The 72,089-nt window shown below is 38.4% G+C and overlaps 1 protein-coding gene, 1 long non-coding RNA gene and 2 other non-coding genes across 4 annotated transcripts; 3 read left to right on the forward strand and 1 right to left on the reverse strand.

Annotated features, from left to right (window-relative positions):
• Positions 1-5,096: 5,096 nt before the first annotated feature.
• On the reverse strand, positions 5,097-11,346 carry LOC110933624 (RNA-directed DNA methylation 4-like). Its single transcript, XM_022176837.1, has 4 exons — positions 11,263-11,346; positions 10,203-10,549; positions 5,217-5,412; positions 5,097-5,111 (listed from the first exon to the last, which is right to left on the reverse strand). Exons 1-4 carry the CDS (start codon positions 11,344-11,346, stop codon positions 5,097-5,099), a joined length of 642 nt encoding a protein of 213 aa, XP_022032529.1.
• Positions 11,347-27,457: 16,111 nt separating this feature from the next.
• Positions 27,458-27,564, forward strand: LOC118491847. The gene has a single exon (XR_004892292.1). It is a non-coding gene; the product is annotated as a small nucleolar RNA R71 (small nucleolar RNA).
• A 2,307-nt stretch (positions 27,565-29,871) lies between these two features.
• On the forward strand, positions 29,872-32,298 carry LOC110934802. The gene is made up of 4 exons (XR_002588636.2): positions 29,872-29,954; positions 30,205-30,270; positions 31,376-31,418; positions 31,899-32,298. It is a non-coding gene; the product is annotated as an uncharacterized LOC110934802 (long non-coding RNA).
• A 22,653-nt stretch (positions 32,299-54,951) lies between these two features.
• LOC118491779 lies at positions 54,952-55,058 on the forward strand. Its single transcript, XR_004892224.1, has one exon. It is a non-coding gene; the product is annotated as a small nucleolar RNA R71 (small nucleolar RNA).
• Positions 55,059-72,089: the final 17,031 nt, after the last annotated feature.

Genomic DNA, 72,089 nt, shown 5'->3' on the forward strand with positions numbered 1-72,089 from the left:
TTGCCTGATCCCATTAGTTAGCACTTAGCAATGTATTAGTAAGGTCTCTATGAGTTCTTTTTTACAATGGGCTCTTACGGTTGAAAAAACGGGATGTTGCAAGCATATGTTATACATGGCTTTAAATGAAGTAAGCGTTCTTGAAGAATGGGGCCACATCTTGCATATAGGTTGCAAGTTTTTTTTTTTTTTTTTTTTTTTTTTTAAGATTCATCCGATCAAAGGAATGTGATGAGGCTAAAGAGTGAGTGTCCAACAAAGCTTCATCCTCCTTTAGAGTATATAAACATGTTAGAAGACCTAAATATAGGATAAGGAAGACTAATTAAGAGAACAATGGTGAAAGAACAATTGACGTTGATGACAAGTGAGTAGATACATTTATCCTTTGAAGTTAAATTATACATGACGTGGTCATGTTTATGGTGTTCTCAAAATTTTAGACAATTTTGGTCATTTTATGGTATCCTGTTTTTACTAATGGCCATGTATATTTATGTTAGCCAACTAAACACCAAAATAACAATGGCGGAAAGAGCATCATCCAACCTTAATATGATCCATTGGGCCTTAGGATTGGGCCTAAAGGTTTGATTTAATTCTATTCAATTTGGAAGGGCAAAGAAAAAATATATACAACTTTTTTTTGCTTTTTCATTTGTAGTTATAGATTATAGGAATGGAATCAAATATAAACACTTATGTTTGTAAGAATCATAATAATTAACATATAATTAACAAGTGTCCTTTAATAAAAAATTAGTTTAGGGGTAATTTAGACTTTTTGACCATATTTATTTATAATTAATTAAAAATAATTATTAAAACATCCCTAAATCCATGCAAGTTTAATTCAAATCAAAGTTTGAATTTTTTAACATATTCATGATCTAGTAACTCTCCATGATCGAACCAACCTGTAGGAACCACCACAAAAAAATATAATCAGCACAACAATATAATTAGCAGGGTAGGGATCCTGTACATTAATCCAGAAGTGTGAGAAGTGTATTATAACACTATATATAACACTATATAACGCCATATAAACACCGGATAACACTATGTAACACCATATAACACTATGTAACGCTATATGACACTATATAACAATATATAACACTATAAATCTATAATAGACATGCTATCAGACAAACTATAGTGTTATATTTGTTATATAGTGTTATATAGTGTTACAAAGTGTTATATGGTGTTACATATTGTTATACGGTGTTTATACGGTGTTATATAGTGTTATATATAGTGTTATAATACACTTCTCACACTTCTTGATTAATGTATAGGATCCTCTATCATAATTAGCATAACATCCTTAATTGTTCTCTATTATCAGCATATCGTCCTCAATCGTTCTCCATTATCAACATAAATGACATTAGCACAACATCCTCGATCGTTCTCTATTATCAGCACATCAGATGTGCTGTGCTGATTATATCTACTTTTGGTGTTTGTTTGTATTATATTGTAATTAACACATAATCAGCACATTATCAACACATTATCAACACTATTATAAAACAACTTTTGGTAACTTTTTTAAAAGTTACTTTTATAAATAAAAAAGGTAATGCAACATGATACTCATATTAAAGATAAAAAAATACTTGGTTTTAGAGTATATTTTTTTTTTTTAAATTAATGAAGTATATAAAAGTTATTTTAGTTTAAAAAACCTTGGTGGAATTTGTATTTAATTGAAAATGGTCAAATGACTAGCAATTTTACGAAATTACCACTAACTTGTTAGTTCTAATTTTTAATTATAAGGGTTTTATTTATAATCAACCCCAACCCTTGATTTAAACTATCAATGGTTCAGATATGTTCTTACGATTCTTACAATTAGCACTGTTTGTACAGGATCTGAACTCTAGATTATATATACCATATAACATATGTTTGTAATAATTAATGCTTAAATGCTTGATTATTAGATAAATTCATAGGATCAATTTTTTAACGGAATTTTTTTCTTTTGCACGGTCATAGAATCAAAGCAAGGGAAACTTTATATGAACACATATTGAAGAAAGTGCCCAATGTCACGTTGAGTCCTCATTTTCAAAATTTTGATGCCTGAATCCCCTGTGTTGTAGAAGCGCTATAGGTTATACGTGTCAAAGAACAAAACAATATAACGAAAAGGATTTGTATTGAAGAGGACACTATAGATTATACGTGTCAAAGAACAAAACAATATCTTCAATGTAATCGTGAGCAAGTATCAACCCTAATTATGATATCTTAACTATTTTAATCTCATTAAAGCTTTAATAATGTAGCCACACCACAAAACTCCATAGAAAAATTAAACCAAATCAAAATTTCTGCCATAGATTTACATAGAATTAAAGAACTTACTCGGTGATTTTTATACCTCGAGGAACCACGGTTGTTCTTATTTTGGGCGGGCAGATGTAGGGATGAAGAGAAGACGTCTATGCTTTTTTGGAGTGTTTTGAGGCGGAGCTTGTCTTGAAACGCCTTCCAATTCTTCTTTGGTCTAGGTGGACTTTGTTGAAATAACTGGATCAAAACCGCAAAACACACAAGGATTTTGTGATTAACTCGATCACGACTCTCTTCCTTCTTTAATAATATTGAACCAAAACAAAACAACCAAATAATTACATACCCTAACACATCTATTTATACTAAACTAATAACTTGCTAAACAAGCTATCCTAAACTAATACTAACTCTCATTCTTAATTAGCTGCCAATAAATAAAGTAAACTAGATAAACATATTACCTCAGAATATTATCTCTAATTATTTAATTACTCAAAGATTACTTTAGAAACACAAATCAAGATTGTAGAGGATTCAAGGGTCGGGTGTGAGGAAAGGTAAAGCGGAGCGTGTGTTTTGTGGATCGGAATAACATAGTTGGGTCGGGTAACTCAAACGGGCTTCACTAATGAGAAAAGAAACCCGAAGATATAAGGCTAGAGGGTATGGTGATGGTCCTCCAAGGGAGGATGATCCGCCACGTAGGCGCCATGTCATAGTCCTCCCAAGGATAGTCCATCTCACAAAAGTAGAGGGTATGGAGGATGATCCTAGATGATCCTACCCCACCATTTTTATGTTTTTTTATTTTTTTAATCTTCTACTTTTTTTTTATAACGAATCTTCCTAGACTAATAAACGAAAATTTTTTTGTACACGTGTCATTCTCTGGTGCCTCCTCCATTTTAATAATAGTATTACATATTACTTTTTATACACAAAATATAATATAATATTAATTAATATAGTTAGAGATAAACTATTAAATTCAAAATTAATTAATAATTATCTATAAAGTATAATATTATTTAATAGAGTTAGAGATCAAACATATAATCTCAAATTTAATTAATTGTAAATTACTTTTTGAGTTCCTATGTTTTATTGGTTTTAACCATTTGAATTCAAAATCAAAATGTTTAACGCTATGAGTCTCTAACCGCTCATTCACACCCTCTGTAAAAAATTCAAAAAACCTTTTGTAAGGCCGAGTTTTCTAAGTTCTCACAACTCGTAGAAGTTTTTATTTTACCCTAATCATATATATTTGTTAAGATAAAATATATTATTTGGAAATAAACAATAATTACTAATAAAATATTAAATCACATGTACAAGTACTTATAGTATATAACTTAGAAGACTAAAATTACAAGCGGAATATCTAAATAAAGTACCAAATTATCTTTAAAGCGAACACTAAATGGTTTTGAAAAGACAATTTTTTTTGCTATTAAGTATATAACATTATATTTACTTAAGCCATGTAATACACGTGTTCAATATTTTCTCCCAAATTTAAATTTATGTTAATATAAATTTGTTTTCATCTTAAAAAATGGTCAAATTTCCTAATAACATTAAGTTCTAAATATTAAACTTAATTTCAATCATATCACGCAACTTATCATCATGCTAAATAAAGACATTATATAATATTATAAAAATTTTAATTTGAATATTTAAATGTCGACCACTAATTAAAAAGGTTATTGTAGACGCTCAAATTTATAGTTTAAAAAACTTTAGTCCTATTTTTTAAAACGTATACTTTATTTTTAGTATGATTTTTTTAATATGTAATATTTTCTATACAATGATGAGGCTAGAGGGTATGGTGATGGTCCTCCAAGGGAGGATGATCCGCCACGTAGGCGCCACATCATAGTCCTCCCAAGGATGGTTCATCTCACAAAACTAGAGGGTATGGAGGATGGTCCTAGATGATCCTACCCCACTACTTTTTTTTAATCTTCCACTACTTTTAACATTTAACAAATAAATTAAGAAAATATTTTCATTAATATTAAAACACAATATATAAACTTAAAAAAAATCCTAATAAATTAAAAAAAATAAACTTAAAAATCTATTTGTTTTGTTATACATAAATAGAATTAAAAATCTAATTGTAATTAGTAATTTAAGGGGTATATTCAATGGAAAATTATTTCTATCCCAAACTTAAGTAAACCAGAAATTAGTTAAAATTAATTATTATAACTAAAATAAAAAATTAATCAATTTATTGTTGTATATATAAAGGCTGCCATTCTTGTAAACTTTAGAAACTATAAGGTTAAGAGTTTTGAAGATAGTCTTTAACCTCAAGGACTAATATGGTAATTATCGAAAGTTTTGAAACACAACAAAAGCCATCACCTTCTTCTTCGTTTATCCGTTCCGATTTTCCGGCGGAATTCCGGTGAACCTGGAACGGCCTAATCTTATCATCTTAGCGTGTTATTTTGACGATAAACGTTATCTCCACTCTATACTAACATATATCTCGGTTTGTATCCCGTAATTTCGTATCTTAAAGTATATCTAATAAACAAAAGTTGAATTTAATTTTTTTTATTTGAATGGTCATTTTCCTATCTGGTTTTCTTCCTATTTTATTGAGAAAAATGAAGAAATGAATTACTAAAAATTTGGTTTCTTCCTATTTTCCTATCTGGTTTTCTTTCTATTTTATTGGACCATTTGATTAGCGATTCGGTTCGTATCATTGTGATCCGGCAATCGTTAGACCAATGACATTAATCCATCATCCATCGTCAATGAAAAACACACTTCAAACATAAGAAATTAAAAAAAAAAACAAAAACACACACAGTGTGTGTAAAACACACTTGATTAAGTTAAACATAATAAAAAAACCACAGACACTGATTTACCAATCTTTCTTCTTCATGGTCGTCCTCGTCTTCGAAGTCATCATGGTAGTCATCTTCCTCCTTCTCCTTCTCTTCCTCCTCCTCCTTCTCTTCCTCCTCCTCCTTCTCTTCCTCCCTTTGCGACGGGGGAGTATCGGGATACCCATAGTATTCTTTTGAGTATTGATCATCATCCTCATAACCAAGGTCACCCGTCCTAGCATTTTGGGATATCTCCCATTCATCATATGGATCTAGGTAGGGGTGTTCAAAACTACCCGTATCCGAAAATCCGATCCGAAATATCCGATATCCAAATCCGCAATATCCGAAAAATAGGATATCCGAAATTTCGGATATCCGAATTTTTCGGATTCGGATAGTGATTTTCAAAATTTTCGGATATTTCGGATAACCGAAATATCCGAAAATTTAAGTTTCATTTTTTCGGATATCCAAATATCCGAAAGTATCCGAAAATATCCGAAATATCCGAAAAATATCCGAAAATATCCGAAAAATATGCGAAATATCCGAAAACTTATATTCGGATATCCGAAACTATTCAAAATATTCGTTTCCAAATAAAAAAAATAATGAAAAAATAAAAATTAAATAAAAAGTTGGATTTTCGGATATCCGATTTACTATCCGAATCCGTATCCGAAATTTCGGATATCCGAATTTCAAATATCCGAAATTTCGGATCGAATTCGGATAGTAAAATATGGTATCCGAAAATTTTGGATATCCGAAATTCGGATGTCCAGTTTTGAACACCCCTAGATCTAGGTCGGAATCTGATTCCGGCCACTTGTTGTTGTCACTCATTCTTAAATTCGCTGTAGTAAGAGGTGTTTGAAGTTAGTAAGAGGTGTTTGAAGTGTAAAAGTCGAGTTTCAAAACAGGTGGATATATAGAGTAATAGAACCAGAACCGTCACAGGGAATCTTTTTTAACCAATTATAAAGGCCTAAAGGGTTATGCTATTCACACACCTAAACTTGGGGTATTTAAAAAACTCGTGGCTCGCAGCTCGTTCGAAAAAAATCGAAAAAAGCTCGGCTCGAAATTGGCTCGGTTGTAAACGAGCCAGCTTGGCTTGGCTCGGTTTGTAAACAAGCCGAGCTCGAGCTTAGCCTGGCTCGGCTCGTGAGCTGGCTCGATAAGGTTTACATCCTTCTTTGTTTTTTGTCCCGCATCGCTTACAAAACAAAAACTAAGGGAGTATCTCTCCTATAAAAGAAGGTAAAGACAATGTACAAAGTGAATTAACTATTTATAGTTGCATATTTAGCCATATGGTTAAATTAAATGGCAATTATGGCCCTTAGTCGATGAAGAAATTCATTTTTAAGCGCTTTTTAAGTAGTAAATTTTGTGGTTCTTTGTTATTTCGAGCTAGATCGAGCCGAGCCGAGCCGAGCTAGCTCGATTTCTAATCAAGTCGAGCTCGAGCCTCAAATCTCAGCTCGATTTGAAATTCGAGCTCGAGCCGAGCCCAGTCGAATCGAGTTCGAGCTGGGTCTAGCTCGACTCGGCTCGTTTACAGCCCTAACCTAAACCTTATTTCCACACCCCCAAAGCGCCCCGCTTTGGTTATGCTATTCACACACCCAAACCTTATTTCCACACCCCTGAAAGCGCCCCGCTTTGGCCAAAGCGGGGCGTTTTGGTCTGCTTTCCAAACAATCGGTGATGTGATGGTGTACGATGTCAGTTGAAGTGACCTGCTTTGGCCAAAAGCGGGGCGTTTAGGGTTCTCTCTGTAGACAAAGGGTGATGAGACTTGATGGGATGTTATATTCTGTACGGTGTCGCGCAAAAGTGGAACGTTTGAACCCTAAACGCCCCGCTTTGGCCAAAGCGGGGCGCTTCGACCCTCATTTCATGCATTGGAGAATCTATTGGCACACGCAACCCATCTATCTGCACACTTTTCCAAGGGTTTTATTAATGGCACACCCCCTGTCTATCCGCACACTTTTCCAATTCAATATAAAACAACCCTCCTAAAATATTTCCGACACCCCTAATATATTTAAAATGTCCCTATATGTCTTAAAACATATCCCGTATGCGAAAACCAAACCCTAAATATCTTATATAATTAAAATAAAAATAAAAACAATTTTTAAATGGTTCCTGGCGGGGCGCGAAGCCCTCAGCCAACCCGGTCGCGGGCCGCGACAGCTCAAAGCTAGGGCGATCCCCCAGGCCGCCATGTGGCATCCTCGTGTCGGGCCTAGTGGCCGAATCAGCCAAGCTAGGGCCTACCCTAGCTGGCCTCACAGGGCGCGAAGGCCCTCTCCTTCTCTTACGCGGGACGCGACAGCGTCGACGAACAGCCTATATAAGAAGGCCCTCAGCCTTCAGTCCAACTCATTTATTTCCTACAATTCTCTCTCAATATTCTGCATAGTATACATAATTCTCGGGCATAATACCCCCCTAAATAACAAAGTTTTGCCTTGTTGTAAGTATCATAACCCCCGGTTACGTATTAGATACGCTGCCCGATTGATCTAGGGTTCCGTAACGACTGTCGTGGTTCTGCCCGACGTAGTCGTTGAAATGCCGTCTCGGGAAGGGTATTACTAATATAAATATTGGGTTATTATACTAACGCGTGTGCATTGTTTAAATTTATAGATAATCACCAGAAAATCCTTAAAGAAAACCCTAAGACAGCAATGTGAGTAATCTCCTTTTTGTAAACTGTTTTTACAAAACCTTAAATATTTTACAATGTGATTAAGCAGTGATTGAGTCTTTGTAATTCTTCAATTACTGCCGGTATGTTGGGGTTTTGTATACAAAATGTGGAACACGTTACCATTGGACAAAGAGTTAGCCAATGGGTAATATGACCCACCAGTCAGGATTGACAGTACTGAATGGGTAATTGTGTAGATATAAACAATGTAATCGCTCTCAATACTGTAAATTGAAAAACTCTTATTGATTAAATTGGGATTCACTCACCAGTATTTCCCACTGACAAAATGTTTTTAAACGCGTTTCAGGTAACAAAATGTGAAAGCCAAACTAGAAGTCAGCTGGGCAGCACTGAAGGCTTGGAAAAGTGGCTATAAAAGTTACCTAAATAAAAGATGATGTTTTATTCAATAAAATAGGGTTTATCCCTATGTTTGTAATGGAAACGTGGGTTTTATCCCAACATATTTAATTAATATTATAAGGTAGTGTTTGGTACGAAGGAATGAGAGGTGGAATGGAATGGATGATTATGAGGGAATGAAGAAAAGGGTGTTTGGTTGGTCAATGGAATGGAATCACCCATTCCAAAAGGCATTCCATTCCTTCAAAATCATTCCTTCCCCTTTGCACCATTCATCAACAACACCAAAACCCACCACCTTCGCCACAACCCACCACCACCACCACCCACCACCGACGCCATCGCCGCCACCCGCCACCACCTCACCCCGACAGCCACCGTCGCCATCGCCACCCACTCGCCACCGTTATCAGCACCGCCGCGACCAACCGCCAATGCCACTCGTTGCCGCCGCCCACCACCATCGTCGACGCCACCACCACAGCCACCACCACCGCCACCGCCACACCAACTGCCGACGCCGTCCACCGCTACCTCTGCGGTCACCCACCACCAAATGGCCACCTTGCCGTTACCACCACTAGTCGTCACCGCCACTCGCCGCCGCCACCACTACCCATCGCCGCCGTCGACACCCACCACCGCCACCTATAACCACCCACAATCACTACCATCGACCACCACCACTCACCGCTGATTTTATTGCTCCGTTTTTCTTGCCTACCGAACAATATATAATAATAATTCATTCCATTCACACATGGTAACCAAACAAGACATGAAATGGTAATGATCCATTGCATTCCTTCGTCCATTCCATTACCTCGTTCATTCCATTCATTCGTCCATTCCATTACCCCATACCAAACAGACCCTAAAAGTGTGGTATTTTACTCTGATAAAATATTTCCTAACTACGGTCCTGATGAAATTTCCGCTGCCGAATAATGATAAACACCGATACCACTGAAACTGATCTCGCGTCCGCCCGTTCCGGGGACAGATAGGGGGCGGGGGTTGCGACACAATACGCATCGTATAGGCCTATATGATGTGTATTGAAATAAAGTAAAAGACATGGTAGACTGATTTTTTGAAGTTTCTTTTTTGGTGTCTTCTGTCGATTGCGAACCCGAGAAACGAAATGGATTTCGAGCAGTTGGTCGATGACATGATAGATAAAAATTGACACGATCATATCCATTTTCAAGTATTAGACTAGATAGTCCAAGATGAAATATATTAAAACCCTTCAAGCCCACCAGTCTACAATGTGTTATGGTGAGATTTTTCAAGTTTGCACAGTGGGAGAAAAGATCAGCACCCCTGTCAGTGGGAGAAACGAAAGGGATTTCGAGCAGTTGGTCGATGACATGATAGATAAAGATCTTGACACGATCATATCCATATTCAAGTATTAGACTAGATAGTCCAAGATGAAATATATTAAAACCATTCAAGCCCACTAGTATTCAATGTGTTATGGTGAGATTTTTCAAGTTTGCACAGTGGGAGAAAAGACCAGCACCTCTGTGAGTATTGTCATAATGCAATGAGACATAACTGAGATTTAAGCGGCATGTTCTAATCAACGTTTATTGACATTGTTATAGGTGATGAAGAAACACTAAAACGGAACATAATCCCAGATTGTGTAAAGAAGCGCTTTTATAATGTGTCATGTGGTAACAACTACCAAGGGGATATTCAGATCTCTATTCGGTCACCTTTCCAAGCTTTTACACACGAATACGTGGTTCCCAATTTGCGAAACACAATCCCAGATTGTCTAAAGAAGCGCTTTTTTTCATGTGTCATGTGGTAACAACTACCAAGGGGATATTCAGATCTCTATTCGGTCATGATTATGAAACTTCGTTTCGTGAGGTGGTATTCTTTCATGTTTCCCAACGGCATTAAAATACAGCGCTTCATCCTTATTTCTATAAATCGCATAAACAAGTATGCCTTGAACGAGTTTAGAACACTCGTAATCCTCAACCGGCTTTGAAACCGGACGGAATCTATGAAGAAACTGTTCGATGTCATGGTGAATAGAGAAATTAGCGACGGAGAAAACTTCGTCATTAATTTGAAGGCTCACAAATTTCAATATCATTTTGTCATCGACCAACTGCTCGAAATCCCTTTCATTATGATCAACTACTGCAGAGTGACATTCATGACTTGAAGTTGTATCCAAATCTTCGATATCTTCCAAGATCAAATTTCTTCGCTTCCCATGATAATGAAACCTCGTTTCGTGAGGTGGCTATGGGAAATACAAACTACAACACACGATATTTTTAAACTTTATATTGTGTGATTTGACCGGATAAGTTTAAACTTTATGCTGTCATAGGTTGTCGTATTTTGCCACTTCCATTGATCAAATAATAAAAACCCTAAGTGAAAATCCGATTTGAGAAACCCAGAGGAATCAGTTGTATAGCTGAGGAGAGAGAGTGAGAGAGAGAGAGTGAGAGAGAGAGAGAGAATGTTTAGGTACTTCTTCTAATGGTGCCTCATAAGCGCTTTAACTACTAAAAGAATCCATACACAAATAGTTCTAGTGGACGAAGCAAAGAGGACATGCTCAGCAACACTCTATATCAAGACATATCGGATTCATTTACGGGGTTGGCGTAAACTCATGATTAAAAATGACTTAAAAGTCGGGGATGCGTGTATGTTTAAACTCAAGACATATCGGATTCGTTCACGGGGTTGCCGTGAGCCTGAGGAACTTTCAATAAGCTGTCACAATTGTCAAATTAGTTTCGTGCATTCATATTGTTTGAACAGCCACACCCCAGCAATTTACATCCACTAACCGTACTGTTATTACATCCGAGACGATTCAAGTGAGTCCTATGAAGCAAGTTTCTGTCTATTCAATTGAGAGGAATCATTGCACTACATCCCGTTGAATAACAGAATCACAGTCCTTTTCCTTCAATTTCCAGAACACCCCGCCAGCAGTACCAGTTTGTTACCAGTGCGGTTGTCGTGAGCCTGAGGAACTTTTAATAAGCTATCACAGTTGTCGAATTCATTGCGTGCATTCATATTGTTTTACAAAGAGGAACACTTTCTTCTTTTGTTCTTCAATCTTTGTTAGTTGTTAATGTTTTATTTTTTTTATACTTTTAGAAAGGTTTAACCACCTCACGAAACAAGGTTTCATAATCATGGGAAACGAAGAAATTTAAACTTGGAAGAGATCGAAGATTTGGGCACAACTTCAATTCATGAAGATCACTCTGCAGTAGTTGATCATGGCGACTATAATAAAACGAAACATAATCCCAGATTGTCTAGAGAAGCGCTTTTGTCATGTGTCATATGTTGGACGGAATATATGGATGGAAAGCCCGCATAGATGTTAGCATTCATTGAAAGTCCTTTAGCAAGTCCTTCAAATTTGCGTAAACATATATTCGTTTCATAACCTCCTCCTATAAATCAACCACAACTAACCACCCATAAAACATTATCCCTACCCCTTCACGAACCGCAATGGACTCAGACTCATACTACTCACCCTCCCCTGAGGAAAATTTTTCCCGACGACTCAACCGGTCGTCATGATCAACTACTGCATAGTGATCTTCGTGACTTGAAGTTGTATCCAAATCTTCGATATCTTGCACGAACCACAATGTAGACAATGAATTTGACAACTGTGACAACTTATTAAAAGTTCCTTAGGCTCACGGCAACCGCACTGGTAATAAACTGGTACTGCTGGTGGCTGTTCTAGAAATTGAAGGAAAAGGACTGTGATTCTGTTATTCAACGGGGATGTAATGCAATGATTCCTCTCAATTGAATAGACAGACACTTGTTTTCATAGGACTCACTTGAATTGTCTCAGATATAATAACAGTACGGTCAGTGGTTGTAAATTGCTGGGTCGTGACTGTTCAAACAATATGAATGCATGCAACGAATTTGACAGCTGTGACAGCTTATTAAAAGTTCCTCAGGCTCACGGCAACCGCACTGGTAACAAACTGGTACTGCTAGTGCCTGTTCTGGAAATTGAAGGAAAAGGATTGTGATCATGTTTTTCAACGGGGATGTAATGCAATGATTCCTCTTAATTGAATAGACAGACACTTGTTTCATATGACACATGATAAAAGCGCTTCTCTAGACAATCTAGGATTATGTTCCATTTTAGGGGTTCTTAATCGCCTACAACAATATCGATAAACGTTGATCGGACACGCCGCTTAAATCGGAGGATAAGTTGATTTGATTGTGAAATAGATATGAAGGATGAGATATCGGCAGTTAGCTTGAAGAAGTCCAACAATTCCTTCATTATCTATTGTTGTCTCACCAAACCGATCATTTCCTGTTTTTCCTCGTTTGTTTGCTTAACAACGATCGATTTGGATCGTGACTGCCTCATAGCTCATGGAGCGTCAGCTAACCTTCACGAGCGTCTTTTCACTCTCGGTGACTGCTCAGAGATGCATGTCTCTAGAAGGTGCAAGAGAATGGCGAGTGTCAGCTAACCTTCACCAGCCTTCCTTTAACATGATCCCTGCTGGTGCTAAACCTTTTCAAGCTTGCCGTAAAGTTGCATCTGATGTTTAAAACATTTCCCACTGACATAACATTTGTTTTCTTAACAACGATCGATTTGATCATCGATTGTTGAACTTGGACCGGAAGCGCCTCAAACCCACCAACATCGTATCTCTCCGGCACCGGCAATGTGACTCTTCTGTAGACAATCTGGGATTCGAGACTTTGGTGAGATTGAAAATCGAGGAATGGAACTAATCGTCAAGATGTGGATTTCACTCCTGGCTTGACGATGTCGTTCCTAAGTGTGGTTAGTTCTTATCAATGAGAAATTTCGACTCGTTGGCAAGGTCCACTAGAGTGAGAATGGAAAATTTCCATCAAGGTAAGGGAATAACTCCTAACTTGATGGTAGAATTTTGTGAAAATAACATGTAACGCGGATTGAAAGTCATCACCAAATGTGGGAATCACCCCTATTTTGGTGAGTCGTTTCGATTGTGGGATAAGAGTGTCTTCAAGTAGTTCATGTATTAGTGTACATTTTCCTTAGGAAAGGCATATAATTGGAGACAAAAGAAGAGATAAAAGCAAATAGAAAGAATTTGGTAATTTTAATATCATAATCAAGAATGGTTAAATAAGGTTCTTAATCATGAACTTTGTTTCCAAATTCACGATAGTTATGGCTCTAATACCAATCGATCACACCCAAACCAATGGCGGAATCATCGGGGCATGAGCGAATGGATGATTGCTCAAAGCATCATAACAATTGAAAATGATAATATTTAAATAAACCATTTTTATTTTATAAACTCAAATTCGTACATTGTAAAACGAAAAAAAATTACATTAAATCAAATATTCAAACAAAAGAATACTAATTTATTCGTGCGTTTCTAAATCCACCTAGTAGGTTTCTTGAATAATCATCAATTCCCTCCAATATATGAATAATAAAGGTCAACAAAATAGTTGATGAGCATACAAGTTTGGTCTACATAATACAAGATAAAAGGTCTCAATCTAACATGGCAATTTGAATACTAGTAGCATGTGTAAACTATCAATCAAACCAAGTGTCCACTAGCATATCCTTTCCACATAAGGGTACAAGCTGTATAAGATTGAATACCTAACAATACCACATAAGGGCGGTGTGCTACTCCTATAGCGCTATAATTGTTAAGGAAGGCGATTGAGTACACAAGATTGACTTCTAGCATGTATGTATGACAAATAGCATGTATTCATAGATTGAGTGTTTGAATAATGTGATTGACTGTGTGTATGTGAGTTTTTATAATTTCATATATTGCAACCCTAAGTGTGTTTAAAGGAAAAGAAAAGTGGTGGAATGAGTGTGGTATTTAAAGGTGATGGATTAGGGTTAGAGGTGATGAAAAAAATATGGAAAGTTGAAAATTGGCCCATTAATATATATATATATATATATATATATATATATAGGATTAGGTTCAAACGTGAACATTTTCTCCAGCGTGAACTGCGTGAACTAATCTGGGCCCTTGATTTTTATGATCTTGAGATTTTAAGTGAATGGCATGATGGTAATTATTTGGTTATTTGTTACTATTTAATTAAGTGAACAAGGGTATTTGTGTAATTTTCTATATTAAATTGGTTGCATAAATCCCGTTTATATCTATATTTAGGTTTTATTCACCTCTTAGTCAAACATACATAACTTTCTCTCTCACATATCATCGCCGACATCAACCAAAACTGAGGATATCTTCGAAGCTTCCATGCCGCCGGAAGCAGAGGAGACCATCTTCGACAATCATCTCTCTCTTTGCTCTGTTATCAGCCTTCAAGATCGCTGATGAAGTAGACGGTGGTCCGATGGGGGTCGACTTCCATGCCGCCGGAAGCAGAGGAGACCATCTTCGATAATCATCTCTCTCTTTGCTCTGTTATCAGCCTTCAAGATCGCTGATGAAGTAGACGGTGGTCTGATGGGGGTCGATGGTGGTCCGATGGGATCTGATAGGTAACACGTACTGCCTCCTAGGGTTGTGGTTAACTTTGAAAGGTTAATACTGATTTAACAACTGATTTTACTCGTTTTATTCACGATTCTTAGTTGTTGGTTGTTGTGTTTAGACGATTTGTTTTTATAACCTTATTTCAATTTGGGAGGAATTAGGGCTGTGGAAGTGAGAATGTAGGTAATCTTGTGTTTAAACTCAGTTACGACGAGCTTGAAAGAGATTTAATCAATCAAGGGATTTTGTGTAAATGAGCTGTGAATTTGTCATCTGTGAATTTCTGAAAGATCTATGCATGGAAGATTAGGCAGCTTCTAATATGGGTTAAGCATATGATTCTTCTTTTAATATCGTAAACAGTGGATTGATTTCTTGAAGTTCTAAATTATTCAATATTTAACCAAATTATCAAATAGTTTGCAATTTTTCATTGTTTTGATGTTGAAAATTATTATTGTTTGGTTGAGAATTTGGAGATTTGTTATGAGGTTCTGAAGGTTGTTGTTAATGCAATGTACACACGTGTATTTCTTTTATTTTGCTCTGTTCTTAAGGCGCTGTACACATGTGTATTCTGATTTTGCTTGTTTTTAAGGCGCTGTACACATGTGTATTATGATTTTGCTCTAGTTTTAAGGCGCTGTACACATGTGTATTCTGATTTTGCTATGTTTTTAAGGCGATGTACACATGTGTATTCTGATTTTGCTCTGTTTTTAATGCGATGTACACATGTGTATAGCGTCTGTTTTTGTGATATCTCATATTTTTTGTGAATTATGCAAAGTATAAATTGCTGAGTTTTTTGTGTTATTATAGGAGATGTCGTAAACGAGAAAAGTGGAGATGGAAGGTTGATAAGGATGATTCACGTATGAGGTCGATAAGGATGATTCACGTATGTTTGTTTGCTTGGTCGATAAGGATGATTCAGCATACAACGCGGCGAATAGTTGTAAAAGACTATGTCTTTTTTATTTTTCCGATTATGTTGCGTTTATTGTTTTCACGAAACTGGAACTTGTAATTGTATGTTTTTTTTGGTTTGGCAAATATTATGTAACTTGTTATTTGCTTAATATAAACTAGTTTTACAGGTTTTGTTTGTTTATATGTATGTATTATGTAGCTAATTACACATATGTACCATGCTGAGTACACATGTGTACTGTTCAAAATCCCAAGTACACATGTGTACACCGTTGAAATATGAAGGTTACGTGGATCTTAAAAATCATAATTTGAATTCTGGTGGTGAAATGTGAAAAATAAAAATGAAATAAAAGATATTGTGGATAATGAATATAAAATAGGAAAGATGTAACTTAATTTAATTATTAAAATAATGATTTAAATCTAATTTTTTATATAATTACAATCATACCCTTAACAACTAAAAAGGAAATCAGTGGTCCAGATCAGTTCACGCTTGGGAGGTTGTTCACGCTGGAACCCTCCCTATATATATATATATATATATATATATATATATATATATATATATATATATATATATATATATATATATATAGTGTGAGGTTCATTGGGGAACACTAAAAAAGTGGGGAACAGTGGGGAACCGACTCAAACGAACTCCGATTGGACTCATTCCAGCGACGTTGGAACCGGCTCGTCGAACCCTAACTAGGGTCTCTGAACCCTAAACCCTAAATCATAACCCCTAAACCCTAAATCTATTAGGGTTTAGCTTTAGGGTTTAGCCTTAAGGTTTAGCTTTAGGGTTTAGGGTTTAGCTTTAGGGTTTAGCTTTAGGGGTTAATTTTGGGTTTAGCCTTTAGGGTTTAGCTTTTAGGGTTTATAGTTTAGATTTTACGGTTTAGCATAGGTTTTAGCCTTATTTTTTAGCTTTAGGGTTTAGAGTTTAGGAGTTAGGATTTAGGGTTCAGGGTTAAGAGATCTTAGTTAGGGTTCGACGAGCCGGTTCCAACGTCGCTGGAATGAGTCTAATCGGAGTTCGTTTGAGTCGGTTCCCCACTGTTCCCCACTTTTTTAGTGTTCCCCAATGAACCTCACACTATATATATATATATATATATATATATATATATATATATATATATATATATATATATATATAGGGTAGGGTTCCATCGTGAACAACCTCCCAGGGTTAAGAGATCTTAGTTAGGGTTCGACGAGCCGGTTCCCCGCTGTTCCCCACTTTTTTAGTGTTCCCCAATGAACCTTCCCATATATATATATATATATATATATATATATATATATATATATATATATATATATATATATATATGTAGAGGATCCTGTAAAAAGTGCCCAAAGTGTGAGAAGTGTATTATAACACTATGTAACACTATATATCATTATATAACAAATATAACACTATAGTTTGTTTGATAGCATGTCTATGATAGATGTATAGTGTTATATTTGTTATTTAATGTTATATAGTGTTACACAGTGTTATATGGTGTTACATATTGTTATACGGTGTTTATATGGTGTTATATAGTATTATATATAGTGTTATAATACACTTCTCACACTTTAGGCCTTTTTTACACTATCCTTACCCTATATATATATATATATATATATATATAGTGGAGAGTTCAAATGAGAAGATTTTTTTTGTAAGAAGAAAAAAGAATAATTTTCAACCAATAAGAATGTTTCATTTTAGTTCATTTAATATTTGTATTTAATATTAATATAAGGGTATATTGGTAAACTTACTAAATCATTAATGTGTATTCTTCATATTTAATAACTAGCTTAATTAAATTTGTAACTCATTTTCAAAATATATACTTTTTTCAAATTAAAAAACAACTTAATTTAAAGTGTAGAATAAATTACTAGTTGTGTAGGATAAATCACGAGTTGTGCAGGATATATATTTCGAGGTGTGTAGGATAAATTTCGACTGTGTAGGATAAAATTCTATAATGTGTAGGGTATATGTAGAAAATTTTTTATATGTGTAGGTTTTGTAGATTATATCTAGGATAATTAATAATTAGTTGACTAACTAATTAAAGAGAGAAAAAATTAATGATATGAGTTATAAATGAAATAGCATTTTACTACTATGCCCTTTCTTCTTTTTCTTCTCACATTAAATTTCTTCTCAAATGAACCTTATATATATATATATATATATATATATATATATATATATATATATATATATATATATATATATATAGGGGCTCATGCGAGAACCACCCTTATTGTGAGAACCTTGAGAACCAATGTGAACACAACCTAAAATAGCTAAAAAAACCAAAAAAAAAAACCTAACCCCCACCCCTCCCCCCCCCAAAAAACCTAAACCCCCCCCCCCCCCAAAGCTAAATGCTAAAAAAACCTAAACCCCCCTACCCCATCCCCCAAAAACCTAACCCCCCCCCCCAAGCTAAAATGCTAAAAACTAAACCCCCAAAAAACCTAAAAAAATCTAAAAAAATAAAAAAAATCTAAAAATTTTTTTTTGAATTTTTTAATATTTTTTATGTTAAAATCGCTACTTTTAGAAGCCAAAAAAAATTTAAAAAAAATATTTTTTTTTGCTTCGAAAAGTAGCGATTTTTTTATAAAAAATATTAAAAAATTCAAAAAAATTTTTTTGTATGATTTTTAGCTATTTTTAGGCATTTTTGGTGTGTTCACATTGGTTCTCGCGGTTCTCACAATAAGAGGTGGTTCTCGCATGATCTTCTCCATATATATATATAGTTTTTAGGCCTAATGTCAAGGGCTTGTTTGTTCTATGCAATTCTCTTTTGTTATTTATGTAAATTTGAATTTCCAACATAATTTATAAACATAGTATGACAAAATAGTTGATTGATTGGGTCTCGAATATCGAATTTAAACAACATAAGTCGATTTTGAATGATTTAAACGTGTCTTGATGATTATATGAATAACACCTATGTTTGAGCGAACAACTATTGAGAGAGAAAAAAATAAAATAAAATAAAATGAATTCCATTATAATCATAAGTCTTAGATTACAATGGTTGAATACGAAAAACACGAAAACGAATAATAAAATAATTGCGGAATGTTACAATATTGTCCTATGTTGATGCATATGTATGTCGCCTTCGTCATCGAATAACATCAAGTCTCTAACAGAAGCATAATGTTAGAAAATGTGTTTTATAAGTGGTGTGTGTCAAGCGTGATATGATTTTATTAATATTTTAAGTCCATTTTACGCATTAGAAAGGTTTTAAATTTATAAAACACGATATTGTACTAACACTAAACACACACTAGGGCAAGTGCACCCATCGTGAGCGTAGTATAGTGTTGGTAAGATACCGAGGTCGTCCAAGGACACAAGAGTTTTTAATACCAGTTTATCGTCAACGTCTAATCGTTCTAAACTTTTGATAAAAGTTTTTAAACATAAAAGTAAATCTAAAAATGAAAAGATAAATAAAATGAAATACAAATAGATAAAATAGAACCACTTGGATCCAACTCCTCTTTAATGTACTCTTTGATGATTTTCGCACTTTTGGACTTTTTAAGAGATTATCTTAGTTATAGTAGTAGGCCCCTCTTTTGAAGGTGACGTTACCCTCAACCCAGTGGTTTGAGTCAGCAAGGATACAATCCCAAAAGGTCGGAATATTGAAAGATAATTAAATAAGTTATTAATGCGAAAAGTGGTAGGCTCCTCTTTTGAAGGTGATGTTACCCTCGGCTAAGTGGTTTGAGTCAGCAAGGATACAATCCCAAGAAGCCGGTTTAATGTTTTAATAGTAGTTTACATATGAGGGGTTCAAGTTATTCGCAGCCCCGCCATCCAATACCTTTGGGGCATTGAAGGAGGTCCTAGTAAGCTTGAACCAAGTCCTCGCAGGATCTATACACTGAACGAGACAAGAACTTTACCAAACCACCCTTTTAACCCCCTTCCAAGTAGTTAACGTGCTTTATATAGACCTTAAAGACACGAATGAGCAAATCAATGACATCATGAAGAAATTGTTAGGAAAATTCACTTTCAACATAAGAAACTATTTATTAAAGTCATTAATACATACCCAATTAAAAAGCGTCGAAAGATTAAAAATCAAAAGTAATACATTAAAGACTTGTCTTCACCAAGTAATGTAAGAGATTAGCCAAGCATGGCCTTTGTTTGACAAGAACTCTTACAATCAATCTTGGATCCCGAGACTACTACACACTCTAGATATGATAGATGGATGGTGGTGGTGGGTGTTGGTGTTGTAGCGGTGGTGGAATGGTGGAAAAGTGAGAGAGAAGTGGTTTGCCAAGGAATGCCTTTGAAGTGAACCAAGCACCCCTATTTATAGTCAGAATAGTGCCCCGGCCACGGCCTTGTGTCCATTGGGCACAACCCGTGGCCAACTCCTTCTCTTCCTTCATTATTTGCAGCTGTCAGCAGAGGGTCCCACATGTCCCCGTGGCTTCTGGACATGGCCATGTGGTCAACTCTTCGCTGTACTATCAAGATTCTCCAAATCCGATAGTTGACCACGCCCCATGGTGAGGTGGGCACAGCCGCGTGGTAGGCGTAGAAGCTTCTGCAGGCTTTGTCCTTATGGGTGAGGTCTGACAACGGCCCCTGCCTGGCTGGGCACGACCCCGTGGTCAGCTTCTTTCTTCCTTGTTTTTAACTTTGGGGTGCTACTAAGGGGTCGGGCATACCACATTATTCCTTCTTCTTGTATTTATGTTGGTTTTGGTTGCTCATTTACTTCTTTTGTTCTTTTAAGCTCATTTGGTCTTGTAAATTCAAAAGGAACAAAGAAATGTGCTTTTTCCAATATTACTACTAAAAAAGGGTTGGTTTTATGCCTCGTTTGATGTAATTTATATGTTGCATTTTGTACACATCAGTAAGCTCACTTCGTACGAAGAGAACAAGCTCACCTCATACGAAGTGAACAACTCACTTTGTGTAAAGTGAATACTAGCCTCGTACGATCTGAATCTTCTATAAATAGGCTAGTGGTTTTAGTGTTAGTTAGTAGTTCGTGTAATCGGGACGTCGGTGCTCTGTCCAGGTGTTTCCGAAATCTGTAACGTTGAAGCATTAATGAAACAACAATTAAAATTGAATCTTGTTATTAATGTCGCCTAACTCTAAAATGGATTCCGCACGTTTAAGACTAGGTTAACAAATTAGTGCATGAGCTATCGGATTCGAGAACGGATCTACAAATGGTATTAGAGCTAGAAGGTCTAATTTGAAGACATTCAACAAGATTCAGCATCAAAACACTTCTCTTCCACTCATTTTTCTTATTTTTGATCATTTTCAAAGATCTAACAGACAAATTGGCCTAATTTTATCAAGGATTAAGTAAAATCATGTTTTAATAAACCCTTGAAAGAATCAGAACTAAAAACAATCGAATTCATGATCAAAATGTGTGACATTCACCACAAAACCAGGTAAATCCTACTTTGAATTACCCAGCTTACACGATTAACAAACTGATATTGATTATGCCTCAATTGAATCCAAAGGCACGTTATACATAGCATATGAGAAAAGGGACGAAAAACAGTTACATTGGGGCCATTGAATTCATAAAACCGATTAAACCGAAGAAACGCTGGATAACTGGGTTTTAACGGGTTAAAACTGCCGTAGGTGCCGTAAGCGAACCTAGGAATACGGAAACGCTCAAACATGATCTGTAAACTATAACATAGGATCATTGATGCTTTATTGGGTAGAAAATGCGTTAAACCAAGCAGCTTCCGGTTAGCGGAACGCCTTAATTTTTAACGCGCACTGTACAATCCAAACATGTGTTGTAACATTAGTTAAGCCCGAAAAAGACTAATATAACCTAAATACAAGATGTTTTGAGTAATAACGTCCAAGTGTTCAAGCTTTTGCGTTGGTTGGGTTCGTTTTAATTTTCTGCGCAAAAACGCCTATAAAAACGCCTCGTCTTACGAATTGATGCGTGTTAGTGTGTATATGTTTTAGGTGTATATTTTAAGCCCTTTTACACTTTTTAGCCAAGTTTTAAATTTATAAAACACGATATTTACTAACACTCAACACACATATGGGCAAGTGCACCCATCGTGGACGTAGTATAGTGTTGGTAAGATACCGAGGTCGTCCAAGGACACAAGAGCTTTTAGTACCGGTTTATCCTCAACGTCTAACCAAATCAAAATGTTAGAAAAAGATTTTTAAACTAAGAAAATAAAACTAACTAAAATGCTGAAAATAAAAATAAAAGTAAAAACAGATAGACAAGATGAATCACTTGGATCCGACTCGTGTGTTAGTGTAACCTTTGATTATTTTCGCACTTTTGCACTTGTTTAAGAGATTATCTTAGTTATTGTATTAGGCCCCTCTTTTGAAGGTAACGTTACCCTCAACCCAGTAGTTTGAGTCAGCAAGGATACAATCCTAAAGGGTCGGATTATTGAAAGATAATTAATCAAGTTATTAATGCATAATGTGGTAGGCCCCTCTTTTGAAGGCGACGTTACCATCGGCTAAGTAGTCTGAGTCAGCAGGGATACAGTCCTAAGTAGCCGGGTTAAAGTTTTAATAGTAGTTTAACTTATGAGGGGATCAAAGAGTTTGGACCCCCGCCATCCAATACCTTTGGGTATTGAAGGAGGTCCTACTAAATTTGACCAAGGTCCTTTGCAGGATTTATACACTGATCAATGGCAAGACTCTTACCAAACCGTTCCCTTAACCACCGACCAGGTAGCCAACATACCTCCATATAGACCGTGGAGATATGAATGGTGAAAATCTTTTATTTTATATAGATAGTAAAATAATGCCAAGACACCACGGACAAACAATAAGGAAGAATCACCTTCAACATATGAAACTAGTAATTAAAGTCATTAATATAAAACCAATTAAAAAGTGCAAAAGATTAAAAATAAAATGTATTACACTAAACACTTGTCTTCACCAAGTGATGTAAGAGACTTAGGCAAACATGGCCTTTGATTGTCAAGAACTCTTACGATCAATCTTGGATCCCGAGACGACTCACACACTCTATGATGGACAATGGATGATGGTGGTGGATGATGGTGTTATGGTAGTGGTGGGTGATGGGTGAAGTGTGAGAGAGGTGGTGTGCCAAGGGATGAGTTGAAATGGCTCCAAGCACTCCTATTTATAGGCTGAACAGAAGCCTGGGCACGGCCCCGTGCCCGCTGGGCACGGCCCCGTGTCCATCTGACACTCTCTCTCTTCATTAATTGTAATTCGCAATTACAATAAATGCGCCTGCAGCAACCTGACCACGCCCACGTGTCCGCTGGGCACGGCCCCGTGGTGGGCAATAGAAGCTTCTATAGGTTTGTCTTTTCTGCTGCTTCTTGGGCACGGCCCCGTGCTCGCTGAGCACGGGGTGTGTTCAGTCTTCTGGCTTCTCTGTATTGCTTGGGGAGATGCTGTTGAGGGGTCGGGCTAGGGGTGGCAATCGTGTCGGGTTGATGGGTTGGCGGGTTGACGGGTTACGGGTTGGCGGGTTGAAATGTTCAACCCGAACCCGACCCATATTATTATTCAGGTCAAAAATTTCAACCCTAACCCGACCCATATTAATTCGGGTCAACCCGAACCCGACCCGTTTAACCCATATTTTTAAATGAGTGATATAAGTTGACGATTTATAAACGAGTTGTTCGGTTTTAAGCGGGTCATTGATAACATGTTTAACGATGAGTATGAGTGTGATAAGTAAATAATATAATGTGAATTAATATTATTATAAATAACCATGTAAAATAGAAACCGAAAAAACAAAACAAAAATATAAAAGATTTTTTTATCTAAATAGTTAAAACGGGTTAATGGGTTAACCCGTTTTTATACGGGTCAACCCGAACCTGACCCATTTTTAATACGGGTCAACCCGAACCCGACCCGTTTTTTTAAACGGGTCGCCTTAGTCGACCCAAACCTGTTTTTTTCGTGTCGGGTTCGGGTTGGGTTAACGGGTCGTGTCAAGAATTGGCGCCCCTAGGTCGGGCATATCACTTTTGTTCCTTTTCTTGTATTTTTGTTAGATTTTGCTGTCTTTTTGCTTCTTTTGTTATTTTGAGCTCATTTAATCCTGAAAACACAAAAGGAAGACAAAAGCATACTTTTTCCAACATTAGTACTAAAAAAGAGTTAGTTTTAAGCCACAATTGATGTAATTTATATGTTGCATTTTGTGCACATCAAATACCCCCACACTTGAATCTTTGCTTGTCCTCAAGCAAAACTCTTTATAATGTGACCTTATTCACTCCCAAATGGAATGGGTAGAAGAGAAGGTTTTTGGGTTTGTCATTGAGTGTCGGGAATTCCAAGATTATTTAGGTTTTATTTTTATTTATTTACAATCCTATTCGTCATGATTTATTAAGAACATTTCATAAGATAAATTATTTATTAGGGCATAACATACCTTTTTAAAATTCCATTTATATACAAGTTCACATACCTCACGGGGGAATCACTCAACACTCGTCCGAAGGTGTATTTTTAGTGAATCACTCGAGAGCGGCATGGAACTTACTCCTACCATAAGCTTGCCAAGCAATCAATCCTCCATACCTTTGTAAATATCAAGAGGACTTTTTGGGTGAAGGGTTAGGCTTGGGCTAAAGGTGGGTGGTTGGGTTAGTGGTTAGTAAAAAGGGCGAAAGGCGTAACAAACGTCGGTTTTTGAAAGACTTTTTATTTTTCACATTTTTATTTTATTTTGATGAACCACTTGTTTCAAACAAGGTTATTTTTTATGAACTTGTTTGTTTATTTGGTTTCATCAAAATATACAACTGTTTTTTTTAGGAAGAGAGTCATTAGAAAACCGAACGTTGTTACTAAAATAAAGGGTTAAAAATAAAAAGGTTTAGGTGGGTAAAAAGGGTGATGGTTTTTGGGTTAAGAAATGAAAAGGTTTAGGCTCAAAGGGGTTAACTAGGGGGATTTTGGGTAGGTGGTAAAAAAAATGAAAAATAATGGTGTAGAAAGAAAAAGGGTTAGTCCTAATGCCTCCATCATTTACTTACTTGGGTTTAAGTTGGTAAGGACCGGGAATGTATTGTTGTTGCAAGTTCTAGAGACGTACGAACCAAGCGGCTATCCATACAAGAAACGAAAAATGAGCATTTAGTGTAAAGATATATATTTGTATGCTCGTTAAAGGCTCAAAACTCACTTTTGTGGGAAAGGGTTTTTATGTGATCAAGTATATATAATCAAATTTTAACTAAGTTTGTCATGCCTTTTTATAATTTTCTTATGTTGGTTCTTTTTATTACGACGCTATCGGTTGTAGACTTGTAAAAATATAAACTTGTTAAGACTTGAATTCCCAACTTAAACTTAGACAAGTAAAAAAAATGAAAAATTTTTTTTGAAAAAAAATTGGGGTGATTAGCGGTTCCAATAGAGTTTTGTGTATGGCTTGTTATTAGGACTTGCAAAATTCAAGGTTTTAGCATCCCCCCACACTTAAATTACACATTGTCCTCAATGTGTCCCAAAAATAAGTTTTTAGGTTGATTGAATGTGTAAAATGGTGTTAAAAGCAAAATTTTATGTTACTGGCAGTCTGGACACGGCCCCGTGGGGACCGGGCACGGCCCCGTGTTCAGGTGCCAATGACAAAAATTAAAGAAAAGAAACAGAAGCCTGGGCACGGGGGCGTGTTCAGCGAACACGGCCCGTGTCCAGTTACCTGAACTAGGCAATTTTCTGCAGGGTGTGCAGCACGGGGCCGTGTTGGGCGGACACGGCCCGTGCTGAACTTGCTGTAATGAAGGAATTATTGTCGGGCGGACCTGTTTTCGTGCATGGGGCTATGTTTCTCGTTTCCCTTGTTGTCCTTGACCACCATGAGTGTGTTTTATTTCTGCAAATTTAAACTAAAAGATTAAACTAAACTACGGATAGTTCCGCGGAATGCCACCATGGTGCGCCACGTTTATAAGGGTCCTTGGCTAGACCCAAGGTGAGGTTATATGTTTTCCGAGCGGGATGTTTTGCATCCCATGTTGCACCGTCGGAGAGCATCATCCAAACTCGAATCAATAACCTTCATGTAATTGACTGGGTCATCGTCCTCTATTCTCTTCCCAACCCCGAACTTTGCTTCCTTATCCCCATATTTTAAAGTGAGCATTCCGTCATTCATGACTACCACTGCTTGTGTAGTGGCTAGAAATGGCCTCCCTAGTATGAGGGGGACTTCGGTGTCTTCTTCCATATCAAGTATGACAAAGTCGGCCGGGTAGACGAAATTGTCGACTTTGACTAGTAGATTTTCAGCGACACCTTGCGGGAATTTGACGGATCGATCAGCAAGTTGTATACTCATCTTTGTAGGACTCGTTTTTCCTAAGCCGAGTCTTTTGAACATTGATGCGGGCATAAGGTTAATGCTACCCCAAGGTCAGCTAGTGCATTACGTATGGGGGAGTCCCCAATCGAGCAGGGAATTGTGAAGCTTCCGGGATCAATCTTCTTTTGGGGGAGTCTGTTGAGTACGAGGGCGGAGCACTCTTCGCCTAAGTTAACTAATTGCAATGATTCAGTTTTCCTTTTATGAGTGAGGAAGTCCCTCATGAATTTTGAGTATTTAGGCATTTGGGTCAGGACGTCAATGAAAGGAATGTTGACATGCAATTGTTTTAGTAGACTTTCGAATTTTGCGAATTGTTCATTGGTCTTTTGACAGATTAACCTACCGGGGTATGGAACCGGAGGAGCCTTGGTGGGCTCTGGTGATGGAGGAGAAACCTTCTCTTGTCGGGGCGGTGTTGCGATCTCCTCGGTATGAGGTGGTCCTTCCGCAGGACCCACGGTACGGTTCTGTAGCGTTATGAGATGAACTTGCGCCTTTGGGTTTGTTTCGGTATTACTTGGTAACGCGCCTTGCGGTCTCTCGAAGAAATTTTGGGCTAGTTGATTTATTTGTTTTTCGATGTTTTGTATACTAGCTTGTTGATTTCTAAAATTTGATTCTAATTGGAGAAACCTATCCGAGTTTTTCTTTTCAGTGTCGGGGATGAGGCGAGATACAGTATCTTCAAGCCTTTCTCGTCCACCTTGTTGTTGAGGGAAATTTTGTGACTCATTTCTTGGTTGTTGAAAGTTTGTTCGTTGATTTAGGCTTTGTTGGTTACTATTATTGTCGGGTTCTCTCCAACCAAGGTTAGGGTGGTTACGCCATCCTTGGTTGTAGGTGCCCGTTGGAGGACCCGACGGCCTAGGTCTATTATCAATGTAGTTTACCGATTCTGGTTGATCGTCTGTTTCTTTCATACACCTCCAATTTTCATGTGGCCCACCACACCTTTCACAAGCCATAACCGAGACCGTTTTTGCCATTTCTAACTTTTTAATTTTTGAAGAAAGGGCCTCGATTTGGGCTTGTAAAGAAGTGCTTTCATCAACCTTTTGGGAGCCCGGGGCAATAGATTTATTACCTCGGGGAGTGTGACATTGAAAATTGTTTTGAGCAATTTCCTCAATTTGATTGTATATTTCATGTGGGCGGCGGTTACTTAAAAGTCCCCCGGAGCTAGAGTCAAGTGTTTATCTTGTGTGTGGCAACAACCCATTATAGAAAGTGGATACTTGTTGCCATATCGCAAGACCGTGATGAGGACACTTACGCAATAGCTCCTTGAACCTTTCCCAAGTTTCATATAAGGATTCCCCGTCCTCTTGTGAATACGTATTAATTTCAGTCATTAATTTAGCCGTTTTAGCGGGAGGGAAATACTTATATAGAAATTTTTGGGCTAGTTCATCCCAGGTGTTTACCGATCCAACTGGGAGGGCGTTGAGCCAAGATTTTGCTCGGTCCTTTAGTGAAAAAGGAAAAATTCGGAGGCGGATGGCGTCATTTGAAGCTCCATTGATCCGAAAGGTATCACATAAGAAATTAGTAATATGTAGATGGAGATCCTCGTCCGCAAGCCCATGGAAGGTTGCGGAGGTTTGAAGCATTTGTATCAAATGTGGCCGAAGTTCGAAGTTATTGGCTTCGACATTCGGTGCATTGATAGCGGCGCCGAGATTACCTACGGTGGGTCGTAGATATTCCATGAGGGTACGTTGGTCCGCCATTGGAAGTGGTTCCCCCGAAACTTTCTCTTGGTTTTTAGCTTTAAGTCTTTTTCTGAGAAAGCGTTCGGGTTCTTCTAGAGGTTCTTTTATGTCTTTATTTGAACTGGAGCTCATACACTACGTAGAGGTGGCGTCTGGTTCCAAGTCCTGCAACAAAAACAAAAAAGAATGTTGGTCAGAAAGTTCACCATGGCCCGTGCTCAGTGAACACGGCCCGTGGTCGGAGTTACAGTGATTGTTTTCTGGAACCCTGTTACTGGAAAGTTGGACACGGCCCCGTGTTGCATCGATACGGCCCCGTGGTCAGCCTTCTGTAACTCGGAAAATTAAAAACTGCCAGTAACACTGCTGGGCACGGCCCGTGTTCGACCAGGCACGGCCCGTGCTGAGCTCTGCAGAAGCTGAAAAATTAAGAAAATCTAAAAAAAATAAAAAGAAAATAGAAAAAGCGATTAGGCCGTTGATTCCTAACTTTCTTAAAATCCTTGTGTCCCCGGCAACGGCGCCAAAAACTTGATGCGTCTTAGTGTGTATGTTTTAGGTGTATATTTTAAGCCCTTTTACACTTTTTAGCCAAGTTTTAAATTTATAAAACACGATATTTACTAACACTCAACACACATATGGGCAAGTGCATCCATCGTGGACGTAGTATAGTGTTGGTAAGATACCGAGGTCGTCCAAGGACACAAGAGCTTTTAGTACCAGTTTATCCTCAACGTCTAATCAAATCAAAATGTTAGAAAAAAGTTTTTAAACTAAGAAAATAAAACTAACTAAAATGCTGAAAATAAAAATAAAAGTAAAAACAGATAGACAAGATGAATCACTTGGATCCGACTCGTGTATTAGTGTAACCTTTGATTATTTTCGCACTTTTGCACTTGTTTAAGAGATTATCTTAGTTATTTTAGTAGGCCCCTCTTTTGAAGGTGACGTTACCCTCAACCCAGTAGTTTGAGTCAGCAAGGATACAATCCTAAAGGGTCGGATTATTGAAAGATAATTAATCAAGTTATTAATGCATAATGTGGTGGGCCCCTCTTTTGAAGGCGACGTTACCATCGGCTAAGTAGTCTGAGTCAGCAGGGATACAGTCCTAAGTAGCCGGGTTAAAGTTTTAATAGTAGTTTAACCTATGAGGGGATCAAAGAGTTTGGACCCCCGCCATCCAATACCTTTGGGTATTGAAGGAAGTCCTACTAAATTTGACCCAGGTCCTTTGCAGGATCTATACACTGAACAATGGCAAGACTCTTACCAAACCGTTCCCTTAACCCCCGACCAGGTAGCCAACATACCTCCATATAGACCGTGGAGATATGAATGGTGAAAATCTTTTATTTTATATAGATAGTAAAATAATGCCAAGACACCACGAACAAACGATAAGGAAGAATCACCTTCAACATAAGAAACTAGTAATTAAAGTCATTAATACAAAACCAATTAAAAAGTGCAAAAGATTAAAAATAAAAAGTATTACACTAAACACTTGTCTTCATATCACTATTTTGCTTGGGGAGATGCTGTTGAGGGGTCGGGCATATCACTTTTGTTCCTTTTCTTGTATTTTTGTTAGATTTTGTTGTCTTTTTGCTTCTTTTGTTATTTTGAGCTCATTTAATCCTGAAAACACAAAAGGAAGACAAAAGCATACTTTTTCCAACGTTAGTACTAAAAAATGGTTAGTTTTAAGCCACAACTGATGTAATTTATATGTTGCATTTTGTGCACATCACGAATTTTTACAGCACCCGGGGAGCGTTTAAGACCGATAACGAATCAACACTTAAAAATCTACTTGAACTTATCTATATGTGGGAATTAGAGTTGTTGACTAGTCAAAGGGGATCAAAAAGTCCACCTTGTGTTCGGTCACCTCTATAAACCCACCAAACCAAGAACACACCTCACAAGCTTCATTTTTAACCACAAATCCTACCAAAATCTTTATTATAAAACTTAACTTGATCGTTCACTTCAGAAAATTCTGCCAAAACTCACAAAAACACAAGGTTATACATCTTTTTCTTATTCCTTTCTTTTCTTACTTTAAACTAGCAAAACCATGTATACTTTGTTTTTAAGTCTTGTCACTGTCCCATGAAGTTTTGCAATCAATTTTATTGACAAAGGATGTGTTTTGGATAAAAAATGACATTTATTCGGCACAAAGTTCGCCTAACGAAAATCAATAGCAAAAGAACATCAAAATGGCTTGATTGATGAATCCAAATGCATGTTTGTTTTGTACATGTTCTATAGGTACTACCCAGAAATTCGGCGCAAACGGATCTCGGAATCTAGGCCTAACGAGTGATACGCGGAAAGGTATAATAATTAGGCGAAATTTTAATATTTATAGAAATTGTGTTGCCTATAGATTTCGACGTGGGTACTATTTAAACTTGAGATTTTAGGACACGGTTTGGGACTACATAAAAATAATCTCGCCAAAATTTGGGAATTTTTGGAGAAACGAGGAATATTTGGCGAATTTATTACGTCTAAACGCAATTAAATCAAAACAAATACTAAACAGTTTCAATAAATTCCCAGTTTTTGCAGAATGATCACATATACTATGTGTAAGCCTCACACCAAAATTTGGCCTCAACGGATAAGCCGAGCTACAGTTTTAAAATCACACGTTTTACGAGGATTTCGGTATTTTAAAACCGGGTTTAGAAAATTTTCGTGAACTTCAAATTTTTACTGGGAGTTTATATCTATATAGAGAGTGTTCAGTAAAATTTTCGGAATTTTTAGAGTTCGGATGGGTCGGTTCGCCAAATTAAACGGTTTATATACGATTTAAACCATATTTATTAAAAATAGTAAATAATGCTTAAAAATTATAAAATAATTTATCTGGGAAATTTATATCAGAACTAATTTCTACAAAAAGTTTTAGAATTTTATAAATTACAGGTTTATTTTTATAAAATTAAGCGTTTAACTATTATTTTTAAATAATAATCGACAAAATTTAAACGCGTAACGAACCCGCCAAAGTTTTTATACCACTCCGGTGATATTTGGCAATAATTGGAAGGTCAAGAATAAATCCCGACCCCTGCAGACTAAATTGGTTTAGAACAGGTATATTACACGCTTATCCGGTAATTAACCGACTTTAAATACGGAAACACTTATTTGGGCGACCTAGACCCTCCAAACACCCGAACTCCCTTAATATAAAACTAATAATTTTTCATATACTACAATATGGTATACTTTGTTTAAACATATCATTTCCCGAACACCTCGAACAAACAACTTTGTCCGGCACGGTAAACGGTGTCTTGTGTCCAAACTTGATTTCAAAACGCCGACCATGTCCAACTCCATGTTCTAATTACCCTAATTTGTTCCTAGACATTTAAACCTAGGCTAACCTAGCCTACAGACATTAACCGTATGATACTGGTATTAGGTGTGGATTAGCATACTTTGATATCCTAGTATCTGTGCAATCTGTGAGTTCTACTATCCATCTCTTTTTAATACATGTTTTACTGTTTTCATAGAGGGTACAATTGATTGATATACGTAAACACATGCAAACTGTTTTATGCTATTTATCTGAGTAGACATCTAACATGCTTAAATCCCTACAAGCAAGTTATACAATGCCGGTGAATACTGTGGATAGTACTATTTGGCCCGACAAGCCTAGACCGCACTGAATACAAGGCTGTATGCCAGTTGCGCAAACACGCGGTCGTACATATTCATAACGAGCTATGATGTGTTAGGCATAGCCACATGGGGTACTTGGTTATTGGTTGTGGTTGATGTTGGCCACGGTGATTGGATACTGGTCTCAGCTTAACTTGTAACTCAGAGAAATTTTATCACATGTGCAACAAAACATTTTCAAATATATTTTGAAAACAAACAAACTTGTGGAACTCGCCAGCTTTATGTTGATTTTTTTAAAAAAATTAACTTTTCAGGTAACCAGGACACTACGTGACGACCCCCTTTGTATTAGCTACTTGTGAAGTTTATGTGCGATACTATGTGGATAGAGGCATGCTACTTAGCTATATAAAACGGTTCATGGAAACTCGCGTAGTATCTAGTTAAAATATGTAACAGTAATGTGTAATAGCGACACGTAAAACAATGATGTATCATATTGTTTAATTAATGTTTAATAGAGTATCTTTATAACAATGACTCAAACCAGAAGTGTCTGTTGCATCCCTTTTTATCGTTTCCGCTGCTAGTCGGGGTGTGACAGAAGATAGTATCAGAGCCATTGTTTATAGAGAACTAGGTTGTCACTAGAAAACCAAGACTATAATCATTAGTTCAACAATTGGCCATAACAAATTAAAATTGCTTATTAGTGTGATTATTATTTGGATGATCTAGTCGAGCAAATAAATTATTGCGGTCCGAAACGTAATAACTTATCTGCTTGTACTTGAGTGTTCCGAGAACGTCACTAAGAGAGGATTATTAGATAACGTGAATTTGCATATACATATACGTGAATCTGATTATTTATGTGAACGTGCATACGTGTATAAAACTATTAATTGTTTTAGTGGTTATTAGAATTTTGCGTCATTAGTGTCCTTTCGCAGATATCATGTTTGACAGTCGTAGTAGATCTGAGGATGAGCCGATGATGGATCCGAAGTAGGAGGAGGGAGATGAGGAGGAGGGTGATCAGGTTGTCCCTAGATATTCTCTGGATTTATCCGGATATGTGTGTGGTACTCCACCATCCCGACACCCACCTGTTGCAAGCCAGTCTAGTCATACCCATGATGTTAGTGATGACATAGTTTCCCATGAGGATACCAGTAGTGAGCATACACTGAGTCAGGCACATAGGTCACCTACACCTAGAGAAGCCACTCCACCACGTAGGTATTTTCGTCAGACTACACGTCGTAGGGTTCCTACACCTAACCCTGCATTTTCACCACCCCTACGTACCTATGAGAGAGGAAAGCCATCCTACGCAGCTCGAGGTATCCTTATGCCAGTGAGAGCTAGAGCTCCTACGCCACCTAGGATTGGATGGTTAGGTTTCCTATTGGTGCATACGTCTGTCGACTTCGTCTTCGTTCGAGTCGTGTATTAGAATTGAAAGATCAAGGCACGAAAAACGAGAAAAGTATGTAATAGTGTGATTTCGCACGAAATAGCACTTGGCTATTTCGTACGAAATCAGAGTTGAAGGTATTTCGCACGAAATAGCATTGAGCTATTTCGTACGAAATCAACATTGCTATTTCGTACGAAATAGCATGTTGGATATTTCGTGCGAAATTAGTTGGCTATATATAGGTGTCTGATCGTTTCATTTCGTACGAAATGGTTTTCCGACGCCGAAGTGCTGTCGAAGTGTCTCTGGCCTGTAAACTGTTATCAGATCAATAAACAAGACAGTTAATAGTGATTCTAGTGTTATACAAGCTGAACGAAGATCGAATCAATGAATTCTGCCTCTGATTCTATCTAAGAACTCTTCTGATCGACTCGTTAAGGTCGTTTCACGATCCTACATGTGGTATCAGAGCTCAGGAGGAAGAGTTCTTACCGTTTAGCTCGTTTTCACTGGAAAACTCTGATTTCTACTCATTCTTATCAAAATTAATCAAGAATTCAAGGTTAAAATGGACTGATTTTCACACATTATAATCGAAACAGTGTTTTAACAAAGCCTTGAAAGAATCAGACCAAAAATCGGATTAAAACTTGATCAATTTTGCCAAAAACAGATCGACATGATGACATCAGCAGTATTTCGCACGAAATAGCTTCTTGATTTCGCACAAAATTACATTTTGTGATTGATTTCGTTTGAAATTGTTGTTAATTTCGCACGAAATCAGTATTTCATGTGAAAAGGTAGTTGATTTCATACGAAATCAGTATTTCGTTTGAGGTATTTCATACGAAATTACTATTTTGTTCCAAAGAGGCTATTTTCGTTTGAATCCAAGCTGATTTCGCACGAAATCATATTTCGTTTGGTCTGTTCGCACGAAATCACTATTTCGTTTGAACCTTCTGATTTCGTGTGAAGTTGTTATTTCGCTTGAAGGGATTTCGTTTGGAAGGCTGATTTCGTTTGAAAGTAACTGATATTATGAATCTTGTTTCCGAAACATGGAAACTGAAGAAGATATTGCATTGTATTACTATGTATCTCAACAAGAGAGTTATTTTGAGACTGAAAAAGAACCAGTTTTTGAAAAATCAATTTCAAGAGAACCAGTTTCAATAAAAAAGGATTCAGAAATTGTGTTAGATAAAACTGAAAAGGGTTTAGAAGTTGATTCAGAAAAAGCTGAAAATATTTCAGAAGTTGTTTCAGAGAAAGCTCCAGTTTTTGATCATTCATCAGATGAAGAGAGTGACGATGATATTAGAGAACTTGAAAAACTTGAATTTTATAAAAGGTTATTTTTGTCTGAAATGTTTAATAAATCTTTTGCAGAACAAATTGAAAAGCTCAAGAATAAACTAGCTGTGAAAAAGGAGAATCAAAAGGCAGCAAATGTTGAAGAAATTATTGAATCCGAGAAGAATCAGGTTATCAGTGCTCACCAAGAAAAACCTAAGCTAGATGAGTCAACTGAGTTATCACAGAATGGTGAAGTTAAAGAACAAAGTTCATCAACAAATGAAACTTCAGGTTCTGAACCAGTGTACTCAGAAGCCAAAATTGAAGAAGAGGTCCGAATAGTAGAAGAACAGGTTAAAGAAATTCTAGCTTTCAAGATTGAGAATGAAGCTGATGATAAAAAAGATTCTTGAGATGTGCTCAAACTGTGAAAAAATCAAAATCTGAAAATGTCAAACTGTTAAGAGATGTTGACAGTTTGACATTGGAAAACAAAATTTTGAAAGAAAAAGAAAAAGATTTTGAAAATAAAATAAAATTGTTTGAAAATGAAAAATAAAAAAATTGAAAAAGAGTTTCAGAGTCAAATAAAGATTTTAGAAGATGAGAAATCCATTTTTGGTAAAAATAATATTGAAAAACAAATTACAATAAACTCTCATCTTCAGAAAATCATTTGAAAATGAAGCTGAAAGTGCTCGGAATAAAATCAAGGAATTAGAAAAGAAATTGAAAGGTTTTGAGATTTTGTCATCAGTACCAGATTATATTTGTCCAAAACCGATCAATTCAGTTTCAATAAGTGACAATGTCACAAATTTTGACAAAGTCAAAATTGAAGATTGTGATGATGGATCTGATGATAGAAAAGAGAAAAAGAAAATATTTTTGAAATTAAAAGAAAAATTTCAAGAAACTGTTCTGCAATCGACTGAAAAGGGTGAATGCTCTACGCAAAAACCTTTGAAGAAGAAAGTGGAACAAAAACAAAATGAGAAAAATTTGAAAAATTCTCAAAAAGATAATATAAGGTCATCAGTTCAATCATCCAATCATGACAAAAGACCACAAAAAGTAGAAAATCAAAACTCAAAAACTGTTGGTAATAAGTGTTGCAGGTTTGACCACAGTGCTCAAAAGACAAATCCAGCTTACAAAAGGAGTGACGACTACCACAAGGCCAAATAGTGTTATGACTTGAATGTTTGGTATGAAAGTGGTGAATGGTACGATGACAGAGTGTGTTACAATTGTGGTTATCAAGGACACATTGCTGTTAACTGCCAGAGTCGGAGTTTTGAGACAAGAAGATGTTTTGAATGCCAAATCAAAGGTCACATTGCCAGAGATTACCCAATGAAATCAATGGGAAGATCAAGGGCCGAATCTAAGAAAAAAGTGACAAAATCAGTCAAAGTCGAAGAAAAGCCCAAAGAACAGAAAGTAAAGCTTTCACAAGGGCAGAAAGACGGACTGAGAAAGAAAAGGAAGAAAGCGAGAGAGTATCTGGAAAAGATTTTGTCCTCGGGCACACCTGTTGGTTCAAATAAGAGTGCTGATGAATCGCTTCACTCGACAACAGAGTCAAGTAAAACGAACTCATCAGATGCAAATCTGAGGACGAAAGGGAAGATAAAGAAAGAAAAATTAACTAACCAAACAGATGAAAAATCAAAGAAAGTTAATTTTTCAGAAAAAATCTTTATCAAAGTTTTTGATGGCGATGAATCTGTTTCTTCGGAAACAAATGAGCTACGGTTTGGCGATGAATCTGACTCATCAAAGTCAGACAAGCCACGTTCGGGCGATGAATCTGGTGCATCAAAGCCAGAAGAGCCATCTGTTGAGGTAAAAATTGAAAAGCCTGTTTTAACAATGGATGATACAAATTTTCCACCATTGTTGAACAGAAGTTCAAAATCACCCAAGGACAGTCAGGCGTGGGTGAATCTCTTTAAATAGAAAAACCTGACTTGCCGGAGCTTCCAGGTTGGTAAGCGTGGAGCAGGTATCGGCATCTTTCTTGAGAAATTCACTTAGGTGATATTTCGAACTTACTTGTGGTTAATCAGGGACATTAAGTTGTACTTGATTTTCTACACGTGATTTTGTTGAGAAAATCGGGAAAAGTTAAATTCTTACATGAGGTTGAAGAAAACAAGGTGATGAATTCCCGAATTTGTGAAATGACACACAAAACTTATTTTCCGGAAAAACCATTTTGATTAAAACAAACTTAAGTGTTTTGAAATCATAGTGGGAAATTAGTTTGTTGTCTGGGGGAAGTTCTGATTGTTTATGCCAAGTGGATGGCGAATTAAAGCGATTCGATATAATGTTGTCAGTTTATTTGTACAGTTCGCTTTCAAATTTTCTCAGAAAATCAAAATTGAAACATATTTTGATTTTAGATGGAGAAAAATTTTAAAAAATTAGAAAATTTGAAAATGTCAAAAACATTGAAAAAGCAAAAATGAGTTTTTGTTGGTGCATCCGTCTGTCGTCTACGTCTTGTATCGAGTCTTATATCGAATAGGATAGATCTGGGCATGAAATTCGAGAAACATGTATTAGGGAGTGATTTTGCTCCTAATGACATGTTGTCATTTGGAGCGAAATCCCAATTATTCTGATTTCGCCCGAATGGTCAAAGAACTGATTTCTCCCGAAGTGTATACATGAGATTTCGCTCCTGGTGACAAGTTGATGTAGGAGCGAAATCATATCACCTATAAATAGGTGTTTCTAGGAGCGAAATTAGTAGTAGTTCTAGGTCATTGTCTTCCGGTGAGCCACGAAGTGCTGCCGAAGTGTTGTCAGAGCTTGTAATTGCATCAGTGATCAATAAACAACAGTTGAAAGTGTATACGGCTGAAATTGCACCAAAACATTAGTTTCCGCCTCTTGTTTTGGACACGAATTCTTCTGATCGACTCATTCAGGCTCGAAAATGATCCTACAAGTGGTATCAGAGCTCAGGAGGGAGAGTTCTTGCCATTTCAGTCATAATTTCTGTTATTCTTCACCTTCTTTTCATTTCAAACATCAATTCACGGTCAGAATCAGCTCAAATTTGGACAGTATGTTCGGAATTACACTGTGTTAAAGCCTTAAAAGTTTCAAAGTCAAAATCAACCTAAAAGTTGAAATTTTGAGGGTTTCACTTGAAGTTGTTCGTGCAAGCGATGACGTCATACGTGATTTCGCCTGAAATCAACTTTTGATTTCGCTCTAAATCGGGATTTCGCTCCAAAAGTTCAAAGCTGATTTCGCTCTTGATTGACCAAAAGATCTAATTCCGCTCGAGATTACAACCTGATTTCGCTTTTGAGAACATCTAGTTTTAATTTCGCTTAGGATTTGTGTTTAATTTTGCTCTAATCTGACATTACATTTGATTCCGCTCCAAGGTTAAAAAGGAGATTTCGCTCAGGATTTAACAGTTAATTTCGCTCGAACTGCATTTGTTAATTTTGCTCCAAGATCCTGATTTCGCCTGAAATTTAAAGTTTGTGAACTTTTGAACTTTGAAACATGGACAACGAGTTTTATAACGCTTTTGCTAGCCCTATTACAATCACTCAGAATGCTTTACTTGAAAATGAAACCGGGACATCTCAAAAACCGCCTAAGCTCATGGATATTGATGATTACAATGCATGGTCCAAACGATTTGGAAATTGGGTTGAAGCTTATCATTTGGATGCGTGGGAACACACTGAAGAACCATATGTTAGACCCACAACGAATGGTGTTCAGCAAACAATCAGAGAAATGAGTACTGAAGAGAAAAAGAAATATAGAGATGAAAAACTGATGGTGAGTCTGCTTCAGCAAGCAATCAAGGAGGACATTTTGATCTTGCTTCAACACGATGGATCTGCTTATTCAATCTGGACTGAATTGGAAGCAAAATTTGTGGGAAGCGATGATATGCTTAAAAACAAAATGTCGCTCATGAAGAAAGAATTTGATTTATTCCGTGGTTTGAAATCTGAAAACACCAAGCAAATTATTGAAAGATATTGTAACTTGGTGAGGAATATGTCAAAACTAGGTATTAAAAAGGATACTGATGAATTGATTGAAAAACTTGCAGATGCGCTACCATATGAAACTTGGGGAACTTTTCTGATGATGCTGAGATCCAACAGAAAAGAATATAAAAAGCTAACACTGGGAGATTTCATCAAACACCTGGAAGCTCAAGAGATGGAGCAGCGAAAGATTGCTAGAATGAAGAACTACGATGGAGAGCAGGACATCAGCTTGTATTACAAAAGTGGTGTCACTGAAAAAAAATATCTTTCTCCAAAGATTGAAACAACTTTCAATGCAAAAGGTTCTTCTGAAAAACCATCTCAGGGATCAAGCAGCACAAGATTTTCATCATTCGATCCAAACATTTCTGCAACAAAGAATGGAAGAAAACTTCAATGCAATATTGTATTAAATCTTGAGAATGATCAAGATTATTCTGAGGAAGTTGCTAAAAATCAAATGTCTTTGTTGGGAATGGTATTGGAATCCTATAGTAGTTTTGTGGCCGGAAAGATCGGAAATCCAATGCTTACGAAAGAGGATTACGATCAAATCGATGCTGAAGAAATGGAACTTATGGATATTAAATGGTGCATGGCCAGTGTGTTGAGACGGGCCGAAAAGTTTAAACAAATTACAGGCCGAGATGATTTTCGTGAAGCTCATGTTTCAACTTTAGGTTTTGATAAATCTAAAGTTACTTGTTTTCATTGCAGGGAAAAGGGGCATTTCAAGAGGGAGTGCACAAATCGTGAAGCGAGTGGAGCTCAAAACCCTTTCGGAAACAACGACTACCACAAAAAGGCGATTTATCATCAAGTCACTCAACAGCCGTATCAACAACAACAACAGGCACAACATCAAGCTTAAACTGCTCATGGAAGAATGGAGATTAAAGATTCAAAAAGAGCTTGTTTGGGAAAGGATGGAGGTTTTAGTTGGGATAATTACATTCCAACAAACAGCAAAGTGTGTTTGGCAGAACAAGATGATGAAAAGTTGACTGAAGGCTTTAGTTGGGACAATTTCTGCCCAGATCAAGAGTTCATGGCCAAAGAAATGTCCAAAGATATGTCAAATGTTAAAGCCTTTATTGCAAATGCTTACGATCTGAAATGGGCAGAAAAATGCAAAAAAGTCCTGGAAGCTGCAGAAGAAAAACAGAGACAGATTGAAGAAGAGGAAGAAGAAGAAGAAAGGCTAAAAGCTGAGGCTGAAGCTGAGAGAAAGAGAAGAAATGAGTTTTTCCAATCAAACAGAACAGTCAAAGATGTTCTAGAGTTTGAGATCAAAGTTGATACTGAAGCAATCAAAGTTCCTGAAAAGTGTCTGAACTGTGATTCTTTGATCAAGCAAAATAATGAACTATTGCATAACGTTAATAGATTGAAAGAATCATATGATACAATGAACAAAGAAATCAACAAGTACACCGATTCAAACTGTGAACAAGCTGTAGCGATGAATACACTCAAAGGAGCTTACATAAGACAGCTTGATAATGTCAACTTCTACACAAAGAAGTGTCCTGATCTGGAGTTGAAGATGGCAACACAAAGAATAGAAATTGAGAGAGTCAACAATTTATTAGAAAGTTACTCATGTTCTACTTTCGTTGTTGACAGGATCTATCCAATTGTTGAGAGCTTGAAGACATTTGAAGAAGTAAAGACTCCAGAAGAGAAGAAATCTGTGACAAAAGATGAAGATGAAGTGAAAATTTATGGTAAGAAACCAAGTGTGGTCTACAATAGATGTCCGCCCCCGGTTGAAAATGGATATTCTCCTCGAAATCCAAATTCCGAAAGAGTCAAAAAGGCAATTAACTTACAATGGGAGTCTGGGCCGTCGAATAACTTGCCAGAAAATGTTGATGTCACGTACACGTCATCTGATACTGATCATGAGTCCGAGTTGATAAAAAGAGTGGTCGATCAGGTTTTAGATAAAGATGACTGTGAGGAATCAAAACCGGAGTCCAAACCTGAGTCAAAGTCTGAGTCCGATGCATCAAAGCCAATAATCAAAAAGGACAAACGGGTTTATGATAAACAATTTTTGCTATCAAAATCTAATTTGAATGATGAATCAGTCAAAGTGGCATATACTTTGAAAGGTTCTGACAAATTATATTCTGATGAGAGTTTTCCAATAAGAAGTGTTAAACTTGAAATGATTAACAAGGTTTTCAAAATCACAGAAATTAATATTTCTGAAATAAAAGATTTAAATTTTTCTGGAAAACCTAAACAGTACACTTCAAGAGATCAACAAAGATTAAACAAGAAAATGAGTTACAATTGTGGTTATAATTTCCAAAAGAAATCAACCCATAATCGTAATTTCAAAAAGAAAGGATTAGGATTTAATCAACCGAAAAATTATAAAAATGAAAAAGTGTATAAACCAAAAACTGTATTTGTTTCAGGGAAAACGACAGAGGATGAGAAAGATCAAGCATTCAGAAAGCAGACGAATCAGGAATTCCTTGCAAAGAAGCAAGAAGACATGAAGAAGAAGGTTGTTCAGAAAAAGATGGAGACGAGAACCTGTTTTCAGTGCAAGACCGTTGGTCATGTTGCTAGAAATTGTCCTAAAACATTCAAACCAAAACAGGAAGTCTCTGGTAAACTAAAAGGGAAAGTTGTTGAGAAAACTGAATTTTCAACCCGAAAATTTACAGGCTTTGAAAATTCAACCTTTGAGGTGGGAGAATGTTCAAAGAATGTTTTAAAAAGAAAAGAAAATGTAAAAAATCAAAAATGGGTTGTGAAAGGTTCAGGTAACAGTTCTGGTGATGAATCTGATTCCACAAAATCAGAGGAGCCATGTGTTGACAGAAAGGTTGAAAGATCAGTTCCAACTATGAATGATGAAAATTTTCCACCTTTGCGTGCTGAAAATTTTATGAAGAAAGTTGGAAAAGTAGAAATTTCAAATCAATTTTATTCTGACAAGAAGAAATTTGATGTTGAAAAGACTTTCAACGGAAATGTGAAACACATTTTTGGACAAATGGTCAATGGTAAGGCCAAAAGTGTCAAAGAATTTTATGCTTCTAAAACAAGTGTTCACAAGTCCGTTGAAAGAAAAGATGAAGAAGAAGATGTTGTTACACCCAAGGATGGTCAGGCTTGGGTGGATATATTCTTCAAAGAATAGAAACCTGACTTGCCGGAGCTCCCAAGTTGGTAATCGCGGAGCATGAATCGGCATCTTTCTTGAAAATGTTTGTTAAAATTTATTTTGAGAAATATGAATTGTCGGAACTCCCAGGTTGGTAAGTGTGGAGTAGGAATCGGCACTTTGAGAATTCAACCAACAAGGGTAATTGGTTGAAAAACAGGTTTGAAATATTCGGTTTTTGATCCTTCAAATGGTCCAATAATTGATTCTTACAAGTGGTTAATCAAGGTCATTAAGTTGAACTTGATTTAACTATCATTCAAAAGATTGGTAAACGATGTGATGAAATGACCCCATAACCTACAAGTGATTGATAAACGAACTTATTTTCAGAAAAACCATTCTGATTAAAACAAACTTAAGTGTTTTGAAATCTTAAAGGGAAAATAGTTTGTTGTGAGGGGGAGTTCTGATTGTTTATGCCAAGCGGATGGAGAATTGAAGCAATTCGATATCAGTTGTCATTTTCTGTACAGTTTGTTTTCAATTTCATTAAATGTTGTTGAATTTTAGGGGGAGTAAGAAAATTTTCAGAAAATCCAAAAACATTAGAAAATCTGAAAAAGTCAAAAACATGATAAATTGAAAAAGGAGTTTTTGTTGCATAAAAGAGGAAATGATAGTACATCAGTGGACTATCACAACACGCTAAAGAAATGTAATGTCAAAATGTGATAAACAATCTCACTGCGGATGTGTCAGTAGGTTTTTATACATTTAGTAGACTGTGACGAGATATAAACCTAAGCAAGTTTGAATGAGGCTTATTCTGTGGGTAACAACTTCTTGGATATATAGGTAACCCCTAAAATCTTGTTTGAAAGGTCTCTTATTCTGAGATACTAGGTCTTTATACTCAGTGATATCTGGGGTATTATTCCGGGACTTCTGCTGTATGGAAATACTGACCTAGTCCCCGAATAATACTTTCTGCAAATGCTTGAAACATAGCACAACCCTCAGCAAGTTGATGAAACAATAAAATTGATAATCACTGTTGTTGTAACAAAAGATCCTCTAAAGGGGACACACCAAAAGTCGAAGCCGTCATCTCTTTGCGTATACGGAAGTATCGACCTGAGCTCTCACGGCCCTCGCAATTTAACCCCTTTACAGATATCATTTGTGGTATACTCACCTGTAAGACTGAATATTGGGATCTGGATACGGGAGTATATTCAAGTGGTGGGACACACGAATAAGTTTAAGTAATTAAGACATTAATTGCATATCTCGAAACAGTTGAAGTTTGTGTGAAAATTTAAGAGGACAAACATACTGACAATCTAGGTGAATTGTTTAGAGCTTAAAATGAAAACAAGCTTAACGGTGTTGGTGATATGTCTCAAAAACTGATATGATCCTCTTGCACAAACTCACAAAAATATTTTCTGTATATATTTCGTTTCTGCATTTACTTTCTTTTAAGAAAATCCAAAAAGATTTTAGTGTGTTTTAACATAAATTTTGAAAAATCCAAAAAGATTTTCGACAACTGTTGTTGAAAAGCTGATTTTCGAAATTCCAAGTGTTAAACATGAAGAACAGGTTTGAGAGAGAGTATTTGAAGATGGAATGTTTACAAAGTGATTTTCAGAGAACAAATTTTTTATAGATTTGTTGACATAATTTCTAAATGTTAAAGATTTATTCTTTGAGAAACTTATGTGTTGGGTAGAGATTTGCAGGATAAAGAGCCGGGCAACGATCTTAAATTTGTAATTTCCAGACTACGATCCTAGCAAGTTGAGAGGGGGAGTCTGAAGACAAAGTTGAGGAAGTAGTTAGAGCCAGTGCTGATCCTGAAATTGCTGATATTGATAAAGCTTAAAGATTCAACATTCGAGGAAGAGGAGTTTGTTGATGATAAAGACTGATAAAGACTGAAGGTAGACAACCGAAGACTCGACACTGAAGACTCCGTCAACATCCGAGGGGGAGTTTGTTGGTGCATCCGTCTGTCGCCTACGTCTTGCATCGAATAGGATAGATCTGGGCACGAAATTCGAGAAACATGTATTAGGGAGTGATTTCGCTCCTAATGACATGTTGTCATTTGGAGCGAAATCCCAATTATTCTGATTTCGCCTGTAAGGTCAAAGAACTGATTTCGCCCGAAGTGTATACATGAGATTTCGCTCCTGGTGACAAGTTGATGTAGGAGCGAAATCATATCACCTATAAATAGGTGTTTCTAGGAGTGAAATTAGTAGTAGTTCTAGGTCATTGTCTTCCGGTGAGCCACGAAGTGCTGCCGAAGTGTTGTCAGAGCTTGTAATTGCATCATTGATCAATAAAACAACAGTTGAAAGTGTATACGGCTGAAATTGCACCAAAACATTAGTTTCCGCCTCTTGTTTTGGACACGAATTCTTCTGATCGACTCATTCAGGCTCGAAAATGATCCTACAGTTTTGTTGTAATAAGAGAAAATGATAGTAAATCAGTGGACTTTCACAGCATGCTAAAGATATGTAAAGACAAATGTGATAAACGGTCTCACTAAAGATGTGACGATAGGCTCAACTAGACTAGTAGATTTGCGAAAACGATACAAACTTAAAAGATAAAGCCTAGTTCTAGTGGGAAACATGGTTGATAGCATAGTACTTAGTTTTGTCCTTCTTGATTGTGTTCCTGCTCGGTAATCGCTGATTGTCTAAAGACATAAAACTGGTTAAGTTTGTGAGTTTTCACAACTTTGCTGAAAAGTTGCTGTGATTGTGCATTTCATTTTGCAAAGATTTAAACTTATTTTATTTCTTTATTTTGTTTAAGCATTGGACATCCTCTGCGTATACGTGAGTATCGAACTGGATGTTATTGCCTAAACATTCTGCTTTATTTTCTTTGGTGTTTCGTTTAAGCTTTGGATCACCTCTGCGTATACGTGAGTATCGACCTGGTGGTTAAACCCTAAACAATTTCAACTTGTTTTTTATTTCTTTATTTTGTTTAAACATTGGACTTTCTCTGCGTATCGAAAGATCGACCTGATTGTTAATGTTTAAACATTCTGCGTTGTTTTCGCACAAATCACAGTTGATGAAAGTTTAAAGGCATTACTTGAGTTAGTGTATTGCATGATGAGGGGATATGCTGAGATCGTGGGGTCCATAAGAATTTAGTGCAATATAAATATATCTTAAAGTATCGGTAAGCATTTCAAAAGTTTTTAGATTGAGCTTAAGAGGACAACTATATCGTCAATCAACGTGAATCGTTTAGAACATAAAATGTTTAAAGCTTAACGGTGCTAGTGATTTGTCTCATAAACTGATATGATCCTCTTACACAATCTCACAAAAATATTGTCTGTACATATTTCTTTGTTGTATTTCATTAATAAAAAAAATTTTCAAAAAGATTTTCGACAACTGATGTTGAAGAGCTAATTTTCAAAATCCCAAAAGCTGAACATGACGAACGAGGTTGGGTGTGTGTGTTGAATTGAAGAAATTTTGTTTTAAGAAAGAAATTAGATTAGTTAATCAAGGTCATTAATTTGAACTTGATCTAACTATTATGATTACTTATGAGTTTGTGAGAAAATTTGTGAAGGAAATGCTGAAAAAGCTAGGTTTCGATTCCTGATGTCTAAATTCCAGGTTTTTTGATTCTAAGCTACAGATAAAGAATTCCAGACTACGATCCCATCTTGTTGATAGGGGGAGTCTGATGATGAAGAAGATAGGTTCTGATCCTGTTGCTACGAAGAGCCAGGAGTTGTTTCAGAATCTGTAAAGGGCTTAAACTGAGTTAAAGCCAGGGTTTGATCTCAAGGCGACAGCTAATTGACAGCGATCCCAGCTTGATGAAAGGGGGAGTCTGATGAGGTTAGAGCCAGAGAAAGATCCTGGATCATGCTGAGAAAGTAAGAAGACCGATCAAGACCGAAGAGTTGACATGCTGAAGACTCGTCAACATCCGAGGGGGAGTCTGTTGGTGCATACGTCTGTCGACTTCGTCTTCGTTTGAGTCGTGTATTAGAATTGAAAGATCAAGGCACGAAAAACGAGAAAAGTATGTAATAGTGTGATTTCGCACGAAATAGCACTTGGCTATTTCGTACGAAATCAGAGTTGAAGGTATTTCGCACGAAACAGCATTGAGCTATTTCGTACGAAATAAACATTGGTATTTCGAACGAAATAGCATGTCGGCTATTTCGTGCGAAATTAGTTGGCTATGTATAGGTGTCTGATCGTTTCATTTCGTACGAAATGGTTTTCCGACGCCGAAGTGTTGTCGAAGTGTCTCTGGCCTGTAACTGTTATCAGATCAATAAACAAGACAGTTAATAGTGATTTTTAGTCTTATACAAGTTGAACGAAAATCGAATAAATGAATTCCGCCTCTGATTCTGTCTAAGAACTCTTCTGATCGACTCGTTAAGGTCGTTTCACGATCCTACATTTCCTGTTCGATCGAGTGGTAGAGAACACCATAGCTCTGACTGATGAAATATACCGTAGGAATGAGATCTACGATTACATTATAGCTATGCAGCAGGCAGTTATATTAATGCATCAGTCTGTCATATTTAGTTTATCGCGATGGTCGTAGAGGGGGCAGATGCAGCTTTGCATGGGTGTACTGGCGATCGTAGTGATGCTGGTGATGTGGCTGATTATGCGTATGTGAGGACGGTAGATAGTGGTAGCATATGTGTGTGTATATATATATATATATATCTTTTACGCCCTTTCAAGCACTAGGTTTGCATGCCTATGTCGAGATTGGGGATACTATATATATTATATTTCCTTTTCGGATCTTAGTGATCCTTGTATGTACGATGCCTTAGTGGCTAGCTTTTGTTTGCAATCCTTAGGGGATTACGGTTGTATACTGAATTTTGTCATGTACAACGGCTTCTATGTATGATAGTGGTTTCTTTTATGCGTTATATATATGCATTGTTGCTATGTATCGGATGCACATGTTTGCTATGTTTTGGATGCACATGGTTGCTATGTTTGACGTATAGGCTTGGATGCGTGCGGTTGTTATGTGTTAAACGTGTGCAAATGGGTTGATCGATACCAATCGATGTGTGTTTGTATGATTTTATAAATGGCCCCAATACGAGCTAATGTGATGTCCAAGGCGGACATAGCCCAACTGATAGCACAACCTTCAGGCTACAATTCCTAGCATAATTACCCAAGTTACTAATGGGGTTAATGTGGGGTTACATAATGACCAACCAAACCCTGGTAATCCTAATCCTGATAACCATCCCCCTCAACGTCCTTGTTCTTACAAGGAGTTTATGTCATGCAAACTGTTAGAATTTCATGGTAATGAAGGACCTAATGGGATAGTTAAGTGGATTGAGAAAATGGAAAAGGTTATTAATATTTGTAATTGCCCGGACGACTGTGTTGTTAAGTGTGCCACATGAATATTTCAAAACCATGCATTAACATGGTTGAATATAGTGGTCTGGACTGTGGCCAGAAAGCCATTAACCAAATGCAATGGGCAAAATTGAAACAGATCGTGTTGGACGAATTCTGTCTTAAGAATAAATTCAAAAATTAGAAAATGAGTTCCGGAATCTACAAATGCACGGTGCGGATCACGTGGGTTATACTAATAGGTTTCACGACTTGGCTAGGATCTTACCCTGGTGACACCTGAGAGTAAACAAATAGAACGGTATATATGGGGTTTAGCTTCGAAGGTTATGAGTATTGTGAATTCAGTTGATCACCCCACAATGCAAAGTGCAGTGCAGAGGGCAGGCACTATTACTTTTGATATGGTACGAAGGAATATACTGAAAATGCCCAATGAGGGAACGAGTGGAAATCGAACTGTGAACGAATATAAGGCGGAAAGTAGTCAAGTTAGTAAACGGAATAGTTCCACCGCCAGAAATTTTGGTATGGCAGTCACTAAGAAGAAAGTGAGAGGATATAGGGGAACTCTCCATGAATGTAACAAGTGTGGATTTCCACGGGCAATTGTAGTATTTGTAACCGATGCCATAAACCTGACCACTTTGCAAGGGAATGCAAAGTACCCCTAGGGAACCAGTTCGGACCACCAAGAACCCGTTCACAATTTCAACAACAACCCAACCATTACAACAACGCCCCCAGCAACAACAACAGCAGTTAGTGCCACTCCGAGCATGTTACGGATGTGGTAGCACTGAACATCTTAGGAATACATGCCCCAAAATTAACCGAGGAACGGGTGGAAGGAAGACCCAGGGGTAGACATCTACTGCAAAACCAGGCTAGAGGATGTACATTCATTATGGGAGCTGATGATGCACGACAGGACCCAAACGTTGTCACAGGTATTTTCTTAGTTTCTAGTCATTACGCCTCAGTCTTATTCTATACCGATGCCGATAGAGCTTTATCTCCCTTAAGTTTCAATCTCTTATTGGAATATTGCCCAGTGAATTAGGATATCTTTACCCTACAGAATTGGCCGATGGCAAATTTATAACTACTAATGAAATAATTCGAAACTGCATAATAACCTTCAACAATCATCAGTTTCCGATTATCCTTATACTGGTAGAATTGGGAAGTTTTGATGTAGTAATAGGAATGGATTGGTTGCCGAAATTTAAGGCAGAAATCATGTGCTTAGAAAAGATCGTTTGGATTCCATTAACAAGTGGAGAAGTGTTAGTAGTTCAAGGAGAGAAACCCAGTAGAATATTATCATTAGTATCCCATACTAAGATGCAAAAGTACATTCGTAAAGGTTGTATGGCATACATGGTAAATATGGAAACCAAAGATCCTAATGAGAAGTGAATTGAAGTGTTAGTGCATGCGTCTGTCGACTTCGTCTTGTATCGAATCTTGTATGAAGAAAGATAGAACAGGGCACGTATATCGAGGAAACATTTAATTTCGCATGAATGGGTAATTTCGCTTGAAAGAATGTTGCATGTAATTCTGTGCGGAATTAGATTCTGCGTGGAATCTAATCTCGCTTGGAACCCTTTCAAGCGGAATTAGCATGCCTATAAATACATGTTCATGCGAAATCAGTTGTAACTTTTCCGGTCAGTGTAACGAAGTGCTGCCGAAGTGTCGTCTCGCTGTAATCTGTTGTCAAATCAATCAAATCGACAGTTTAAGTGTGTATATTGCTGAATTGACCTCAATACGTCTGTTTCCGCCTTTCGTATTGAGCAATTACTCTTCTGATCGACTCGTTCGGGTCCGAAAACGATCCTACAAGTGGTACCAGAGCTTAAGAGGAAGAGTTCTTACCAATTCAGCTGCAAATTCTGTTTTCTACACCTTTTTTTTCAAATTGAACTTGATTTCACGGTTAAAATGCCTTGATTTTCACATATCATACTCGCTTTTGTGTTTTAACAAATCCTTGAAAGTTTCAGAACTAAAATCGGCCTAGATCTTGATCAATTTGACAAATTTTAGCTCGAGATGATGACATCAGCATATTTCGCACGATATTAGGTCTTAATTTCGCACGAGATTACCTAATTCCACACCAGATTGATAATTCCGTTTGAAAGTTCACGCGATATTAGTAATTCCGCACCAAAGTTATAATTTCGCTTGAGTTGTTCCACGCGAAATTAGTAATTTCGCCTGAAGTTCTGGTTCCATCTCATAATTCCGCACGAGATTAGTGATTTCGTTTGAAGGAGTGTTACTACAAACGAAATTAGGGTAATTTCGTTCAAAAGTTAATTCCGTTTCAAAAAGGAATTTCGTTTGAAAAGTAATTTCGTTTGAAACAGTCTGATTTTGAAACTTTGAAAACTGAAACATGGAAGAGGAATTCTACAATGCGTTTGCTACTCCGATTACCATGACTCAGCAAGCAATGTTGGAAAACGAAACGGGCACTATGCAGAAACCGCCCAAACTCATGAACATCGAGGAGTATAAGGGTTGGGAGGAACGGTTTGAAAATTGGGTGCAAGCAAACTATCTAGATGCTTGGGAATGTATTGAAACGAAATACGTTAGACCGACAAATGATGACGAAGAGGAGATTGCTATCAAAGATCTTAGTGCGGATGAGAAAAAGAAATACAAGAATGAAAAGATGATGTTCAATTTATTACAACAAGCTGTGAAAGAGGATATTATGGTCTTATTGCAACACACTGGAAGTGCATATTCGATTTGGAAAGCGTTAAGATCTAAGTTTGTTGGGAGTTAAGAAATGATCAAGAACAAGAAATCGCTTTTGAAAAAAGAGTTTGATCTATTTCGTGGTTTGAAAAATGAAAGCATGATGTGCGTTAGGTGTAGTATATTTTTAGATATATTTTAAGCCCTTTTTACACTTTTAACCAAGTTTTAAATTTATAAAACACGATATTTACTCACACTAAACACACATATGGGCAAGTGCACCCATCGTGGACGTAGTATAGTGTTGGTAAGATACTGAGGTCGTCCAAGGACACAAGAGCTTTTAGTACCGGTTTATCCTCAACGTCTAATCAAATCAAAAAAATAGAAAAGGTTTTTTTAAACTAAGAAAAAAAAAACTAACTAAATGCTGAAAAATAAAAATAAAATAAAAACAGATAGACAAGATGAATCACTTGGATCCGACTCGTGTATTAGTATAACCTTTGATTATTTTCGCACTTTTGCACTTGTTTAAGAGATTATCTTAGTTATTGTAGTAGGCCCCTCTTTTAAAGGCGACGTTACCCTCAACCCAGTAGTTTGAGTCAGCAAGGATACAATCCTAAAGGGTTGGATTATTGGAAGATAATGAATTAAGTTATTAATGCAAATTGTGGTAGGCCCCGCTTTTGGCGGTGACGTTACCCTCGGCTAAGTAGTCTGAGTCAGCAGGGATACAGTCCTAAATAGCCGGATTATAGTATTAATAGTAGTTAACTTATGAGGGGGTCAAAGAGTTTGGATCCCCGCTATCCAATACCTATGGGCATTGAAGGAGATCCTACTAAATTTGACCCAGGTCCCTTGCAAGACCTCTAAACGCTGAACAAGGGCAAGACCCTTACCAAACCATTCCCTTAACCCCCGACCAGGTAGCCAACATACCTCCATATAGACCGTGGAGATATGAATGGTGAAAATCTTTTATTTTATATAGACAGTAAAATAATGCCAAGACACCACGGACAAATGATAAGGAAAGATCACCTTCAACATAAGCAACTAGTTATTAAAGTCATTAATACAAAACCAAATAAAAAGTGCAAAAGATTAAAAATAAAAAGTATTATACTAAACACTTGTCTTCACCAAGTGATGTAAGAGACTTAGGCAAACATGGCCTTGATTGTCAAGAACTCTTACGATCAATCTTGGATCCCGAGACGACTCACACACTCTATGATGGACAATGGATGATGGTGGTGGATGATGGTGTTATGGTGGTGGTGGGTGGTGGATGAAGTGTGAGAGAGGTGGTGTGCCAAGGGATGAGTTGAAATGAAACCAAGCACTCCTATTTATAGGCTGAACAGAAGGCTGGGCACGGCCCCGTGTCCGCTGGACACGCCCCCGTGCCCGTCTGACACTCTCTCTCTTCATTAATTGTAATTCGCAATTACAATTTATGTGCCTGCTGTACTTTCGCCACGCCCCCGTGCTCACTGGACACGGCCCCGTGGTGGGCAATAGAAGCTTCTATAGGTTTGTCTTTTATGCTGCTTCTTGGGCACGGCCCCGTGCTGGCTGAGCACGGGGCGTGTTCAGTCTTCTGACTTCTCTTCTCTGCTTAGGAGGATGCCATTGAGGGTTCGGGCAATTCACTTTTGTTCCTTTTCTTGTATTTTTGTTAGAATTAGCTGTCTTTTTGCTTCTTTTGTGAATTTGAGCTCATTTCATCCTGAAACTACAAAAGGAAGACAAAAACACTCTTTTTCCAACATTAGTACTTAAAACGGGTTAGTTTTATGCCTTATTTGATGTAATTTATATGTTGCATTTTACACACATCAAATACCCCCACACTTGAACTTTTGCTTGTCCTCAAGCAAAACTCTTTAAATATGTGGCTTACACTCCCAAATGGAATGGGTAGAAGAGAAGGTTTTTTTTTTTTTTTTTTTTTTTTTTTTTTTTTTTGGCTTGCCATAGAGTGTCGGGAATCCAAGATCTTTTTGGGTTTTATTTTTATCTATTTACGTTCCTATTCGTTATGATTTATTTAGAACGTTTCATAAGAGAAATTACTTATTTGGGCATAGCGTGCCTTTTTTAAAATTTCATTTATATACAAGTTCACATACCTCACGGGAGAAATCACTCAACACTCGGCCGAAGGTGTATTTTTAGTGAGTCACTCGAGAGCGGCATGGAACTTATTCCTACCATAAGCTTGCCAAGCAATCAATCCTCCTCCTTTTTAACTTTATACCTTTGTAAATATCAAGAGGACTTTTTGGGTGAGGGGTTAGGCTTGGGCTAAAGGTGGGTGGTTGGGTTAGTGGTTAGTAAAAGGGCGAAAAGCGTAAAAAGCATCGGTTTTCGTAAAACATTTTGTTTTTAGTGACTTTTTATTTTGAAGTATTTCTCCAAACAAGCTTTTGTTTTTAATAGCTTTGTTTGTTTATTTCTAACTTCATCATATATATATATATATATATATATATATATATATATATATATATATATATATATATATATATATTTTAGTCACACGAAAAACCGAGCTTGTTACTAAAATAAAGGGTGAAAATAAAAAGGGTTTTTGGTGGGTAAAAAGGGTTTTAGGGTAAAGAAATGAAAGGTTTAGGCTCAAAGGGGTTAACTAGGGGGATTTTGGGTAAGTGAAAAAAAATTGAAAAATAATGGTTTAGAAAGAAAAATGGTTAGTCCTAATGCCTCCATCATTTACTTACTTGGGTTTAAGTTGGTAAGGAACGGGAATGAATCGTCGTGGCAAGTTCTAGAGTTGTAAGAACCAAGCGGCTATTCACACAAGAAACGAAAAATGAGCATTTAGTCTAAAGATGTAAATTTGTATGCTCAATAAAGGCTCAAAACTCACTTTTGTGGGAATGGGTTTTTATGTGATCGAGCATATATAATCAAATTTTAACTAAGCTTGTCATGCCGTTTCATAATTTTCTTATGTTGGTTATTGTTATCACGACGCTTTCGGTTGTAAAATTGTAAAAATATAACCTTATTAATCTTAGGATTCCTAACTTAAACTTTAGACAAGTAAAAAAAATGAAATTTTTTTTGAAAAAATTTGGGGTGTTTAGCGGTTCCAATAGAGTTTTGTGTAAGGCTTGTTGTTAGGACTTGCAAAATTTCAAGGTTTTAGCTTCCCCCCCCCCCCCCCCACACTTAAATTACACATTGTCCTCAATGTGTCCAAAAATAAATTTTTAGATTGATTGGATGTGTAATGTGGTGTTAAAAAGCAAAGATTTATGTTACTGGCTGTCTGGACACGGCCCCATGGGGACCGGACACGGCCCCGTGTTCAGGTACCAGTAACAAAAATTAAAGAAATGAGACAGAAGCTTGGACACGGGGGCGTGTCTGGTGAACACGGCCCGTGTCCAGTTACCTGAACTGGGCATTTTTCTGCAGGGGGGGTCAGCACGGGGCCGTGTTTGTTGGACACGGCCCGTGTTGAGCCTTCTCTAAAGGAGAAATTTGTGTCGGGTTGCCTTGTTCTTGTGCATGGGGCCATTTTTTCTCATTCCCCTTTTCATCCTCTACCACCATGAGTGTGTTTTATTCCTGCAAATTAAAACTAAAAGATTAAACTAAACTAAGGATAGTTCCGCGGAATGCCTCCGTGGTGCGCCACGTTTATAAGGGTCCTTGGCTAGACCCAATGTGAGGTTATATATTTTCTGAGTGGGATGCTTGGCGTCCCATGTTACACCGTCGGAGAGCAGCATCCAAACTTGAATCAATAACCTTCATGTAGTTGACCGGGTCGTCGTCTTCTATTCTCTTCCCAACTCCGAATTTTACCTCATCATCCCCGTACCTCAAGGTGAGGGTTCCGTCATTCATATCTACCACTGCTTGTGCGGTGGCAAGAAATGGTCTTCCTCCATATCGAGTATGACAAAGTCGGCTGGATAGACGAATTTGCTTACCTTTACCAAGACATTTTCGATGACACCTTGCGGGAATTTGACGGAACGATAAGCAAGTTGTATGCTCATTTTCGTAGGACTCGTTGTTCCTAGGCCGAGTCTTTTAAACATTGATGAGGGCATGAGGTTAATGCTAGCCCCAAGGTCGGCTAGTGCATTACGAACGGGGGACTCCCCGATTGAGCAGGGAATCGTGAAGCTTCCGGGATCGATTTTCTTTTGGGGAAGTTTGTTGAGTACGAGGGCAGAGCATTCTTCGCCTAAGTTAACTACTTGCAAAGTTTCAATTTTCTTTTTATGAGTAAGGAAGTCCCTCATGAACTTAGAGTATTTGGGCATTTGGGTTAGGACATCAATAAAAGGAATATTGACATGCAACTGTTTTAATAGGCTCTCGAATTTTGCGAATTGCTCATTGGTCTTTTGACGAATTAGCCTACCGGGGTACGGAACTCGAGGAGCCTTGATAGGCTCTGGTGATGGAGGGGAGTTCTTCTCTTGCAGAGGCGGGGGTACCGTTTCTTCTGTTGGCGTTGGCGCTTCTGCAGTCCCCACGGTGCGGTTTTGTAGCGTGATGAGATGAACTTGTGCTTTTGGGTTTGTTTCGGTATTACTTGGTAATGCACCTTGTGGTCTCTCGGAAAAATTTTTAGCTAGTTGGTTTAGTTGTTTTTCTATGTTTTGTATACTAGCTTGTTGATTTCTAAAATTTGATTCTAATTGTAGAAACCTTTCCGAGTTTTTCTTTTCAGTGTCGAAGATGAGGCGAGATATAGTATCTTCAAGCCTTTCTCGTCCACCTTGTTGTTGAGTGAAATTTTGTGACTCGTTTCTTGGTTGTTGAAAGTTTGTTCGTTGGGTTTGTTGGTTACTACTATTGCCGGGTTCTCTCCAACCAAGGTTTGGGTGGTTTCGCCATCCTTGGTTGTAAGTGCCCATTGGAGGACCCGACGGCCTAGGTCTATTATCAATGTAGCTTACCGATTCTTGTTGATCGTCCGTTTCTTTCATACAACTCCAATTTTCATGTGGCCCACCACACCCTTCACAAGCCATAACCGAGACTGTTTTTGTCATTTCCAATTTTTTTATTTTTGAAGAAAGGGCCTCGATTTGGGCTTGTAAAGAAGTGCTTTCATCAACCTTATGGGCGCCCGGGGCAATAGATTTATTGCCTCGGGGGGTGTGCCATTGAAAATTGGTTTGAGCAATTTCCTCAATTTGGTTATATATTTCATGCGGGCGGCGATTACCTAAAAGTCCCCCGGAGCTAGAATCAAGTGTCTGCCTTGTGTGTGGCAACAGCCCATTATAGAAAGTGGATACTTGTTGCCATATCGCAAGGCCATGATGTGGACACTTGCGTAATAGCTCCTTGAACCTTTCCCAAGTTTCATATAAGGATTCCCCGTCCTCTTGTGAATATGTATTAATTTCAGTCATTAATTTAGCCGTTTTAGCGGGAGGGAATTACTGATATAAAAATTTTTGGGCTAGTTCATCCCAGGTGTTTACCGATCCAGCTGGGAGGGCGTTGAGCCAAGCTTTTGCTCGGTCTTTTAGTGAAAAAGGAAACATTCGGAGACGGATGGCGTCATTTGATGCTCCATTGATCCGAAAGGTATCGCATATTTCTAAGAAATTAGTAATATGTAGATGGGGATCCTCGTCCGCAAGCCCATGGAGGGTTGCGGAGTTTTGGAGCATCTGTATCAAATGCGGCCAAAGTTCGAAGTTATTGGCTTCAACATTCGGTGCATAGATAGCGGCGCCTAGGTTACCTACGGTGGGTCGTAGATAATCCATGAGAGTACGTTGGTCCGTCATTGGAGGTGGATCACCCGAAACTTTCTCTTGGTTTTTAGCTTTTAGTCTTTTTCTGAGAAAGCGTTCGGGTTCTTCTAGAGGTTCTTTTATGTACTTATTAGAACTGGAGCTCATACACTATATAGGATGGCGTCCTGGATCCAAGTCCTGCAATAAAAACAGAAAAGAGTGCTGGTCGGAAGGTTCACCACGGCCCCGTGTTCAGCGAACACGGCCCGTGGTCGGAGTTACAGTGATTGTTTTCCAGATCCCAGTTACTGGAAAGTTGGACACGACCCCGTGTTGCACCGACACGGCCCCGTGGTCAGCCTTCTGTAACTTGGAAAACTAAAAACTGCCAGTAACGGTGCTGGGCACGGCCCGTGTCCGACCAGGCACGGCCCGTGCTGAGCTCTGCAGAAGCTGAAAAAAAAATCCTAAAAAATTAAAAGAAAAATAAAAATATGATTAGGCCGTTGATTCCTAACTTTCTTAAAATCCTTGTGTCCCCGGCAACGGCGCAAAAAACTTGATGCGTGCGAGGTGTTATATATTTTTAATGTATTTTAAGCCCTTTTTACACTTTTAACCAAGTTTTAAATTTATAAAACACGATATTTACTCACACTAAATACACATATGGGCAAGTGCACCCATTGTGGACGTAGTATAGTGTTGGTAAGATACCGAGGTCGTCCAAGGACACAAGAGCTTTTAGTAACGGTTTATCCTCAACGTCTAATCAAATCAAAAAAATAGAAAAGGTTTTTTAAACTAAGAAAATAAAAACTAACTAAATGCTGAAAAATAAAAATAAAATAAAAACAGATAGACAAGATGAATCACTTGGATCCGACTCGTGTATTAGTATAACCTTTGATTTTTTTCGCACTTTTGCACTTGTTTAAGAGATTATCTTAGTTATTGTAGTAGGCCCCTCTTTTGAAGGCGACGTTACCCTCAACCCAGTAGTTTGAGTCAGCAAGGATACAATCCTAATGGGTTGGATTATTAGAAGATAATGAATTAAGTTATTAATGCAAATTGTGGTAGGCCCCGCTTTTGGCGGTGACGTTACCCTCGGCTAAGTAGTCTGACTCAGCAGGGATACAGTCCTAAATAGCCGGGTTATAGTATTAATAGTAGTTAACTTATGAGGGGGTCAAAGAGTTTGGATCCCCGCCATCCAATACCTATGGGCATTGAAGGAGATCCTACTAAATTTGACCCAGGTCCCTTGCAGGACCTCTAAACGCTGTACAAGGGCAAGACCCTTACCAAACCATTCCCTTAACCCCCGACCAGGTAGCCAACATACCTCCATATAGACCGTGGAGATATGAATGGTGAAAATCTTTGTCACACCCCCAAATTCCACCCGCGGATAACACCCGCTTCGAGGGCGTGACTGACCAGGATCCAGCCACCAATTATACTAAGCATTGGTTAATGTTAAAGTAATACTTACTAACCATAAGATTAGCAAATATCAAGTTCAGAGTTTTAAGTTCAAAGTAAATGTAGCGGAAGCATAATTAACAGTTTTAAACATTGTTCGCAAGGTAAACATAATAAATGCCCAACACACGGGCAGACGACCACTACACATCCCAAGCAGCTGCTCCAGTCACTGGCCACCTGCAAAGCATGCAGTAAGGGGTCAACAATAATGCTGAGTGAGTTCACTAGTTGTCCAGTTTTAATTACCAAAAACTAGTTTCACCAGTTAATTTATCCGTTTATACATGCCATGGGGAGCTACCCCAAAAGTTAGCGACTAAACTGTTTTTCCAATACCGAACACTAGGTAACCGAATGCGTTTCCGCAGGATGCCCCGATGTCAATGTTCTATCAGCATTGACGGATGCCTGAGTACATTAGTTCACGACCGATCCCATACCATGGCACGGTGTGAGGCTGGTAAGACCTAAATAGCGCTATCAACTAATAACCCGTTCGCCTGGCACCGGCGACTAATCGGTATTATGTAGTAGGGACTTGAGTGATAGAGTTGCGTTTAGTGCCGTTAGTTGCATTCCGTATAAACAGTAATTAACTAAAAAGGGTTTCCCAATACAAGGGAAGATAAAGTAAGTTTATTTCCCAATAACTAGGGAAGGAATGTAGACGGTATCCCCTTTACAAGGGGATAGGGTTGTTTCAGTCTCGTGTCCCAAACCACCGGGACGCATGCTTTTAAGTTGTGAACTCACCTTGGGTTGCTCGGTATGATACGTTACTTGGTTAAGTATGTTGGTCACCACGTCCTAGCATGGTTACCAAGTATGGGTCAAGTTGGGTACAAGTAAACACGTATAGCATGCACGTATACAAACAGTTAGCAGGCAGAAATACAAACAGTAACATACATGCATACAGTAGCAGATCAAAATGAAGTCCAGTCAATAGGAGGCCCAACAGTTGAAGCCCAAAACAACAAGACAAACAGTCAAGGCCCAATAACATAAAACAGCCCAGTCGAAACTAAGGTGGTTGCGACTCGCAACCGAGGTTGCGACTCGCAACTGCGGTCTCGGTCCGTCACGTTTTGGTTACGACTCGTAACCGGAGATTGCGACTTGGCAGGTGTGGTTGCGACTCGCAACCAGGTTTGATGCGTGCTGATTGCGACTCGCAACTGGAAGGTTTCGGCTGGTCATGTGTGGTTTCGAGTAGCAACCAATGGTTGCGACTCGCAACCGTGATAACGTGCATGGCAATCCCTTCTAGAACCTGTCATTTTGTACGAACCAATAGAAATGCATTTTCATGAAAATTATGTACCATTCCCACTAAAACATGTTTGTTTGTCTGTTCATTAGCCAAAACAGATCAAATATACACATTTCAAAAATATTTCAAAGGCATTCAAACTGTTCTTCATGTTCATCATCATCATTTAACAGAACATTCAAGCAATAATCTGAAAATCATTCAAACAAAGACATACTATTAAAACCCAAAACCGTGCACTTAAAACCTCATAATCAAGCCCTTGACATGATCATTCAAGCAATTAGCACATATCCGAAACATACATTTATAATGACCACAATCTATCTAAACTTCCTAACAAACTGAGATGCACACAAACCAGAATCACAATAATTTGCAAAACAACAAGCATCTAACATTATCCGAATATCAAAACCATTTAACACAAAACCGGATTATTTTTCATTAAGACATATAATCATTTTGAGAATCACTTTTATCATCAAACAAGTCTTTTATAGCAATAACCTCAACAATCAAGCATTAACAAGCATAGAACCATAAATATCAACAACCATGAGCATATAAACACTAACCGGTTACTCGGGGTTGAGAGAAAAGGGGTGTTCGGGTGGTCTCTTGGTTCGGCCGATCCTCCTTGTTGATAGCTCACTTGATCCGAGAGATATGAAGGAATGGGGAGATGATTTTGGTTGCTAGAAATTTAGGGTTTTAGGGTTTAGTGAAGAAGATGAGAGGAGAGTGTGAGAAGAGAGTGTGTAAAATGATTAAGGGAGGTGGGGTTGGGTTTATATAGTGTACCGAGTTGGGCTAGGGGATTCCGGATTGGGTTTTCGGCTACAAGGCCTTAACCGGCCCAAGTGCTTCACTGTTCACTCGAGACCGTGGTCTCGAGTCGGGTCTCGGGTTTGGTTCACATATATATAACACTTATATATATATACATACACATAAGTAAATCGGCATATAACACATAATAACAATTAGTTTTTCATACATTTTTACTGTTAGTCGATTACGTACACGTTTGCTACATCGAAAGGTTATCCGGAAAGATCCGAGGTGTCACATTATCCCCAAGTTTTAGGAACTTTCGTCCCGAAAGTTAAGGCAGCCACTGTCAAGCTAGTGTGAGTGAAAGCGTTTCAACGGGGTGTCACATTATCCCCAAGTTTTAGGAACTTTCGTCCCGAAAGTTAAGGCAGCCACTGTCAAGCTAGTGTGAGTGAAAGCGTTTCAACGGGGTGTCACATCATCCCCCCGTTAGTTTGGAATTTCGTCCCGAAATTCGTTCGTAGCTTCAGTGCTGGGATTTTCGTTAGGGAACAGCTGGGGATATTTGTGCTTCATCTGGTCTTCCCGCTCCCAGGTATACTCTGGGCCACGTCGCGAGTTCCAACGAACTCGTACAAGAGGTATCTGGCTACGTTTGAGGGTTTTGATCACTCGATCCGTGATCTCGATTGGTTCCTCAGTAAAGTGTAGCTGTTCGTCAATAGTCAATTCCTTAAAAGGAATTACAAGTGTTTCATCCGACAAACACTTCTTCAGGTTGGATACGTGAAAAACGTTGTGTACCGCACTCAGTTCTTCAGGCAGACTCAATCTATAAGCGACCTTACCGATCTTCTCGGTAATTTCGAATGGTCCGATATATCGCGGATTAAGCTTGCCCCGTTTGCCAAAGCGAACCACACCCTTCCAGGGTGAGACTTTAAGTAGAACCCGGTCACCGACCTGGAATTCCAATGGTTTCCTACGCTTATCAGCGTAACTCTTCTGACGGTCACGAGCTGCCGCCATGCGTTGTCTGATCTGGGCAATCTTTTCCGTTGTATCTACCACCATCTCTGGGCCCGTGATTTGACTATCACCGATTTCCGCCCAGCAGAGAGGTGACCGGCATTTACGACCGTACAATGCCTCAAAAGGTGCTGCCTGAATACTGGTGTGGTAGCTGTTGTTGTATGAGAACTCTACTAACGGTAGATGCTTCTCCCAGTTCTTGCCAAAATCGATCACACACGCTCTAAGCATGTCTTCTAGAGTTTGGATGGTACGTTCGGACTGTCCATCCGTTTGCGGGTGATAAGCAGTGCTCATATCCAAACGTGAGCCAAAGCATTTGTGCATAGCTTGCCACAATTCCGAAGTAAATCGAGCGTCTCGGTCGGAAATAATCGAGGTTGGCACTCCATGCCTCGAAACTACTTCCTTTAAGTAAATCTCCGCCAGGGTAGAAAACTTGTCTGTTTCCTTAATAGCCAGAAAGTGCGCGGACTTGGTCAATCGATCTACTATTACCCAAATAGCATCATTTCCGCGTTGAGATCTAGGTAACCCTGTAACAAAATCCATGGAAATTTGCTCCCATTTCCATTTCGGGATTTCTGGTTGTTGGAGTAGACCTGCCGGCTTCTGGTATTCTGTCTTGACTCTCGCGCAAGTCAAGCATTTGCTGACGTATGTTGCTATATGGGCCTTCATACCAGGCCACCAATATGTAGTCTTCAAGTCATGGTACATCTTGTCCGAACCAGGATGTACTGAGTAACGGGACTTGTGGGCTTCGTCCATCACGAGTTCACGTAAACCTCCAAAGAGAGGAACCCAAATGCGTCATGTTACATAGTAAGCACCATCTTCTTTCTGTTCTAGTTGCTGTCTCGACCCTCGCAGAGACTCAGCCCTGATGTTTTCCGGCTTCAATGCTTCAACTTGAGCATTTCGAACCTGGGTAGGGAGGTTAGACTGGATGGTAAGTTGTAGTGCTCGCACGCGCTTTGGTACAGTGTCCTTTCGGCTGAGGGCGTCTGCCACGACATTGGCCTTGCCCGGATGGTATTTGATGGCGCATTCGTAGTCATTCAAGAGTTCGACCCATCGACGTTGTCTCATGTTCAATTCCTTTTGCCTAAAGATATGCTCGAGACTCCTGTGATCGGTGTAAATAGTGCACTTGGTACCGTACAGGTAATGTCTCCATATCTTAAGAGCAAAAACCACTGCTCCTAGTTCCAAGTCGTGCGTCGTGTAGTTCTTTTCATGCGTCTTGAGTTGTCGAGAGGCGTAGGCAATAACTTTCTCGCGTTGCATTAGCACGCAACCGAGTCCATGAATAGACACATCGCAGTAAACCACAAAGTCGTCAGTGCCTTCAGGTAACGAGAGAATAGGAGCGCTACAGAGGTTATCCTTAAGCCTCTGAAAAGCAGATTCCTGTGCTGCATTCCACTTGTAGGCGACGCCTTTCTGAGTGAGTGTTGTGAGAGGTTGTGCAATCTTCGAGAATCCCTGAATGAATCTGCGGTAGTAGCCCGCCAAACCCAAGAATTGACGAACTTCAGTGGGGGTCTTAGGTGTAGGCCAGTTCTTTATTGATTCGATCTTAGCTGGGTCGACGTGAATTCCGTTCTTATTAACTACATGGCCGAGGAAATGGACTTCTCGAAGCCAAAAGTCACATTTAGAGAATTTGGCGTACAGCTGCTCGTTGCGAAGGAGTTCCAGAATAAGACGTAGATGTTGTTCATGCTCCTCTTGACTTTTCGAATAAATCAGGATGTCGTCGATGAACACAATCACAAATTTGTCGAGGTAAGGCTTACATACGCGGTTCATAAGATCCATGAACACTGCAGGCGCATTGGTCATTCCAAAAGGCATAACGAGGAACTCGTAATGACCATAACGAGTCCTGAATGCAGTCTTAGAGATGTCTTCGTCACGTACTCTCAACTGATGGTAGCCTGATCGCAGGTCAATCTTAGAATAGTAACTCGATCCTTGCAATTGATCAAACAAATCGTCGATGCGCGGGAGAGGGTAACGATTCTTGATGGTAACCTTGTTCAGTTCACGATAGTCGATGCACATTCGGAATGTGCCATCCTTCTTCTTGACAAAGAGTACTGGGGCTCCCCAGGGTGATAAACTAGGACGGATAAATCCTTTATCCAATAGCTCTTGTAGTTGCGTAGAGAGTTCCTTCAGTTCTGCAGGGGCTAAACGGTACGGTGCGCGAGCTATAGGTGCTGCTCCGGGAGCTAGCTCGATTTGGAATTCGACCTGACGGTGGGGAGGGAGTCCAGGTAGTTCCTCAGGAAATACCTCGGGATAATCGCGTACTACAGGAAAATCTTCAATCCTCTTTTCCTTATCGTGGGTGTTGGTGACAAGTGCTAAGATAGCGGTGTGCCCTTTCTGTAAACACTTCTGGGCTTTTAGGAGCGAGATAATGCCTGTGACTTCTCCACCTTTGCTGCCTTTGACGATGAGGGGTTGACCAGAACGACGAGGTATACGGACTGCTTTCTCTTGACAGAGAATCTCAGCGCGGTGTTTGGATAACCAATCCATACCAATGACGACGTCGAAGCTTCCGAGTTTGACAGGGAAAAGATCGATACTAAACGTGTGGCCAGACAATTCTAAGGTGCAGTCGTGGATCATGTGCGTGGCCTCGATGTTCTTACCATTAGCTATCTCGACGGTGTGCTTAGAACTTAATAATGCAGGCGAGTGCTTAAGTTTCTTACTAATGCGAAGGGATACATAACTGGCATCGGCACCGGAATCAAATAACACAGAAACATAACGATCATCAAGTAGGAACTTACCCGCCACGACGTTGGGATCGTTCCTCGCTTCACCAGCTCCAATCACGAAAGCTCTGCCCCTCGCATTCCCAGCATTGTTGTTCTGCTCATTGTTCCCAGCTCCCTGATTGTTGTTGCGATTCTGATTCAGCTCAGGGCAATCCTTTCGCATGTGCCCTGTTGCCCCACATTTAAAACATGCTCTGTTGTTTCCCTGCTGCTGTTGCTGTTGGGGTTGTTGCTGATTCTGCCTCGCCGGGAACTGACTTCTACAATCCTTTGCTTCGTGCCCCATCTTGTGGCATCGCTGACACTGACCCTTGTTGCATGCCCCATTGTGGTGCCTGTTACACTTGTTGCACTTAGGGTAGTTTCCCCGGTAGCCACCCTGTTGCTGAGTGCCTTTGTTGTTGTCAGTCTTCCTTTGCTGAGCTGGGGCTTGAGTAGGGTTAGCATCCTTGCCCTGATTTCCATCCCACTTTCGTTTGCCATCACTAGAAGTTCCTTCCGCAGCACTGATCCTTTTGGGCAACCTGCCCTCTTCCACAGCCTGATCAGTGAGTTTGTGAGCAAGTCGAACGATCGGCTAAATGGTAGTGTGGTTGGCTGAAGTTACATGGCTTCGAATTTCTGGAGCCAAACCCTTGATGTACAGTTCGATTCTTCGATACATAGGTCGAGACATGTTCGGACAAAGAGCAGCATAATCGTTGGACAGCTTGGTGTAGGTCTCAATCTCTGACCCAACCATCTTGAGTTCATAGTACTCATTTTCCAGCTTGTGGATGTCATCCCTGTGACAGTACTCTTCCTTGATCATATCCTTGAAATCTTCCCACGCAGTAGCGTTTGCAGTCTCCAAACCAAGCATTTGAATTTGCGCTTTCCACCATGAAAGTGCGCTTCCCTCCAGAGTACCAGTAGCAAACTTCACCCAATTAGCAGGGGGACATTCGCAGACAGCGAAAACAGCTTCGACCTTCTCGATCCAGTGTAGGAGTCCTATGGCACCCTCAGTGCCACTGAACGGAAGAGGCTTGCAATCCATGAAGGTCTTGAAGGTACAGACACGTGGTTGCACAGGTGCAGGCTGACCTGTTGTGAGGAGCGAAATAGGTTTAGAGGCGAAAAGACGATGTGGCGGTAGGATCTAAACATCCTAAAACAACGAGTTTACCTATCGGGTGAGCTGCGAAAGCTGCAGCCACAGTGTTGAGCAGGCTAGTGAACTGAGCCTGAGTCATGTTGATGTTTCCTCGTCCGCGTCCACTCATTGTCTTCATAACCAGAAAACATAGTATGAGTGCGTGATAGCGAGAATAAGATAGAAGAGAGAAGATGTATCTATCTAATCAGGCAAACTAGTACGTATAGCAAAACGGAAAGCATAAAACAACCAAGCAAGTAAATATGGGTCCGAGCTATGAGGTCAGATAAGTCGAGCCTTGTACTTGGAGTGTAGTGTCGTCACGAGTCACGGGTTATAGTCTGGTTTTTCTCAAAAAGATTTTTTTTTTTTTTTTTTCCTTTTTAAAACCAAGTTCACTATAACCAATGGCTCTGATACCAATCTGTCACACCCCCAAATTCCACCCGCGGATAACACCCGCTTCGAGGGCGTGACTGACCAGGATCCAGCCACCAATTATACTAAGCATTGGTTAATGTTAAAGTAATACTTACTAACCATAAGATTAGCAAATATCAAGTTCAGAGTTTTAAGTTCAAAGTAAATGTAGCGGAAGCATAATTAACAGTTTTAAACATTGTTCGCAAGGTAAACATAATAAATGCCCAACACACGGGCAGACGACCACTACACATCCCAAGCAGCTGCTCCAGTCACTGGCCACCTGCAAAGCATGCAGTAAGGGGTCAACAATAATGCTGAGTGAGTTCACTAGTTGTCCAGTTTTAATTACCAAAAACTAGTTTCACCAGTTAATTTATCCGTTTATACATGCCATGGGGAGCTACCCCAAAAGTTAGCGACTAAACTGTTTTTCCAATACCGAACACTAGGTAACCGAATGCGTTTCCGCAGGATGCCCCGATGTCAATGTTCTATCAGCATTGACGGATGCCTGAGTACATTAGTTCACGACCGATCCCATACCATGGCACGGTGTGAGGCTGGTAAGACCTAAATAGCGCTATCAACTAATAACCCGTTCGCCTGGCACCGGCGACTAATCGGTATTATGTAGTAGGGACTTGAGTGATAGAGTTGCGTTTAGTGCCGTTAGTTGCATTCCGTATAAACAGTAATTAACTAAAAAGGGTTTCCCAATACAAGGGAAGATAAAGTAAGTTTATTTCCCAATAACTAGGGAAGGAATGTAGACGGTATCCCCTTTACAAGGGGATAGGGTTGTTTCAGTCTCGTGTCCCAAACCACCGGGACGCATGCTTTTAAGTTGTGAACTCACCTTGGGTTGCTCGGTATGATACGTTACTTGGTTAAGTATGTTGGTCACCACGTCCTAGCATGGTTACCAAGTATGGGTCAAGTTGGGTACAAGTAAACACGTATAGCATGCACGTATACAAACAGTTAGCAGGCAGAAATACAAACAGTAACATACATGCATACAGTAGCAGATCAAAATGAAGTCCAGTCAATAGGAGGCCCAACAGTTGAAGCCCAAAACAACAAGACAAACAGTCAAGGCCCAATAACATAAAACAGCCCAGTCGAAACTAAGGTGGTTGCGACTCGCAACCGAGGTTGCGACTCGCAACTGCGGTCTCGGTCCGTCACGTTTTGGTTACGACTCGTAACCGGAGATTGCGACTTGGCAGGTGTGGTTGCGACTCGCAACCAGGTTTGATGCGTGCTGATTGCGACTCGCAACTGGAAGGTTTCGGCTGGTCATGTGTGGTTTCGAGTAGCAACCAATGGTTGCGACTCGCAACCGTGATAACGTGCATGGCAATCCCTTCTAGAACCTGTCATTTTGTACGAACCAATAGAAATGCATTTTCATGAAAATTATGTACCATTCCCACTAAAACATGTTTGTTTGTCTGTTCATTAGCCAAAACAGATCAAATATACACATTTCAAAAATATTTCAAAGGCATTCAAACTGTTCTTCATGTTCATCATCATCATTTAACAGAACATTCAAGCAATAATCTGAAAATCATTCAAACAAAGACATACTATTAAAACCCAAAACCGTGCACTTAAAACCTCATAATCAAGCCCTTGACATGATCATTCAAGCAATTAGCACATATCCGAAACATACATTTATAATGACCACAATCTATCTAAACTTCCTAACAAACTGAGATGCACACAAACCAGAATCACAATAATTTGCAAAACAACAAGCATCTAACATTATCCGAATATCAAAACCATTTAACACAAAACCGGATTATTTTTCATTAAGACATATAATCATTTTGAGAATCACTTTTATCATCAAACAAGTCTTTTATAGCAATAACCTCAACAATCAAGCATTAACAAGCATAGAACCATAAATATCAACAACCATGAGCATATAAACACTAACCGGTTACTCGGGGTTGAGAGAAAAGGGGTGTTCGGGTGGTCTCTTGGTTCGGCCGATCCTCCTTGTTGATAGCTCACTTGATCCGAGAGATATGAAGGAATGGGGAGATGATTTTGGTTGCTAGAAATTTAGGGTTTTAGGGTTTAGTGAAGAAGATGAGAGGAGAGTGTGAGAAGAGAGTGTGTAAAATGATTAAGGGAGGTGGGGTTGGGTTTATATAGTGTACCGAGTTGGGCTAGGGGATTCCGGATTGGGTTTTCGGCTACAAGGCCTTAACCGGCCCAAGTGCTTCACTGTTCACTCGAGACCGTGGTCTCGAGTCGGGTCTCGGGTTTGGTTCACATATATATAACACTTATATATATATACATACACATAAGTAAATCGGCATATAACACATAATAACAATTAGTTTTTCATACATTTTTACTGTTAGTCGATTACGTACACGTTTGCTACATCGAAAGGTTATCCGGAAAGATCCGAGGTGTCACAATCTTTTATTTTATGTAGACAGTAAAATAATGCCAAGACACCACGGACAAATGATAAGGAAAGATCACTTTCAACATAAGCAACTAGTTATTAAAGTCATTAATACAAAACCAAATAAAAAGTGCAAAAGATTAAAAAAAAAGTATTATACTAAACACTTGTCTTCACCAAGTGATGTAAGAGACTTAGGCAAACATGGCTTTGATTGTCAAGAACTCTTACGATCAATCTTGGATCCCGAGACGACTCACAGACTCTATGATGGACAATGGATGATGGTGGTGGATGATGGTGTTATGGTGGTGGTGGGTGGTGGATGAAGTGTGAGAGAGGTGGTGTGCCAAGGGATGAGTTGAAATGAAACCAAGCACTCCTATTTATTAATGCGCCTGCTGTACTTTCGCCACACCCCCGTGCTCACTGGACACGGCCCCGTGGTGGGCAATAGAAGCTTCTATAGGTTTGTCTTTTATGCTGCTTCTTGGGCACGGCCCCGTGCTGGCTGAGCACGGGGCGTGTTCAGTCTTCTGACTTCTCTTCTCTGCTTGGGAGGATGCCGTTGAGGGTTCGGGCAATTCACTTTTGTTCCTTTTCTTGTATTTTTGTTAGAATTAGCTGTCTTTTTGCTTCTTTTGAGCTCATTTCATCCTGAAAATACAAAAGGAAGACAAAAACACTCTTTTTCCAACATTAGTACTTAAAAAGGGTTAGTTTTATGCCTTATTTGATGTAATTTATATGTTGCATTTTACACACATCAAAGCACAAAGCAGATAATCGAAAGATACTGCAATTTGTTGGTAAACATGAAGAGAGCGAGTATCAATAAGGATAATGAAGAGTTGATTGAGAAACTGGCTGATGCATTGCCACATGAGACTTGGGGCACGTACTTGATGATGCTAAGAAACAAGAAAGGTTTTAAAAATCTGACCCTGATTAAGTTCATTGAAAAGATTGAGGCTCAAGAGATGGAACAAAGGAAAATTTCAAGAATGAAAGATTTTGATGGTGAACAAGATATCGGTCTGTATTACAAAGTAGGGTTGAATGAAAAGACAAACATGTCACCAAAGGTTGAGACTGCATTTAATGCAAAGAGTTCATCGGGAGGTTCTTCTAAAGGGTCAAACAGCAAAACAAGTTTTTCATCATTTCCGTCATTTGATCCTAACCTTTCTACAACAAAGAATGGCAAGAAGTTACAATGCAATATAGTATTGAATCTTGAGGATGATCAATATTACACAGAAGAAGTTGCAAAAAGCCATATGTCTTTGTTGGGAACTGTTTTAGAGTCGTATGGAAGTTTTGTAGCCGGAAGAATCGGGAATTCATTACGATCAAATAGATGCTTAGGAGATGGAATTAATGGACATAAAATGGTGTTTGGCGAGCGTTTTGAGAAGAGCTGAGAAATTTAAACAAATAACCGGAAGAGATGATCTCCGTGATGCTAATGTTTCTACTTTAGGTTTTGATAAATCTAAAGTTACTTGTTTCATTGCAGGGAAAAAGGACACTTCAAGAGGGAGTGCACTAATCTCGAAGCAAGTGGAGCTCAAAATCCGTTCAACAATAATGACTATTATCAGAAAGCAATCTACCATCAAGTTGCTCAACAATCAAACCAACAAGAACCACAAGTTGCACATGGGAGGAAGGTGATTGAAGAATCTTCAAAGAGAGCATGTATGGTGAATCATGATGAGAAGAAATCGTCAACAGGTTTCAGTTGGGAAAAATATGTTTCAACTGATGGTAAAGCATGTTTGATAGATCAAGATGATGAAAAGTTACCTGAAGGTTTTAGTTGGGAAAATTTTAATTGGGATGATTATGATCCTAACAAAACTTCAAGTCATCAAGCTTTTGTTGCTCGAATTGAAGAAGATAGTGATGATGATAATGAGTATTATGCAAAGAGAATGGCACAACATTTGAAAATGATGGCAGAAAGTGATAGTGAAGATGAAAAAGCTAAAAGGAAAAAGAAAAAGGTCAAAACACCTGTAAGCAGTGATGATGAGGAAGTTCCAGTGGTGAAGAGAAAAGTCAAGGAAGTTCCAAAGTTCAAGATTGATGAAGAAGCTGATGTTCAAAAGATTCCAGTGAATTGTGAAACCTGTGAGATCATGAAGAAGAAAAATAGTGAACTGATTAACAACATGAACAGGTTGAAGGAATCTTATGATGTGCTGAAGAAAGCAATGAATATGTATAATGAAACAAGCGATGAACAAGCAACAACAATGAAGACACTTCAGGGAGCTTTCATGATAAAGCAGAAAATTGTGAATAATTACATCGAGAAGTGTGTTGTTCTGGAACAAAAACTGGAAACTCAAAGAATTGAAACTGTTGGGATTGAACCCTACCAAAGGAACAGATAATAAAAGCCAAAACTGGATCACAATAGTAGATTCAGAATAAGCAGATGTTTGATTGCAAGTCTCTCCCCTTGAAAGTGGTTTCAACATCTGCTGACCTCCTATTTGCTGATCATGCAAACTGCTGACCTACAACTGCTGATCAAGACAAAGTTTGATAGAAGAACTAAAGCTCTGCTGCTCAATCTACTGCCTTGGTTCAAGCATTGCTGATCATAACAAGAACTGCTGGGTTCACAGCAGTGGAAGGATGCAGCAGCAGTTTGAGTCTGTTTTATGTATTGAAATGTAATATCAGTAGTTAGCATAGCAGTGTTTGTATTGATCAGAGGTTAGAGTTTGTTAGGAGGTTAGATGTCACTTTCATGGTGACATCAGCTTTGATGCTCAGTGGTTTGCAAGTGCCTATAAATAGAACAGTACTCTGTATTGTTCTGTTCAGCTCTTTCACCATCTTCTTTCTGCACGAACAAACACTGAGCTCAGGCTGAGGGGGAGTTTGCATATCATACACACATTGTAATCAGAGTTTAAAAATAAATTTAATCATTTGATTCAGTGTTTGAAAATGTATGATTGATAGCATTTCTTCTGTTTGATTGTGAAAAGTTTGCTTCCACTAAATTCCGCTGCACTACTTTTCCATTTGTTCATTTAAATTCAAACACAAATCACAATCAATCCAAACTCAGATCCTAACAATTGGTATCAGAGTTTGGACGGTCAAACTTGATCTAACAATCATTTTGACGTAAATAGTTCAGCTCGAAATTGTTGATACTGATTGTTTGTTCGTTGTGTTGAAAAACAGAGTAAGGTTTAATCACCGATAAAGTTGATTAATCAGTGCCTGTAAAACAACCGGAAAGATGTCGCAATCACAAGATGATAAAAATAACATTGGCTCTTTGTTTAAACCACCTATGCTGAAAAGAAATGAGTACAACATCTGGGAGCGAAGGATGAGTCACATCCTCGCTCAACAAAACACTGGATGTTGGAGGTCTGTCGTTTTCGGTCCTCATGTTCCTATGGTGCCAAGCGCAGAGGATGCCAAAAAGTACGTTCCTAAACCAACTGAAAATTACACTGAATTGGATTTTCAGAAGTTTGAACTGGATACCAAAGCGTTTAGCATCATAGCCTCTGCACTCCCCAACGAAATCTATGCTGGACTGTTACATTGTAACAGTGTAAAAGAATTGTGGGATGCATTGAAGGAACAGTTCGGAGGAACGGAGAAGGTTATCGAAAACAAAAGGGAAATTCTGAATCAGCAGTATGAAACGTTTTGTCACATCAAAGGGGAGTCACTAACCCAACAATTTGAATGTTTCAGTTGTCTCATCAGTGAACTAAGGCTTGTTAAGGTTACATTTCCGAATGCATCCCAAAATAGCAGGTTCCTTAGATCACTGCCAGAAAAATGGGACACAATTGCTTTTGTCACCAGGAATTCAGCTGAATTCAAAGATCTGACCCTGACCCAACTCCATGGTAGACTCCTGACCTATGAAAGGGAGTTGAACCAAAAAAGGAGGTTGCAAGAGTCTGGTAAAGTTGCTGATGACTATTCATTCGGCAGCACAGCTCTGTTTGGTCAGGAAGAATCTGGCAGTAGCAGTAAGGATCAGAGTTATGATCACTTTATTGACATAACTACTGGGGGTAACTTTGCCAACTCTGATTCTCACTCTACAAATTATGCTTTCACAGCAAATACTAAAAACCAGATGTCAGATAATTTGTGTTTTGAGCTGAATGATCTGCAACATTTTGATCCCACTGACTTAGAAGAGATGGACATCTTGCATCAGTTGGCCTTGCTTAGTGTAAGAACAAGCAAGTTCTACAAAAGAACAGGGAGAAAATTTCCAGGGCTTCATGGAAATTTAAGGGTGGGGTTGGAGAAGTCGAAATCAAGTGTTACAAGTGTAGTAGGCTAGGTCACTTTACTAGAGAATGTAGGAGTCAAACTACTGGTCCCATAATAACTCACCCTAGCACAAACCCTAGACCACAACAACAAAATACTGTGCACTATACCCAATATGCCCCTGTAGCACATATTAACACTGCTCATTATGCTGCAACCCCTGTGCCAGTGCATTATGTTCAAACCACTGTTCCACAAATTCAGTATGTTCAAGCCCCTGTTCCTCAGGCACAAGTGCAACCTGTTGCACCTCAAACATCTGCTCCAACTGTGACACAACCAGATCAGCAAAGCTTTTTCACACAAGGCTTTGTTGATTGGAGCAGCATGCCTGATGAACTTGGTGATGAAAATTTTGCTCTATATGCTTCTAATGATGCTTTTAATGATGAATATTGTTTGATGGCATTAGAGTCAATACCAGAAGGGGATGAAGCTGAAGGTGAACAACTAAGTGCTGAAACAGTGGATGAAGTCGCTGAAGCAGTGGTTACTGCAGTTGCTGGTGAACTACTGCTGGAAGAAAGTTCAGAAACCCTGATTGAACCACTGACCGATCCTTGGTCCAAAGAAGACAAGGAAAAAGAAGAGTTGAAGAAGGCTGGTGATGTAGAAGAGAGAGCTGATGAAGAAGATAATCATCAATGTGATTGTGCCATGATGGCTGCTGCTAAGGTATCACCTCAAGTTCATGAAAAACTGTGTTCAGACAACTGTGTTATTGCATTTGCTAACATTAAAGAGGTGAATGAAAACCTTAGAGATAAAATCTTGTCAGATGAGGTCAAATTTGAAAAGTCATTAAAAGAACTTAGAAACAAATTGGCTGAAAAAGATAAAGAGATCAGCAGCTTGAAAGAAGAACAAAGCATAACCAAAACTCAATTCCGAACTATGGTAGAAAAATACCAAGTTTGCAAAAAGGAGTTAGAGTCTACCCAGATCACTTGTGAAAAATGGGTAGAGTCTTGCAAAGGATATGAGGTTATGC

Source organism: Helianthus annuus, chromosome 4 (assembly GCF_002127325.2).
Source record: "Helianthus annuus cultivar XRQ/B chromosome 4, HanXRQr2.0-SUNRISE, whole genome shotgun sequence".
Taxonomy (NCBI): Eukaryota; Viridiplantae; Streptophyta; class Magnoliopsida; order Asterales; family Asteraceae; genus Helianthus; species Helianthus annuus.

Coding starts and splice junctions, on each gene's coding strand:
- LOC110933624 (XM_022176837.1), bottom strand. CDS start 11,346: ATGAATGCACGCAATGAATTCGACAACTGTGATAGCTTATTAAAAGTT. Junction 10,550..11,262: donor ACCGCACTGGTAACAAACTG/GTACTGCTGGCG, acceptor TATTTCCCATAG/CCACCTCACGAAACGAGGTT. Junction 5,413..10,202: donor AGAAATAAGGATGAAGCGCT/GTATTTTAATGC, acceptor CCAAAATGCTAG/GACGGGTGACCTTGGTTATG.